Source organism: Papaver somniferum, chromosome 9 (genome assembly GCF_003573695.1).
Source record: "Papaver somniferum cultivar HN1 chromosome 9, ASM357369v1, whole genome shotgun sequence".
In the NCBI taxonomy this organism is placed as follows: domain Eukaryota; kingdom Viridiplantae; phylum Streptophyta; class Magnoliopsida; order Ranunculales; family Papaveraceae; genus Papaver; species Papaver somniferum.
The window spans coordinates 24,196,023-24,268,111 of record NC_039366.1 but is presented as its reverse complement, the minus strand read 5'-3'; the positions used below and the strand labels follow the sequence as shown (position 1 = coordinate 24,268,111).

General features: G+C 35.0%; 2 protein-coding genes and 1 pseudogene across 5 annotated transcripts; 1 reads left to right on the top strand and 2 right to left on the bottom strand.

Annotated features, from left to right (window-relative positions):
* Positions 1-16,485: 16,485 nt before the first annotated feature.
* LOC113314555 lies at positions 16,486-16,585 on the bottom strand (annotated as a pseudogene).
* A 12,989-nt stretch (positions 16,586-29,574) lies between these two features.
* LOC113309765 lies at positions 29,575-31,960 on the bottom strand. 2 transcript variants are annotated; one of them, XR_003340728.1, is made up of 2 exons: positions 31,852-31,960; positions 29,575-29,928 (listed from the first exon to the last, which is right to left on the bottom strand). XR_003340728.1 is itself a non-coding variant. In XM_026558281.1 (2 exons), the coding sequence occupies exons 1-2, from the start codon at positions 30,660-30,662 to the stop codon at positions 29,757-29,759; spliced, it is 354 nt and encodes a 117-aa protein (XP_026414066.1). In that variant the 5' UTR covers positions 30,663-30,795; the 3' UTR covers positions 29,575-29,756. The 2 variants fall into 2 exon arrangements, 1 of the variants encoding a protein (XP_026414066.1); XM_026558281.1 differs by lacking the exon at positions 31,852-31,960 and adding an exon at positions 30,481-30,795.
* Positions 31,961-32,118: 158 nt separating this feature from the next.
* On the top strand, positions 32,119-38,928 carry LOC113314404. 3 transcript variants are annotated; one of them, XM_026563200.1, is made up of 4 exons: positions 32,119-32,975; positions 33,171-33,263; positions 35,998-36,113; positions 38,795-38,928. In XM_026563200.1, exons 1-4 carry the CDS (start codon positions 32,893-32,895, stop codon positions 38,845-38,847), a joined length of 345 nt encoding a protein of 114 aa, XP_026418985.1. In that variant the 5' UTR covers positions 32,119-32,892; the 3' UTR covers positions 38,848-38,928. The 3 variants fall into 3 exon arrangements, 1 of the variants encoding a protein (XP_026418985.1); XR_003342392.1 differs by lacking the exon at positions 38,795-38,928 and having other exon boundaries at positions 32,119-32,456; positions 35,998-36,761; XR_003342391.1 differs by lacking the exons at positions 35,998-36,113; positions 38,795-38,928 and adding an exon at positions 33,921-34,919 and having other exon boundaries at positions 32,119-32,456.
* Positions 38,929-72,089: the final 33,161 nt, after the last annotated feature.

The following is a 72,089-nucleotide window of genomic DNA, read 5'->3' as shown; positions in this document are numbered from 1 at the left end:
TACATACCTACAAAAAATTACGATACGTTTAACTCCACCATCTATTACTTTTAAAATCAACCGTCGAATCAACAAATTTTTATCCGTTAAAATTAAGATTGGTAGATGGCGAGGTTTGGTTTTCCGGAATGCGCTCATTTTTGTGGGTATGTAGATCTTTGTAAGAAGAGCATATCCCCAAAATATTAGCTTTAAATACGTTGCTATTAAAATTTTATCAAAAAAATATCACCCAAGATGCAATATAGTGGGAATTTAAGAGTGTAAGGGGGTCTCTCTCATCATACGTATACAATATTGGTGGTAGATGAGGGTATGAAAAACCAATAGGCTGTCAAAATTGAAAATTTTGATGGAACCCAAAACTGCAATAGTGTGTCCCGGATTCAACATTCCAATTCTCCCCTAAAAATCGGAGGAAGACTTACTACATGCCAAACATCTGCTGTTATAAATTTTAAGAGAAAATCAAATAAATCACGTATTCACGCAGGATCATGTGTGGAGAAGTAGTGAAGAATAATCTATGTGTATAAAATTTTACAAGCTTAATTACAACAATATTATTTTCAATTGGGGAAGTTAGGCTAAGGCCCAATCCATGGCTAACCCATAATATGAGGCCCCTAGTTAAAAGAGTTTTATTACTAGGCCCTGAATTAAAAATAAATTTTAATTCGGTTGAAATGACCAGAATAACCTTCACTATATAAGTATCTAACCTAGATTTTCTATCAAACCGACACGTTCATTTCATTTCAAGAGAGAGAAACTGAATCTCACCTGAAAAAACTGCCGGTCGAAAACCTTCAAAGAAGTGCAGAGAATCCTTTTTGCAGATCGAAGAAACGAAAAACTAAAATAGGTAGATTTCGATCAAATCTTCTTCTTCATGTTTAATCTTTTTTTCTTCTTCGTGTTTAACATGTTTTTCGATCCGTTTTTGGAACTGTTTTCGATCTGTTTTTCGATCTGTTTTGCGATATGTATTTGATATGTTAAATATCAGTGTATTCGATCTGTTTTTTTGCTTCATTCGTTGTTTGATTCAGTCCTTTTTTGATCAAAGAAGACGACGAAGAAAGAAGACGAAGAAAGAAGAAGAAGACGAACTGAGGTTTGAATCTGTTTTCGATCTTCTCCTTTTCCTCTCTGTTTTTAGGGGTTAGGTTTACTTGATGTTTTCTGTTCATGTATCATCTCAATCTCATGTTAAGGAGTTTAGTACTACTGGAGATTGATTTTTTCTTACTTTTTAAACTGCAGATTCAGATTCAATATACATTTTGTGAAGTAAAATGGCGCGAGGAAGAAGCAATACCGCTGAAACAGATACTGCAATAACATGTATTAAGATTTGAAATTATTTGATGATATGTGTTGTTATGATATCATGCTATTAAAAACTATACATGCGATTTTGGTTGTGATGATCTAATGTACATGCTTTTGAATGTATAACTATGCAAACAAGGGCATGTATAACTATAAGTTACGCATTCAAAATCTCACCACCAAGTGTGTTGTGGTTTGTATATTGAGTGTGTAACTTGTAGTTACACATACAATTGAGCCTTTTTAACTGTAAGTTACACATTCAAGATGTCACCAATGACTTGCAAAGTGGTTGTGTAACTATAAGTTACACATTTAGAATCTCATGTTTGTAATGCATGTGCATGTGTAACTATAAGTTACACATTGAAAATCTAACCACTAACTTGCCAAGTGACTGTGTAACTAGAAGTTATACATGCATAATAACATCATTGATTTGCCAATTTCCTATGTAACTAGAAAGTTACACATGCAAAATATAACCTACGACTATATTGTGTTTGTAAATAATAGTTACACATCAAAAAATGACGCATGTAAACCTTCATATGCATGTGTAAGTTAAGGTTACACTACACAAAATAGAATGATTCAGTTTGTGTACTTGGAAAATACACATAGTGTGTAACATGATTTTCATTTTGCAGTTAAAAATTAGTGTATTTGATAAGTACACAACATACTGACTCATGCTATTTTGTGTGTGATGTGTACAGGAAACCTAAGGCAGTCGTTGGATGCAATAAAGGATTTAGTAAAGGTGATAAAACCTATAGGACTGACTGATAGGGCTCAGAGATATCTTAGGAGAGCTGCTTACGGTGAACTCGTAATGGTGTATTACGATGACTATGATACAGATGTACCGAGTACAACAAGAAAAATAAGTACCAACAAACATAGCGTCTTGAAGCTTTTGAACTTCTTTGACATGGATTGTGAGACACCTTGTTCGTTCAAGTTTGGTGATGATAAGTTTATAGAGTCTACACCGGCAAAGCTGGATGGTATACTGCATATGAAGAGGATTGGAAGCAGAAAGGGTCAGAAGCTGTTAAAGTACTATTGTCCCAGTGAATTGATTGACAATGTTTTATACAACAAGTTCTTCACTGATATCAAATCTACAAAGCATCAGACGACAGTGACTAAGACAAACATTTTAGAGAAGATAAAACAACTTATGACAAAAAGGAGCAAAAGTGGGAAAAGAAAGAAAGTTGATGACAAGGATCTAGTTTGTTTGATAGGTCTTTATCTTTGATGTGTATTGTTTTTTGGCGACAAAAATGCCAATGGAGTGAACGCAAAATATCTAAGTATCGTTGAAACTTATGATACGGTTCTCAAGGTGTCGTGGCCTGATTTAATACACGAGCACTTGTTTGAAGAGATTCATATTAATCTTGGTTGTTTGTAAAATGTGAAGGCTTGTGTGCAATATCTACTGGTAAAATCTTGTGTGTAATTTCTATTCCAGCAGTTTTAGTGTTACGTTGTGGATATTTTGGTTCAATCGACTAATTAAAATTTATATATTGTAGTTATTGTTTGCTGAACACGCACCAGAAGGATTAATCCCGAAAGTTGAGAACCACGAAGAAGATATCCCGAGGGTTGGGAGGTGGGATATATACCAGATTTCTGATTATATTTCTAAAACAGACATAACAGAGTTTTCGGTAAGTGTTATATGTTATTTGGTTTAGGTTTTGTAAATATATGGTAATATAATTTAGATAAAACTTTGATGTAATCAAAATTGTCATGTGTAGTTATAAGTTACACATTTAAATGTGCTTGTTAGTTACACATGCAAAGATAACACCATTGAATGCATTTTATATGTGTAACTATAGGTTAAACATATAAAATGTGATTATGTAACTTTAAGTTACACATACAACTGAAAATTTGTATATTTAGAATGTTCAAATGTTTTTGCTATCTCTTTTTAATCTCTCCATCTGTTAATTGCAGCCAACTCCTAGCTTTGTGGCTGAGTTTTCACAGCTTGAGAAGCAGCTAGGTATATCAACCGTGGTACCCAGCAAGGACGACCTGCAAAGTTGGCTGAAAGCGCAAACCATTGAGAATGGACATCTGAAAGAGCAACTGCAAGCAAAGCAAGCAATGTTTGAAGCAGTGTATGCAATTGCCAGAGAAGGGATATCATAAGGGGACCTTTCAGGAACAGCAGAATTCAAGATTCACAATTTTAGTTGCCAAATTATGGAATCAATTGGTATTGATCCTTACAAAGTGACTCAGGAAGAGTTTATGCAACCTGAAGATGGTGGACATGGAGGTACTGAGCATGGGGCTACTGAGCATGAAGAAGAAGAGTTACTGCATGGAGGTACTGAGCAACAAGGAGATGGAGGTACTGAGCATGGAGATACTGAGCATGAAGAAGAAGAGTCCGAGAAAGAGACTGAGCAAGAGAAAGATAAAGATGACACAGAAGCTTCCTTCCATGAAGAATGTAAGTAGTTGTTCATTTTTAATATGCTTATTTAACTTGATAGAGGTACCCAATTAGTTGACACTAAGGTCTTTGAACCTTTTTAGTTTCATATTTTAGTTGTTCATTTTTAATATGCTTGTTTAACTTGATTAGACTTAATAATTGTTGAGTAAACTAATCATATGGATGTGTAACCCCTAGTTACACATTCTATATGCATGTGTAAATACTAGTTACAGTAGTTAGATACATGTGTAACTCTATGTTACACTAGGTATCCAGGCCATATTCATGTGTAACATGAAGTTACACATGCTAGTTATCCAATCCAGTCGATTACACATGATATATTCTTCTTGAAATTTTATTAAAAAAATTTAACATCATCATCATCATCCTAATTCTTATTTTAATCCTTGTGCAGTTCCATGTATGAGTCTTGCAGCTGAAAATACGCCAACAATTCTGCAAGCTCAAACTGCTGCAGAGGGGCGCAAGGCTCCTCCAAAGAAGAAGTCCACTGGTAAGAAAAAGCGCACTACTGCACATGTTGTTGATGAGGCGCAGAAGAAAGCTGATGAAGAGACACATGCTGCTGATGAGGCGCAAAAGAAAGATGCAGAAGTTGGTGGTGTGGTTGAGCCGTATGAGAAAGCCGCAGGTGATGATGCAAATGTCATTGAAGAGACACCTGCAACTGTTGGTGACGCTTTGTTTCCGACTGCTCCAACTCAGCCAACACCTGAAACTTTTGAGGACAGTTTTTCTTCAACACGGTTTGAGGACTCCATGGTGATAAATGCTACAACACAGCAAACACAGCCTGACAATGCTCAGACTTACAGCTTGGTGCAACTAGAAGCTAACCCCTACTGATATGACGGATGTTCCAGTGAGTGAAATGCTAGATGAGATTGTCGGCGACATTAACAAAAGTGAACATGGACCTGCAGTGATGGAGAATGCAGAACCTAGCTCAAGTGGTAACCACTCTTCCTTCTGTAACTGCTATTCCGTTTTATTTTTCTTTTCTTTTTTTGTTTGTAATGGAAGTGTAACTTCAAGTTACACATTGTAAAAGACATGTGTAGCTTGAGGTTACATACAGTACATTATTATTTTGGCTTGTGTAACTTTAAGTTACATACATGTGATAATTTTTTAGATTCTGCCTATATTTTTTTGCGCAGCTACAACACAGGATAACTTTTTTAGCCTTGGAATATATAAAACTCCAAGACCTGTAGGAGAGTTACTGACGGAAGCTGCGAATACAATAAGAGAAAACCAACCAGCATTCATACAACAACGTGTGCTGAGGAATAAAAAAATTCCAACACAAGATATGAAGCAGTATGAAAAGAAGCCAAAGAAGATTAAGAAGACTGTAAATGGAGAAAGAATGGTCGCAGTTCCAGAAGTGGAAAAAGAAAGAATGGACGCAGTTCCAGAAGTAGAAGAAGAAAGAATGGCTGAGGTTGCTAAAGAAGATGATGGAACAATGAGAAAGGATGTGAAAGGTTCAGAAGTTATCGAAAGGCTGGAAGGCGAGAAAAAGAAGAAAGTGCTTGAATATTTTAATACTCATCCGAAAAAGTAAGTAGCTTGACTCCAAGTAGGCTTGATTCTGTTATTGATTGTTATATTTTACTACTTGATTCTGTTATGTTGATTAATAATAGTTTACTTCTTTGTAATGCAGAGACATTACTTGGATGGAACGCAACGAAGATGGTAACGAGCTGTTTGATATATCTGAAGAACTAATGCTACAGATTACCAAGAAAGAATCCTTCTTGGAGTCAGAATTCATCGACTTCTACATTAGCAGATTGAGGACAAAGATGAACTCTAACAGCAAGTATGACAAAGCGATATTCCTGTCGCCAAAATCATACATAAGTACTTCGATATATTTAAAACCTTATTGCATTTATAATGTGTAGTATATGTTGTAAGATTATGATAACATGCTCAAGATTTTTTTTATGTCGGAAAACAGTTATAACGTGTAATCTGAGGTTACAAATGCAGGTATAATGTGTGATCTGAAGTTACACAACCATTTATAATGTGTAATCTGAAGTTACACATCTTTATTTTTCCAGTGTAAAACCCAAGGCCCTATGTGTAACTTCTGTTTACATAATCACTTGTTCATTTGTAACTTTTGATTAAAAATGTGAGTTTGACATTCCAAATGGTTTTTGCAGATCTCTTACTTGAAGGATTACGAAGAATTCAAGAAATTTTGGATTTCAAAGCTTGCGAAGGAGTATGTCAAGTACAAGAACGATGCAATCAGACTTTTCGCCCCAATGTGCAACAACAACACACACTACACACTTCTGGAGTATGAATTTAAGAGCTCTGATCCTTGGTCCTACATGAACTCGTCAAATGTTAAGGAACTCAAGGGTGAACACCTTCTTCAAGCCAAGAAATATGAATTTGAAATTACTATAGAACTGACACTCTGATGTCCTTTTGCTCTTGGGATGAATAAAAATGCCAAGAATCTCGCTTCGCCCCCACAAGGTTCAATTCCTGACTGTCTTCCATGTGTATGCACTTACATGAAGATCAGGATGAAGAATAAACCACTTGACAAAAAATTAAGCCCAACTATGATGTTATGGTGGACTGACAAGGTGAACCGCATGAGAGGAAGCATGCTATACAAGATTCTTTCGGATCCATCCAGAGATGTGTAAAGCAGTCAATAGGATTAGAAAAAATTTTATACTCGCAAATATGTTGTTAGCCACAAGCAGATGTTAGACTTGGAAAATATGTTGTTAAAACTTTTAAATTTCATCAGTTAGTAGATTTTAGCAGTTCTTGGTTTTGCAAATATTTTTGGGTTGAAATTCATTGAATTTAAAATGTTTATCTTGTTAGAACTTTTACTGCTGTGTGTACAGGTTTCAGAAAGTATGCAACCGGTTAAGTAACTACACATCTTAATTTGATGCAGAAAGTGTAACCTGAGTTTACATATGCATTTATCATGTGTAAGCTAATGTTACACATGCATTCACAGCAGTGTAACTTCTGGTTACACATCCATATATTTGAATGCAAACTGAAGTTACACAATCCATTGATCGGACTTTCCCAATAAATCAAAATAAAGTTACACCAGCATTTATCATGTGTAAGCTAATGTTACACATGCATTTACAGCAATGTAACTTCTGGTTACACATCCATATATTTTGAGTGTAAACTAAAGTTACACAAGCATTTGACCACTGATCAGACGTACACAATAAATAAAAAATAGAATAAAATGCGTTTCAACTATGAACTGACAAAATATAAAATCTGAATGAATGATCCTTACACATAATCAACGTTGCATAAAAATAAAAACGTTTAGTCCATGAAAACCAACATGAAGAAAACTAAAAAAATAAATAATCAAAGACAAATAAGAATCCACACATCAAATCATTACTTGCAGAAATGAACTTTGGTATGCTCAAGCTAGTGGGGCGTGAAATTCCGAGGATTCCTGCAACCTGCCTTGTTGTGACCTGTTTCCTTACAATTGCTGCAATGAACTTTCGTCTTCACCTTCTTCTCACGTTTACTTATAATCCTTTTCCCTGGTGGTCTACCTGGTTGCTTCTTCACGGTAGGTGGGTTGACGGTGTCGTCTGGATGATATTCAACAGGCCTGTTGTAGTTGGGAATCGGCTGGATGGCATGCATATAAGTCTTCCTAAAATAGTCGCTTGTAAAATACGGTGAAATGAAATCAATAGCCTCACGTTTAGTCTTCCATATGGATGAAAGAGCATAAACACAAGGAAAACCATATACGCGCCACCTTGAAAAAAAACAAAAACAATCAAAAAATAAGTTAGTTGCACATACAAATCATAAAACACTCAAATTTAGCTAGTTACAGGTGCATGTAAAGGATGTGTATCTTTAAGTTACACTTGCAAAATAGATGTGTAACTAGTATTTACACATGCATATATCTAATGTAACGTGGATATACACATTCTAAAAAAAAGAACATACAGAAAGAAGAAAAATCATAAGAAACCAAACCTTTGACAGGTGCAAGTCTCGTGTTCGAGGTCCACCATGTGAGACCTTTCGCTAACAACTTCAAACACGGTAGGACTAGCAACCAATACTTCCCAAGCCAAACCTTCATCTTGAAGAGCCACAAGCTTTTCTTCATACTCAGGGGTTAATGGAGTCATCATATTAGCACCAATTTCACGACGCTCTGCCATCAAACACATTATTTTCCTCCTAATCTGAAAAGGAAAAAAAAACTCATGAATACGTAAAGTGACAAAACATGAAATAAAAGACAACAAACAACAAAACACACACACACACACACTCAATTAACCTGATCAAGAAGAGCAGATGCAGGCATCTTCTTGTGAACCAGAACCCAGCTATTGACTGATTCTGCTAGAGTACTAGATGTTCGTCCATACCGACAACCTTTGAAATAGGCATTCACATATGCTTCAGGTGGGATGGTCTCGATGTAATCAGCCACCCAATCGCAGTTCAAGTCTCTAATCTTCTGTATGGATTTCGCATGGTTTTCAGGTGATAGTGTGTATGTCGCCTCTCGGAAATGGTCCATCACAAGCGAGTACCTAGGATCTGTTGTAGTGATGGGTATATTTTTCATCAAATGATAGTAGCAGAAGCTGTGGAACCCATCTGTATAAACAAGTGGAACACCCTGCAAGAGTCGTTCATGGCGATCCTAAAGGAATGTGATTGGCCTCCCATCACCAACAACTTCAGTCAAATTCCTTAAAAACCACTCCCAGTTGTCGATCGTCTCATAATCGACTAGTGCAAAAGCAAGGGGGAAAAATCCTACAAAAAAAATTGTGCAGAATCGAAAGAATAATAAGTTTCACACAAACAGAAAACAATATGTAAATACAAGTTACACATGCTAAAACAAATATGTAACTTAAGGTTACAGATGCTATTTTCTTAGTTACACACTGAGTAAAGTAATGTGTAACTGAGAGTAACTCATAGTTATTTGTCAACTGAAGTTGTTCAAAAAAAAAAACACATAAAAAAAGCATACCTTTACCATCATTGATCCCAGTAGCTGCCATCAAGCAACCTTTGAATGTACCAGTAAGGAAAGTAGTATCCAAGTATACCATTGGATGACAAAACCGGTACTCTTTGATGCATGCAGCAAATGAGATGAAAATCCGTTGGAACTGTTTATTTTCACGTTCAACTTTATCACACTATCAGGGTTGGTTTCCCTTATAGCATTAATATACCATACCAAGTGCGAGTAGGACTTCACATCGTCGCTATAAATCGTCTCATAAACCTTTTCCCTAGCATTATAGGCCTGATAGTACTCCATGTTAATCCCATAGTTGGTCTGGAAATCAGCAACAATTTGCTTGGGCTTCTTGTGAGGATTTTTCCGAACTTCTTCCTCAATCAAACTAGACGAGAAGTTGGTGGAGTAAGTTTGGTTCAAGTTGCGCCCACTAGCACCACAAATGTGCTCAGGGTTATAAGACCTGACTTGAAGAGGTTCATACAAAATATAAACAATTCAACCAAAAAACAATATGGTGAAAAAAACATCATGTGTAAACCAAAGTTACACATACTGTAACAAAACATAACATATGCTAAGCATTAGATGAAGAACACGAAAAACCTACCTGAAACATTTCGTTCCTTTCATCGATAGAAGCTGCATGGAATTTCCAGCCGCATTTTTCATCTGCACACTTAGCTGTGAACCTAGAACGCTCATTGTGAGTTACAATCATTTGGAAACCAGTGCGAAGATGATACTTGGTGAAAGCAACCCTGACTTGCTTAACTCCTTCAACAAACACATGACCAATCTCACCAAGAACCTTGGACCAACCATCCGATAACAAAGGTTTCGCAGGCTTGCTTTTATCTTCCAAATACATTGCAACAGTAAGATTGTTTTCTGGACGAAGACGTACTACTAGACCCATTAGAAATGGAAGAATCTTCCCTAGAGCTGGAGGAAGAGGCCACACGAGGAACATTTTGCAATAAAATATCAACACTGGTCTTTTGTTTACTATTTGTGATGGATATAAGAGCTTGCAACGAAAAATCACAGTCAAGCGGAAAATCTTTCCCACTTTCTCGGAAGAAGAAAATAATACCAAGTGGAGTAATGCTTCCATTCCCTGCAAACTTGTTCCTTAAATTCTTCAAGTTTGATATCAGTATTAACACACAGGGTAATAAAATCTGAAAAGTAGCGACCAACAGCAATGCAACTAACAGCAGCGCAACTAACAGTATCCATGACAACCTGAAAAATATCAAACACACAATAACAATATCAAAAAATTTAAACGAACGCAATTCACTAGGGGGCGTTGCCCCCTCGTGAGAAGTATATTCTATGCGACAAGCTAAATATGAGTAAAAGATACAGATGATACAACTATTTACACATAAACATGTTACAGGACATATATATGTAACTTCAACTTACACATGCTTAAAATACAACAGGATATATATGTGTAAAGTAAAATTACACATGCTACAACTAAAAAACATCTGCTTCTTCCTCACACATGCTTAAAATACAAACAGGATATATATGTGTAAACTAAAATTACACATGCTGCAACTAAAAAACATCTGCACCTAGATCGCAATTGTAACAATCAAAATCAATTGAATTGAAAACTAGATCGAAATCACAATTCGTACGTACGTTGATTTCTCTATTCCAAGTTGTCTTCTTCTTCTTCTTCTCAGACTCAATAAAACAAAAATCCAAAATCAGTAGAAGATAGAAATCAAAAATCAATCAGAAAAAGTAATAAATCAAACCTATTCGATACAAATAGAAGATAAAATTTATACAAACCTATTTGTTGTTCTTCAATGCATCGTCTCAAACTCGTCAGATCTGAAATCCACTGAATAACATCAATAAATTGAGAAAAAGCAACAACGAATCCTTGTTCTTCGTCTCCTCTTCAACACAGCACCAGACTAACGAACTCTTGTTCTTCAATGCAACAATTTCGTGTGAATAAAAAACCTAATTCTGTTTCTGAAGAAAAAATCAACGAGAGCAGAGAGAATAGTGAGCTGAAAACTAATTTGATTTGATTTTCTGTTTCTGTTACCGTATAAAACAACTTTAAATACTGGAGGGTAATTATGGTATTTTCACTTTTATTAAAAATCCTGATGACGTCAGCAATCCGGGAAAATTCAAAACCAGGCCCCCCAAAAAAAAAGTTCTGGGCCTAGAAATATCAAAAATGGAAAGTGTGGAGTTGATAGTGGAGGATCCACTTTGTGGGTCTTGTATATGTTGAACCCATATAGTAGGGGGTTCTAGTATTTTTCAATTTTCAATTTCAATTGACGTTCCTCTTGCATGTGTGGTAGTGCCAAGGTGAAAAGCTTATTGTTGCAGAGCTTTGTATAATTCCCATTAGGACTAAGCAATTGTCAAGCAATATTAGAACCCTCATTTCTTCAGTTCGGACACTCTATGCATTTGACAAAATTTCTCCACGTATTTAAACTAAAGTTTGTTTCTTTTTTTCCCAAGTATTTCTTGTTTCACAATCACAATATTTCCAGTTTCTTGCATAGTTCCTTATGTAAAACTCCATGTCTGCATCTGATAGGCACATTTTTGTGTCTAATTTATCTCGATGCTATCTATTGATAGTGCTCATTTTTGTACTTATTATGGTGTTGTATGTGTGTGTAGGTATTTTTGGCCAATAAACATTTTTGGAAAAATCTGCTCGAAAAGTTGCGCGGGGCACCCCCGGAGGACACTTGCTATTCGGACCCCTCAAACGGATAAGGGGCGACCAATTACTAAGGGGCATCCATTGCAGGGCAGTTGCTAAAGGGAGACCAGCATAGGATAGGGGGAGGTCATTTTCTTCTCAAAATTTGAATATTTTTTTTGGCGGGAAAAATAACCAGTGAGCAACCAAATTTTCGTTTGGATTTCGAAGATGTTTGAGTGAGATTCAATCGCTGAAATTTGCTGGGCTAGACGTGATTCAACTAAACAAGCCTGGTATGTGCGCTGGAATCAATCGAATTGGGATGGATAATCCAAAATAAGGAAACAGAGTTTGAGTTTTGTACGGGTCTCTGTTTGGGTTGATTTTTGGTAATTCAGGGAGACTAAACGCGTGAAATTGTTTCCTTAGGTAGTATTTTATCTAAGGAAGAGTTTAAGACAATCGGGAAAGCTCAGAATTGGCTAGGGAAGTCGGCAGAAGAGATTATTGCCGTGACTTGCACGTAAAGAAAAAGCGAGAATAAATCGATATTTTTAGGTTTCTGAGTAGTATAAAAGGTGTGTTTAAGTCCCAGGAAAGGTAACGAAGTTATTGGAGCAGTCGCAGAGGAGTTAGAAACCCTACAGAGCCATATTGATCAAGTTGCAGGAAACCGTATTCTGCTGCTGCTGCTGCTGAAGAACATCCGCTGCAAATAAGAACAGTGTCTCAAATTTGTAACGCTGCTACAGTGACTTCTTTGTAACAGTCAGTCCTTTGTCTTGCAACGCCAATACATCGTTGCAAACATCCAGTGTTATAGTTTTTCATCTTTAATCAACTTTTGAGCAACAAACATGTGTTTTGAGCAAGTGATTAATATGAGGAGCTAAACCCCATTGCTGAGGCGATAGAGGAAGCTATTTTTCCAACAAGAAGTGGTATATTCTATTTTATTTATTTATTTGCAATTATTTTATGATTATTTGCCTTGGTTAAGGGTGCACACGGTACGGTTCGACTCGGTTCTTGACGAGACCGAGTACCTGTACCTCCCTAGCCTCGGTTCCAAAATTTTGGACCGGTACCTGTACCTTGTACCTCGGTTCCGGTTCAATTCGGTACCAGGTACGGTACCGGTCCCAATCGGTTCTTTTCCAGACAGAAATATGTCTTTTTCTCTGACAATCTAAGTACATGTTTTTTACCTGTTTTTCAATATATTAAGTAATAACTCATACTTAGAACAAAGCAACAATTAATAAGTAGCTATATTACTAGCAAACCAAACAAACAAAGTCTTGAAAACCTGAGTAGCAGTAGGCAGTAACAGTGTAGCACACAAACTGACAATCTCACAATCACACACACTAAAGTCTGGGAAATCCGAAAAAACAACAATTAACAGTAGGCAGTAGCCACAAACACACACACTAAGTCTTGAAAATGAGAAAATCTGAAAAAAGAACAACTAGCAGTGCAGCTAGTGATGCAGTAGTCTTGAATCTTGATCTTCTAATCCATATCAGCAACACTTGTGGTGTCATCAGTGTTGATAGGACCAAGTAACGCTGCCAAACAAATAATAGTAATTAGTAACTCAATATCATCTCAGCTTGCATCACAACTCATTTATCCCATCAACATACATAACAACTCTTCATTAGACTCAATTCATTAATCAGCTAAACATCCTAGAATGATCAACATCCAGAAGACCAAACTTCAATTCATAATTAAGATGAGAACTACAAAACCACCACCAAAAAAATTATCACCCTAATTTCTAACACCCTAATTTCTCAAATTAACTACACACATCAAGATACACATTACCAGATCAATAACAAAACATGAACCCTGAATTAAGACAACTACTAGCTTGTTATTAGCAATTCAGCTAAACTTTCAATCCAAAGATTTTGCAGCTCATACTCAAAATCAAGATAACATCTGGATCTTCTCAACATCATTCAATTGATCAAGTCTCATCCAAACAAATCCAAAAACAAAACCCTAACCCTAAAATCACAAATTCAGTAACATAAAACAGAGCATAGCATCACAATTCAATGAAACACACAAAACTAAAGCAAAACCCAGATTTTATTTAACACCCTAATTTCATTAACAAAAATAATGAAAAATCAAAAGAAAAGATTAAGAAGATAGAATTCTTACCAAATCCAAGCCAAATCAATCAACTCTTGCAAATCTGATGAACAAGTCTTAATTACAAATCTGAAAAATCAAAAGATTAAAGGTAGAATTATTAGATTCAGATTCTCAGAAGATTCAGAATTATTATAAATCTCAATTACAAAACCCTAGGTTCAGTTCGCTTACCCTTTGAATCAACACTTGAGATTCAAAGTAGGTTCAGTTCGCTTACAAATATTAATTACTTACCGTTTGAATCAACACTTGTAATGGAGAAGAGAAGATTGTTGCTCGTCTCTGTTAATCAACATTTGTAATAGAGAAGATTGTCGCTCGTCCCTTCTCAGACAGAGAGGAGACGGAAAAAAAGAAGAAGAAGAAGAAAATGAGAAGAGAAACGGAAACCCTATAATGTTCGCTTATATACCCCCCTCTAATCTAACGGCTAATACTGATCCCTTATCCCCTAAATCTAACGGCTCTAATCATTCGGGACATTTGGTCCGGTACGGCACGGTACTTGTACAGGACCGTGTACCTGTACCCCCAGACCTCGGTTCTTATTTTTTGGACCGGTACTTGTACCTTGTACCTCGGTTCGTTCCAAAACCGGTTCCGGTTCGGTCCATCGGTCCGGCTCGGTTCCTGTGCACCCTTAGCCTTGGTTGAAAATTGTTTGAATGATCCTTGTTAAGCAATTGTGATTTCTTTTGATAGAACATACTTGGACCTAAGTTTTTGATGTTCTATGCTTTGGATTTACACTTGTTATTTTGAGAATCTACTAGTTGCAATAAGTTAGAATCAACTTGAACGAGAAAATTGCATAAATATAAATATTGGGATTAAATCACTTTGAACTTGGAAAATAGTGGAATCTTAGCCTTAGTGTTCTTTTAATATTAATATCATCTTTGATTGAGTTTGTGACAATTTTTAGTTTGTTTTCTATTTTAGTTTTAGAATTTAAGTTTATATTTTATCCTTCGCAAGTCTGAGAATCGAACCACTTTTACCACTATCTACAAATCACATCAATTTTTGGCGCCGCCGACGCGGATTTGCTTTTAGGGTTTTTAGACTTAGTTTTCTTTTATTTATTTTTTTTATTTATTTATTTTTTAGGTTTTTATTATTTTTGTTCTTTTTTACGTTTTTGGGTATTTATCTTTTGTCTACAAGTTTTGGATCGTAAAGCGAATTGAGCCAAGGAGTTTGGTGATTTCGTAAGGACTGGAACTTAAAGCATAAAGACTTGGAGAGAAAGATTAAAGCGAAAAGAACGAAGAAGAAGACAATTTCTTTTTAGATACTTTTTTTTATTTTTTTAGGGTTTGTTTATTTTTCTTTATTTAAAAAAAAAGAGAGAAAGAACTGTATTAGGGTTTGCTATTTTTGTAATTTTTCTTTTCTTTTTGGACACTTGGACATTGGACTTTGGACATTATTATTTTTAAACCCTAAGGAAGGGTTTGTTTAAATACAAACTGTGTGCAGGGAAGGACGGTGATTACGATATCACCTCGGCCCCTCGGGTTCGTACATAACATAGGAGTTGTGGCCCGAGTCGACTTCAGCGGTTCTTCGCCTGTCTGGTACGAGAGGTAAGTTTTTCGAAACACCCGCGAATCCCCTGTCAGCGGGTTTACTGTATTCCTTAAGGTGAATATATGCTGAGGACTTGAATACGGTTGCTTTTAATTCCTAGTAAAGGGAAAGGACTGGCCATACAAGATAAGGGTTCGGATTTCATCACCGTTCTCTTCTTGACCGCCTTAGGAACACGAAACCAAACGCGAACCTAAGCCTAAAATTTTGACTAAAACGAGACCTATAGCGTAACGAGCTTAATAGGAAAGTCGTTCGAAAAATATTGGTTACTCTTTCAAGCATACTTCGAAGTTCTTGACGGTTTCTGTGAGTTGAATGCGTGACTGCGCCGCCTTGTAACCGGTGAGGCCTTGGGTATCAAAGCTCCACTGAGATTCCCTCGCCATGATTCAACTTACTTTGACTCGGATTGATTCCAGAGGGGTTTGCTCAGATTGTAACGAGTTCCTTTTCGAAAGAATAGAAGCTGGTCTAGTGAGAATCTAAGTGGAGCCATCATGCTTTTTGTTTGCTAGAAATTTAGGTTTGATTTGGTTGAGTCGGCCTTGTTTTATGTTTGCATAGAATTCCCTTCCTTATTATGTTGCATGCCTGAACGTAAAAGAGACGCCCTAGGTAGATTTGTTAAAGAGAAACCTAGTAGTTCTAAGCGTCTTGATTACCTCAATTTAGAGAGTCCGATTCGTGAAGATTCCGTTTTTGAACATCCGTTTGAAGAGAAAATCCCTGATAGTCCAATAGCGCCAGAAATGGCAACTTTAAAAGCCTTTTTGAATCCTACTAGGACTACTCGTCCCTCGTGTATCAAGTTACCTGAAACTGAAGCAAATTATGAACTTAAGCCTGGAACCTTACAGTTGCTCCCAATCTTTTTAGGAAAAGAAAATGAAAACCCCTATTACCATGTTAGGGACTTTGAGGAAATTTGTAATACCCTGAAAATTAGAAACCTTGATGATGATGCTTTAAAACTCAGGTTATTCCCCTTTTCCTTAAAAGATAAATCCAAGTCGTGGCTGTATAGTTTGGCTTCCGAATCAATTGAAACCTATGAACAACTTACATCCGCCTTTTTGAACAAGTTTTTCCCTAGGCACAAAACCTCGTCTATTAGGACGCAAATCTGCACGTTTACACAACATGAGGGAGAATCTTTGTATAGGTATTTGGAAAGGTTCAATGATTTATTATCCCAATGTCCTCATCATGGTTTAGAAAAGGTTAGGTTAGTTCAGATCCTTTATGAGGGTTTAGATTATCCCACCACAACTACAGTAGAGTCCATGTGTACAGGTGGGTTTGAAAACCAAACAGTTGATAATGCGATGACATACTTGCATGAAATCACCGAAAAGACCCAACAATTGGAAAATAATAGGGTACCCCAGAAAACAATTCTTCTAGGTAGAGGAAACGTTAATAGGGTAGAAGAAAGCTACGAATCAGATGCCAAAATTGCTGCTATAGCAAAAAGGTTAGAATCTTTAGAAGTGGGTCATACTAGTGGTAGAATAGAGCCTTTTTGGGAAGGCAATACTGTTGAAGAGCAAGCCAATGCTCTCTATAATAACACTAGGTTTGATAACCGTCAGAAGTTTGACCCATATTCAGAAACCTATAATCCTGGCTGGAGAAACCATCCCAACCTTTCTTGGTCTAAGGGCCAGAATCAAGGTCAGTCTAGTAACTCTCAAGCTCCCCCAGGTTTTGGCTATACTAAGAATCCTTCAGCCCCGGCACAGTTTCAGAACCCTCCGGATAAGAAGATTATGAGTTTAGAAGAGTCTCTTGCTTTGTTAACTCGTAACACTATGCTGTTTCAGCAATCTGTTGCTCAAGGTATATAAGAAAATAAGAGAATAGGTCAGGCTAACTCTCAGGCTATTTCCGAGTTGAAAACCCAGGTTAGTCATATAAATGAGTCTTTAAGAGAAAGAGGTAAGTTTCCTAGTCAAACTCAACCCAACCCTAGAGGAGCTCATGAAGTAGGTTCAAAACCATCGAATCAGTTGAATGCTATTAGAACCCTTAGGAGTGGTAGAGTAGTAGACAATCAGGTAAACATGCCCAATAGTGAACATACTCTAGTTCACCCCTCAGGATCTCATCCCTCAGGACCGCTAACTGAGGGGACTGATAAAATTTCCAATGATGCTGACTTGGTTCCTGAGAGGTCTGATCCTGTGCCTAAAGCCCCATTTCCCCAGCTATTAGCATCAACAAAGAAGGAATCGAACTTTAATGACATATTGGAGGTTTTTAAGCAAGTTACCATAAACCTTCCTTTATTAGATGCAATTAGGCAAATTCCTGCTTATGCCAAGTTCCTTAAGGATATGTGTACGCGAAAGCGAAAACTTAGCGTCCATAAGAAAGCCTTTTTAGCTAGTCATGTAAGTTCAATCATTCAGAACACTACCACTCCAAAGTACAAAGACCCAGGTTCCCCAACCATTGCTTGTACAATAGGTAAACACCGGGTACAAAAATCTTTACTTGACTTAGGATCCAGTGTGAACTTACTGTCGTACCATGTGTACTTACAGCTAGGACTTGGTGAAATGAAAATTACTCAGATAACACTGCAGTTAGCTGATAGGTCTGTCAAAATTCCTCGAGGTGTTATCGAGGATGTTCTTATTGAGGTCGACAAGTTTATTTATCCAGTGGATTTCGTGATCCTAGATACCCAACCTGTCCCTGACCCAGAGAACCATATACCTGTGATTTTAGGTCGCCCATTCTTAGCTACGTCTAATGTGATCATAAACTGTCGAAATGGTGTAATGAATTTATCCTTTGGTGATATGACTATCGAAATGAACATTTTTAATGTCAGTAAGCTACCTTATGATCTAGATGACACATGTGTTGAAGAGGTGAATATGATAGCATCCTTAGTTCAGGAGTCATTACCAAACATTTTGTCTGAAGACCCATTAGAGAGTTGTTTATCCAATTTTGGTTTAGATTTTGACGATGATAGTACCATTGAACAAGTGAATGCTCTATTAGATTCTACCCCTGTGTTAGACACTGATAGATGGAAAGCTAGGTTCGAACCATTACCAGCTTCTGAGACTACCTCAGTTCCTTCCTTAGAAGAGCCCCCTAAGTTGGACCTCAAACCACTACCAGATAACCTGAAGTATGTGTTCTTAGGCCCATCTGAGACTTTACCTGTGATTATTGCTCCCGACTTGGATAGTGATCAAGAAAGTGGGCTAGTAAAAGTACTTCAAGATAATAAGGAAGCTTTAGGATGGTCTATAGCAGACATTAAGGGTGTTAGTCCTACCGATTGTATACATCGGATTCATTTAGAGGAAGACTCCAAACCTTCTAGGGAGATGCAACGTCGACTGAACCCTAACATGAAAGAAGTAGTTCGAAAAGAGGTGCTTAAGTTGTTAGATGCGGGTATTATCTACCCAATTTCAGACAGTAAGTGGGTCAGCCCCGTTCAGGTTGTTCCCAAGAAATCAGGTATCATTGTAGTCCAAAATGAGGATAATGAGTTAATCCCAACCCGAGTGACCACGGGATGGCGTGTCTGTATCGACTATAGGAAATTGAACAAGGTCACAAGGAAGGATCACTTTCCCCTTCCTTTTATCGACCAAATGCTAGAGAGATTAGCTGGATATAGTTTCTATTGCTTTTTCGATGGCTTTTCCGAATATAATCAGATCGTTATTGCCCCAGAAGACCAAGAGAAAACCACTTTTACCTGTCCCTTCGGTACATTCGTGTATAGACGCATGCCTTTCGCGCTGTGTAATGCCCCTGCGACTTTTCAGAGTTGTATGATGAGCATATTTTCTGATATGGTAGAACGGTTTTTAGAGGTCTTTATGGATGATTTTTCAGTGTTTGGTTCATCTTTTGATGAGTGCTTGCATCATTTGACATTAGTGTTGACTAGGTGTAAGGAAATGAATTTTGTGCTTAATTGGGAAAAATGCCATTTCATGGTTAAATCAGGAATTGTTTTAGGGCATATCATTTCTTCAAAGGGTATAGAGGTAGACAAAGCCAAAGTTGACCTTATTAAGACTTTACAGGTCCCAAAAACCGTAAAAGACATTAGGTCATTCCTAGGGCATGCAGGTTTTTACCGTCGATTCATTAAGGATTTTAGCTTGATTTTTAGACCTCTTTACAGTTTGCTTGCAAAAGATGTTAAGTTTGTCTTTGATGATGCTTGTTTAGAGGCTTTTGAGAAGCTTAAAAATTTACTCACTACCGCTCCCATAGTCCAGGCACCCAACTGGAACCTACCCTTTGAGATTATGTGTGATGCTTCAGATTATGCTATAGGCGTTGTGTTAGGTCAACGAGTAGACAAATTACTTCATGTGATTTACTATGCTAGCAAAACTCTGAATGATGCCCAATTGAACTATACAACTACCGAGAAGGAACTGCTAGCCATCGTGTTTGCCTTGGATAAGTTTAGATCCTACCTATTAGGTTCTAAGATCGTAATCTATACCGATCATGCTGCTTTGAAATACCTTTTGTCTAAGAAGGACACCAAACCTAGATTGATTAGTGGATCCTATTGTTACAAGAATTTTCTCCAGACATTAGAGACAAAAAGGGTGCTGAAAATGTAGTAGCAGACCACTTATCCAGGTTAGTTGTTAGTTCCCCTAGTGATGCCCTTCCTATAAGGGATAGCTTTCCTGACGAACAATTGTTCTCTGTTTCCCAATCACCTTGGTATGCAAATATAGTGAATTATCTTGTTACTGGCCGTACCCCTCAACATTGGGGTAAACAATCGTTCTAGGTTTTTAGCCGAGGTTAAGCATTTCTTTTGGGACGATCCTTATTTTTTAAGTATTGTCCCGACCAGATTATTAGGAGATGTGTACCTGAGAGTGACCAGTCCAGTATTCTCTCCTTTTGTCATGAACATGCTTGTGGGGGTCATTTTAGTGCTAAGAAGACTGCTGCTAAGATATTGCAGTGTGGATTTTACTGGCCTTCACTGTTTAAAGACTCCCATAGTCACTGTGTTTCTTGTGATCGTTGCCAGAGGTTAGGAACCATTTCCCGTAGAAATATGATGCCTTTGAACCCTATTTTAGTGATTGAGGTCTTTGATGTGTGGGGATTGATTTTATGGGTCCATTTCCTAATTCTTTAGGTTATCTTTACATACTTGTCGCTGTAGACTATGTGTCTAAGTGGGTTGAGGCGGTTCTGTGTAAAAAAAATGACCATAGGGTCGTAATTAAGTTTTTGAAAGAGAATATACTTACACGTTTTGGTACACCACGAGCTATAATTAGTGACGGGGGTTCACACTTTTGTAATAGACCGTTTGCTCTGTTAATGAAACAATATGGTATTACCCACAAATTAACTACCCCGTATCACCCACAGACTAGTGGTCAGGTAGAGGTTTCCAATAGGGAAATTAAGCGTATTTTAGAGAAAACAGTTAATCCTAATAGGAAAGATTGGTCGTCGAGGCTTACTGATGCCTTATGGGCTTACCGTACCGCGTTTAAGACACCCATTGGAATGTCACCCTACCGTTTAGTATTTGGAAAGGAATGTCACTTTCCTGTTGAGTTAGAGCATAGAGCCTATTGGGCTATTAAGCAGTTAAACTTTTCACTTGACAAGGCAGGAGATCACAGAAAGCTCCAGCTCAATGAGTTGGACGAGATTCGTAGAGATGCATACGATAGTGCTAAGGAGTATAAGAACAAAATGAAACTTGTGCATGATAAGAATATTTTACGGAAGTCATTTTCTCCAGGTCAAAAAGTTCTTCTGTATGACACTCGTTTGCATTTATTCCCCGGGAAACTGGACTCTCGGTGGACCGGTCCTTTTGTGGTCCGTACTGTTTTTCCTCATGGCACTATTGAGATTGAAACATCAGATGGTACTAGTTCTTCAAAGGTTAACGGTCAGAGATTGAATCCCTTTTTAGAGCCTTTTCCTACAGGTGATGTTGAGGAGGTCCCTCTGGAGGACCCTGTTTACCTTTGATTGACCATCGAGGCGATTTGTATGTTGTATAATATTTTTGTCAGTTTTTGGTTTCACTTCACCCAGGTACTATCTTTCCGAACTCTCTCTTTACTATTTCCTCATGTTACTTATATTTTTGGTATTGTTCTTTCATTCGAAATATTGAGGACAATGTTAGATTTAAGTTTTGGGGTGGGGTAGAAACTTTTTGTTTTAAATAAACTCCAGAGCCTAGAAATTTATGCATATTATGGATAGCACTAACCAACCTAAGTGTATGGAAGCATTTTGATTGTAGGAGTTGAGGAACCAATCTGATTAGATGGCAACATCTAGAAGAGTCTATTCATAAAAGCACAGAGCTCAGGTGTTAGAAATAACATGATAGTTTCACCATATCTCGTTGAGTCCTTTTCACTTCTATTTTGTTTTTAAACTATGTTTCTCTAAGTGATAGGTGGGGCCCACGATTCAAGTTGTTACCAATGTTAGGGTGAATTAGAGTGATTGAGAAAGATTAAAAAAAAATTATTATGAAAAAGATAAAAAAAATAAAATTTGAGACCAGACCATTTGACCAAAAGGAAAAAATTCAATAAAGTCGACCACTGGTACCCTTGTATATGCCAGTTGTGTTGACCTAGAGTTAGGTTATCGACCACTGGTTCCCTTGTATATGCCAGTGTGTTGATATTAGTCAGACTAATATCTCAATCCATTAGGATAGGTTCATTTTGGCTGAGGCCTTCAGACAGATATGGGAAACGCCGTTCACTTAGTAAACATCAAAACCATCTATGTTTTTCTATATTCATCTTCTTGATCTATCCATGTGATTAGTTTTGACTCCGGATATTGATGTCCATAGCGTAACTATTTGAGTAGAGCTCTGTCACTTTATATGAATTTTAGTATGCTTGAGTGCAAACTCGTGTACATCAATTGGAATTTCACATCAGGGTACTTCCTCCTGTAGTAATTAAGTATGTCAACCAAGGAGATTCTTTAGTGCCTTCCAAGGTTCTGCGTAGATAGCTAAGGTCTGGAGTAAAGGTTTTGTGGGTATACCTCTTGTAAGCCCTCCGGAGACAACACTCCGCCACTAGGGACACTTAGGGGTTTAAAGGCTTATTGCATACGCTAAATGCAATCGACGATGCATGCGTCAGTGAGTTAGGATTTTATTTTATTTTATTTTGCTCGAGGACTAGCAAATAATAGGTTTGGGGGTATTTGATAGGCACATCTTTGTGTCTAATTTATCTCGATTCTATCTATTGATAGTGCTCATTTTTGTACTTATTATGGTGTTTTATGTGTGTGTAGGTATTTTTGGCCAATAAACATTTTTGGAAAAATATGCTCGAAAAGTTGCGCGGGGAACCCCCGGAAGACACTTGCTATTCGGACCCCTCAAACGGATAAGGGGCGACCAATTACTAAGGGACATCCATTTCAGGGCAGTTGCTAAAGGGAGACCAGCACAGGATAGGGGGAGGTCACTTTCTTCTCAAAATTCGAATATTTTTTTTTGGCGGGAAAAATAACCAGTGAGCAACCAAATTTTCGTTTGGATTTCGAAGATGTTTGAGTGAGATTCAATCGCTGAAACTTGCTGGGATAGACGTGATTCAACTAAACAAGCCTGGTATGTGCGCTGGAATCAATTGAATTGGGATGGATAATCCAAAATAAGGAAACAGAGTTTGATTTTTGTACGGGTCTCTGTTTGGGTTGATTTTTGGTAATTCAGGGAGACTAAACGCGTGAAATTGTTTCCAAAGGTAGTATTCTATCTAAGGAAGAGTATAAGACAATCGGGAAAGCTCAGAATTGGCTAGGGAAGTCGGCAGAAGAGATTATTGCCGTGACTTGCACGTAAAGAAAAAGCGAGAATTAATCGCTATTTTTAGGTTTCTGAGTAGTATAAAAGGTGTGTTTAAGTCCCAGGAAAGGTAACGAAGTTATTGGAGCAGTCGCAGAGGAGTTAGAAACCCTACAGAGCCATATTGATCAAGTTGCAGGAAACCGTATTCTGCTGTTGCTGCTGCTGAAGAACATCCACTGCAAATAAGAACAGTGTCTCAAATTTGTAACGCTGCTACAGTGACTTCTTTGTAACAATCAGTCCTTTTTCTTGCAACGCCAATACATCGTTGCAAACATCCAATGTTATAGTTTTTCATCTTTAATCAACTTTTGAGCAACAAACATGTGTTTTGAGCAAGTGATTAATATGAGGAGCTAAACCCCATTGCTGAGGCGACAGAGGAAGCTATTTTTCCAACAAGAAGTAGTATATTATATTTTATTTATTTATTTGCAATTATTTTATGATTATTTCCCTTGGTTGAAAATTGTTTGAATGATCCTTGTTAAGCAATTGTGATTTCTTTTGATAGAACATACTTGGACCTAGGTTTTTGATGTTCTATGCTTTGGATTTACACTTGTTATTTTGAGAATCTACTAGTTGCAATAAGTTAGAATCAACTTGAACGAGAAAATTGCATAAATATAAATATTGGGATTAAATCACTTTGAACTTGGAAAATAGTGGAATCTTAGCCTCAGTGTTCTTTTAATATTGATATCATCTTTGATTGAGTTTGTGACAATTTTTAGTTTGTTTTCTATTTTAGTTTTAGAATTTAAGTCTATATTTTATCCTTCGCAAGTCTGAGAATCGAACCACTTTTACCACTATCTACAAATCACATCAGCATCACCCCAACATTTTGAAAGATTTTGAACAAGCAGTATTTTATCTCATTCACACAATAACCAAGTGCCCTTATAAAAGAAAAAAGATGAAAACTCAATGATCTAAGTATGTAATGGAAACCTTTTGTCATGAGCGGAAGTTCGTTGAATGATGTTTGCTTTAGATTGAATTTCGAAACTTTCGATAGTAAGTTTTACCGAATGCAATCGTTAATTATTTTTTTTTAGTAATATTCTTTAAGAGAGCCAGAAAAAATTTTCTAGGGGGATAAAATAATTTTATAAAAATGTAGGGATTTATGGGGGACTAAATATTATATATATGGTGGACTAAATACAAAAAATAAGATAAAACAAAGGGTTTTTATACAGTTTCTGAGAATTTCGGGAGGCTAGAGCCAGGGTTAGTCAACCCTTGGCTCCGCCCGGGATTATTTTGATGCACTTTAACCATATTGACCATAGCGCCGCAACTGGAAATTTGCCAACATCTTATCTTATACAAATATAAAGAAAGAATCCTATTATTGGGACTTAGAAAGTCAAGTTTTTTTGGGGGCTTTTTAGGGTCACCAAATATCAGTTGGGACACCCCTCATAATATATTTATATAAAGACTAATATGGCCCCATATGATTTTAGATAATAAAAAGTGATTAACATTATTAATCATGATTAGAAAATCAATTAAGACTAATTCATCTATTTAAGTGAAGTGATGAAACTAAAAATCAAAACAAAAGAAAATCAGAGGGAAGAGAAGAAGAAGAAGAAGAAGAGAAAAAAATTGGAGAAATTTTTTGCAAATGAGTGATTCAACCAAAACTTTTGATGTAGGTGAACCCTCATCTTCAAAATACGAACACATATTAATACCCATCAACAACGATGAGTTCTTTGCTGATTTTTCAAAAAATCATGAATTTTTTTCTCAAACTCAAAATAACCCTTATGAACCCTACTATGATTTCGAAGGACCAACCCAAGAAGAAGAAGAAATCGAAGAAACAGTTGCTCAAGATTACCAGGTATACCTCTATTGTAACTCCTATTTCATATTTAAGCTCAGAGTTGCAAGAAGTTTCGATTTTTTCCTTCAGAAAACCCTAGGTTTCCAGCCGACAGGTCCACTCACGGCTGGGAAACTATAAACTCCTGGTTGTTTTCCTTTCTTACGGCTGACAATTAATGAACTCCCAGCCGCTAACATATTGTTACGGATGGAACGACGAATAAACCAGGTCGTAACAAAAAAATTACGGCCAGGTTTTTTCTACGTGCATGGGAAGCATTTAATATTGTCGGCGGCGGTTAGGTTTCCTGTACGAAAATATTAAATTTTATTTAATGCTGACGGCGTCGGCCGGGTTACCCAGCCGTAACTTGTTTTACGCCTCGTTTTCTAGGCTGCGTCTTCCACAGTGAGACTTACGTCCTGGAATTCCTGGATGTAACATGTTTACGGTTCAGAAAATTATTTTTCGACCCAGCCGGTTATGTTATGACGGCTGGAATATAACTTGTCGACCCAGCCGTATACGCATTGACGGTTGGAATATAACTTGTCGACCCAACCGTATACACATTGACGGCTGGAATATCACTTGTCGACCCAGGCGTTTCTGTGTGTCTAAATTTCTTTTGTGAATAATTATGTGACATATGTCATTATATTATAGATTGTACCTTACGTTCTTGTGGAAGACCAGGAGGTGGTTATGGAGGATCAAGAGGTGGTGATTGAAGATCAATAGGAGGTTATGGAAGATAAACCCCAACCTGTGCAAGTTTCCGAGGACACAAGTGCTCACTATGCAAACAACTATGAGTGGAAAGATAAGAAAGATGCAAAGGAGTGGGCTAAATCACAAGGGCTGAAAAAGATGTGTATCATAATCCAGAATAAACAAGTTACATTCAACAACTTTCAAATGGTTTGCGAGTGTAGTGGAAAGTATGAGAGCCATTGGAAAAAGGGTAGTGAGTATCAACGAAAAACCACAAGGAAGAAGGGAGTATGTAATACGAAGAAGTGCGGATGCCCTTTTAGGCTTCAATTTAAACAACACGACGGTACGAAAAAGTGGTATATGGCTAAAGTCGTCTCGGATTATCATAATCATCCTATTCCGGAGAGTTTGATCAACCATCCTTATTCGGCAAGGCTCAACCCCTTAGAAAAGGAGTTAGTACACGTGTTGAGTAAAAGACGCACAAGACCTATTGATATTCTTAGTGGCATGAAGGTGTTAAACCCCCAAAACTCATCCTCATTGTCAACTATCTATAACGAAAGAGAAAAATTTAGAAAAGAGTCATGGAAAGAGAGATTGCTTATGCAACAATTATTGTTTTTGTTTGAGGAGGCAAAGTAATCTACCGCCTATGAAACGAATAAAGAAAAGAAAGTGGAATATCTTTTCATCGCCAATCCGGAATGTGTACAATTGGAAAGATGCTTTCATCAAATTCTCTTTATGGATCGCATGTATAAAACTAACAAGTACAACATGACGATATTGAACTTTGTTGGGCAAACATCTAGTCGACATTTACAGTCGCGTTTTGTTTCTTGAAAGACGAGACGAAGGAAATTTATTTGTGGGCATTGCAAAATGTGAATTTATTGTATCAAGAAGGTTATACTCCACATGTGTTGATTACGGATAAGGAAAAAGCATTGATGTGGGCCATACCACGTGTTTTCCCTTACGTGCGTCATCATCTTTGCGCGTTTCATATATGAAACAATGTGCAAACTAATTGCAAGAGGGTTATATGGCCGCCAAAGAAGACCGAGATTGAGAGGATTAAAAATCTACCGTTGGAGAAACAAGAAGAAGAGAAAGAAAAGTTTGAGATGAATGACTCAATAGCCGAGGTGCTATGGGCGGAATTTCAATATGATTGGGAACATCTAATATGGTCGCTTACGGAATCATTATATTTCCTAAGGGAGCATTTTGTAATGGAAAAATGGTCAACCTACCCGGATGTTATAACATATTTGAAGAAAGAGTTATTGGATCCCCATAACGAAAAGTTTGTTAGTGCATGGGTAAACCGGTATAGACATTATGACAATCAAGCCACAAGCACGGTGGAGTCGGCTCACTATCGGTTCAAGAGTAAGTTAAATGGTTGTGATGGTGGATTCATTGTTGTTTTTGAAGCTATGGTTGAGTATTTCAAGCGTGATCCCGATAGAATTAAAGGGATTTTGAAAAGAGCCGATCTAGAACGATTACCGACTACCGGGATAGCCCTTGGCTCCGGGGAATAAGTTTATATGTTTCTCAATGGAAAATCCAAAAATGATAACGGAAGTGGAGGCTTGGGAGGAACACAACTTTCCACCGGGAATGATATGTAATTTTCCCATTAAGTCGGCTATGGGGCTCCCATGTAGGCATGCGGTAGCAAATTTTCCCACAAGGATGATTCTGATCGAAGATATAGATCCATTTTGGAAAAAACTAGATTTTAAAGATCCATCACAAAATGAAGGTTTTGCGGAGGTGTTTTGCGACACGGATATACACAAGGAACTTTTTGAGAAGTATGCTTCTTTTTTACTGGCGCAAAGACAACTTTGGTTGTGTAAAATGCGGAAATTCAACCGTCCATTCATTAGAGATGATATTTTGGAACCTAACAATGGGCAAGGAGAGGGTAGGCCTTCGAAGAAAATAACAAAGAAACAGGAAAGGGAAGAAGCTAAGAGAAAGGTTCAAGAGGGTCCACAATTGACTTCTTCAATGCGAAGAGATCGTTTGGGTTTTGAGAAGTTGAACGAGTTATACAAACTAAAACGAAAAGAAATGAAATAGGCTGACCAAGCCGAGTTAGTCAAATGAAGGTAAAAGGCCGTAAGAGGAATGTGGTTGTTCCATCCCTACAAGGTTCAAAAAGAAAAAAAATTGATAGTGGAGTCAAAATTAAAGACCCAGTTATTCCATCCCAACAAGGTTCAACAACAAAAGAAGCTAGTAGCGTCCAAAGAAAAGTTGGTGGTGCGGTTGGTATTAAGCAATTAACGAGAAGCCGAGGTGGCAAAGAGGATGTCAAAGGAAAAGCATTGATGGTTGAACCATCACAAATCACCCCACAAAGAATTGGTAGTGGTGAGAAAGAAACGGTTATCTTGGATGTAGGTCCGATGAAATCACCTCTTATAGATGAGGGAGGTAATTATATCCGACCTACCTACACGATATACAAAAATTACATGCATTTTTTACCACATTTTATTTGTAACTACGTCAAGTCCACCGACGATGTTGAGGGCGACGGAAGTTGTGGTTACCATGTGTTCGTAGATCAACTTGGACCTTTTGAGAAGGCAAAAGAATGAGGTGACGACCAAAATACTTATGTAAGGCAAAAGTGTTTGCTTGAACTACGTGGTTTCCCTGATTTCTACAAGTCAATGATGAGATTCGAAAGAGATGACATGGAGGAGGTGCTAAATGAGGAGTTCAAAACATGTGAACGGCGTTTAATGGGCAACAAAGTGTTTAACAACTGAATATTGGATGAGAATTCCAATATGTGGCTATATACTCGCCAATGCATTCCATTGTGTTATTCATTCCATATCCTATGGACATAGTGTTACGTACGCAACCACAAGACGTATTTTTACCGAAGAAGATTCTCCAAAGATAGTCATCATGGGGTTCGTATACTCGAACCATTATATGGCCTCCAATTGAAAGATTGATTCCCATTACCTCCATTAAGGAAAGGAAACGATGGTGACGGCGAAATACCATTGGGTTGGTGTCATAGATTCGAGAAAAGATTTCAAATGTGGGATGCATTACAGATTTCTAGGGATGGTCCTTGTGTACTAATGAGTTCCGATGAGGATGACTATGAGTAAATGTGGTGTGAAGGTTAGTGATAACAATGTTTTTTGTAGGGTGGTGCTTAAGAAGATAATATGTTAACAATGTGGTGTGAACTTATGTATTTTGAATCAATCATTATATATGATTATGTGTTTGCAATGGTAATATTATAAAAATGTGGTTATTTAAAGGTATTTACGGCCAGGTAATACGCTGACACGACCCAAGTGTAATGGCCCAACTGAGATATTCGCATACTTACGGCTGAGAAACCTAACCGAAAATCCAGTAACGGCTAGGAATCCTACCCGTATACCTGGGTACTGTCAGATTTACGGCTGGTAATTCTGGCTGTAAATTTTCCTGAATTATCAGTTTCAGATTTTACTCTGTTACAGCTGATACACCTATTCGTAAAACAAATTTCGGCTAGAATTCCTGACCGTTATTCTTAGTACTGTCAGTTTAACGGCTGGTAATCCTAGCCGTTAATCAGACTTACGGCTGGTAATCCTGGCCGTAAATTATACTGAAATGTCAGTTTCAAAACACTAGTATCCATTTATTCAAGGTTAAGTCTGCATAATGAAAAGAAAGTCCGAAAAGTAATCACCCAAATCCATAACCTAAAACATGCTAAAAGTCTGCATAAACATAAGCTGGGATTACTTAAACAAGTACATAACCTACAATCATCCACTACAACCAACAATCGAAGGAACATCCTCAACAGATGATGAAGAACTGTCGGGAGTTTGGGAAAGACTAATCCAATCATCCTCGTCGTCAGTATATAGATCATCCATCATTGTATTATGACTCCTGAAGCCCGAGAAGCAGTGTTTTTTGTTGGTCGCAATCCGAATATAAGACCTCCTCAATGTTACGTTGCAGTCCCCTGGCTATCCACTTAGCTCGCTTAACCATCATCGTAGCAATGTCACACATTGGAAATTCCTGGGCTTCTTTTTCCTTTTTAGAGTTCCTAAAAATGGTGAAAAACAAATCAGAGTTATACAATTACGGTTAGGAACTAACAAAACCCATTTGTGGGAAACAATATCGGATGGGATGTTTGAGACATCCTAACCGTAAATAAAGTGTCGGCTATAAACAATGTACACGACCTAGACGTTTATACGATTACGGCTGGGAAGTGTGACCCTACCTAACCGTAATTACTAAATCGGCTAGGAAACATGGATAACGGTCAAGAACTACTGTTTACAGTTAGGAAATTTCCAGCCGAAAACGCTCAACTACAAAAAAATCAGCTAACACCGGGCTTTTTACGGTTGGGAAAGTCTCATCCGTGTAAACGTATAATGGTTGGGATATCAAAATTTCCTAACCGTTTAAGATGTTAACGGCTGGGAGTTCGTGATATCCCAACCGTTAGGTTGCAATTACGGCCAGGACGATATGATATCCCAGCCGTAAACCCTTCAGAAATGAATTTTAAAATACCCGAATTCATCAATCGAACCTATTTTTTCAATTTAATAATAAAATAACTTGTGGGTTTTTCGATTCTTACCTTGTAGGAGTCATTTGTGGAGGATTTGCAGGTGTTTGAAAAAATTGGTTCACCACATAGGGATTTGGTGTTTGGAGAGATTGGTTCACTACATCTCCATTAAAAGGAACATCAATAACTTGCCATGTTTTAGAATCAGGGTTCAATCGTCCGGATCTTGTCACTCTTGGTCTTGCTGCCATCTAGAGAATCAATGGAGAATAAAAAGTTTTTGATTTTGGTTTTTGAGAGTTTTTGAAAAGATGAAGGAGAATAGAAATGGATGAGAGGGTTAAAATTAGGATTAGGTTTTGATTTAATTTTTTTAGAGGAGAGGGTAAATCATACTTTTAATTTACTTGAATCTCCCCCCATCTAGTGCTTGCCTCCCCAAAACATTTAAGCCCCCAAAATGGTCAAAAGACCAAGACTTATTAAGCCCCAATAATAGGATTCTAAAGAAAAGAGGTATTTTTGGTGAAGCCTTGATCTAACCCTTATATTACTTATATGACCTTTAATATCAATTATCACTTTACACATATTTCGGGGTAAAAAGGTACATTAAAATCAATATTTACATATTAACAGAAATACCACTGTTTTAAAAACGCATTAAAATTTATAAAACTTTATATCTTTCAAAATACATGTCGGATTTTTTTAAAATTAATATATTTGGAAAGCTCTACGAATTACCTTCGTAATAAGTATAAATAAGAATATGAAATTTTATTTTACGAAAAATATATCATTATTATTAAAATTGGTGTTGTTAATTGAATAAAATTCATGCATGCATCGCACATGTGGTTTTACTAGTGATACTTGTGCAATTCTCTATATAATAACAGTGTTTTTTGGAGCGTTTTCATTCACCGGAGCTCCACGTTAATTCTGACTTCTGGTTGATTCTCGCTTCCGGTTGATTCTGGCCCCACAATTTATTTGTTTTTGGTAATAGAATATTATATTTTAGCTAATAGAATAATATTTGTTCTAAAAATAAAATAAGTAAATCTTAAAATTTTTAAAATCTTTTCCTTGCCTCCCATAAAAAAATCTTAAAAATTTCCTAATATGCCAATAATATATCTTAAAAATCTTTTTCTTGCCTCCCGTATGGATTTCGTAGAATATATTTATCATAACTAAAAATATAGTATGAAATAAAAAATAAGATTGCATTATTCGTCATGATTTCATCACAAAATTAAATAAATCATAAGAAAATTAAAAAAATGCAAGAAAATCCAATGTCCAACTACACATCTTAAATTAATCCTATTTACAATTTAGGATCACACCTCGAATAAAAGTAAAAAAAAAAATGTAGATCAATAATTAATTAAAAACCAAAATCGAAATACATAGAATGGTGGATACACTTACCAATTGAAGTAGCTTTCTCTTTCGTAAAAAAAAATTGAATTGTCAATCCTGTCCAAAATGTAAATACAAAATGGTTAACATCATGATGAATAATAGAATGATGGTAAAAAAGTTAAGAACGAGAGAGAAAAAAAATAACGTAGTAAAAAAAATTAATAGAGAAAATGGATTTCATAAATATTTTCCATATAATAGTAGAGACAACTTTCCATTAAAATATAGTCATTGTCAAAATTAGCGAAAAAAATATATGGATGGAAAGAAAATATATCTTAGATGACTACGCTTGGTAAAAAAAATAAAAAAAATATACGCGTGCCAAAAATATACTAGAAAATATCGAAACTTTTAATATAATTTCCAAAAGAGAAGGTCTTTTATTTTTGGGTTTGGAAGATCTATATAAATCATCCGAGCAAAAGCCAAATCCTGTGTTTTCTGTTGCTTCTCTTTCATAGAATTTTACTATTTTTCTTTCTATTGCGACGTTTGAATCTGACCACGCCTATTTTTTTGTTTTGATTTGCAGAGATAACTGAAATTATAATCGATTAACACGACGTCTGTTATTGGTGTTGCTGCTTCATTTGCTCTAACTGTACATGGTACGTATAATAACAAACAGAAATTAGGGTTTGCTCCTCATTTCTGTTTTGTTTTGATTTTGATTTCTCCTATAAGGTTTTATGTTTACGAATTCAACTTTTTGGGATTTTATAGTCTGAGATTTCTCCAGCATAGTTGGGGTTTTCAAAAATCATTGTTTCTGTATTTTTCAACCACAAGGTAAAATATATATCCAGGAAATGATTATATTTTGATGTGAATTGTGTTTAACGACATAAATTGGATTTTTGCTTTTTTTATATTACCACAAAAATCTTATGGTAGGAGTAGTTTTTGGTTTCCAGAGGGATAACCACTGCCACATAATTACCAGGTACGTAGTTCCCCTCATTTGGAGGACCTAATCTGGCAGTTTCCTAAAACCATTTTATATGGATCATGAGAACAGTGAGACGTAATTGATATTAATATCAGATGATGTTACAATGCAAGTTTTTCTTGCACCAAGATGAGATTTCGATAATCCATTTTGATAAAGAACGTAGCTTAAGTGACAGGTCGGTGGAAAATATGTGCATTGTTTTATGAAAGGAATCCTGTGAACTTTTTTATGACTGCGCACATTTCGTTTTTATAGCTTACTATGTATGGGATATTTTGTATTTTGCTTCTCTTTTACTGTTACGTTGATTAATTATTTTTTTCATTTCTTGCTAATTTTTTTGTTTCTTTGGAATTAATTGTTGCATAAGTATTGTGGATGATGCGGCTGCTGCACCTTTCCTAGCTGGCGTCAAGCAATATCAAGGGATAACTTCAGTTGGGCATGGCATCGTGCCAACAAGGTAATATCATACCAGATTATTTTTGATGCTATTTTCTTCTCTTAGTGATGCAGATTGCAGACAATGAATATCACTGTTCTTGGTTTTGATATTTTTATTATGTTCTTTTTTGATTTTCTTATCGGTACGTGGCTAGACTTTTTTTTTTCTTTTGCTTCCGTTGGGATCCAGATAACTAACAACACACGGTTTTTAACTTTCATTTTGATACACAACTTTGATATCTGTGCCATAAAAAGAACGAAAGAAATCATTCTTTTTAATTTATATTTTTAAAATACTTTGTTGGTCCTATTTAGGGCTGCACAACGGGTAGGGTAGGTAGGATATGGTCTATACCCGCCACCCTACCCGTTTACTGGCGGGTAAGAAAATTTTTACCCGCCACCCTACCCGCCATTAAACGGGTAAGATCCTACCCAACCCACTCTCTGGCGGGTCGGGTAGGGTAGGGTGGCGGGTATAACCGTCTATATCAATGCAGAAGGACAGTGCACCTAGAGACAGCGCACTTAGAGCCTCAGTCGCATAAGCAGACAATTATCCTCCCCATCTATCGATCTCAATAAATTTCTGCAGCAAAATGGTGTCGCTTCCGAGTTCCAATCAATGCCATAAAGGCTGCTGACATTGCATCTTGTTCATGCCTTCTCTCAGGTTCATCTTTCTCAAAACCAGAACATTGTATCTGATCAGCAGCGGATGCAAAAGCATTTTTACCCTCAACACAACCAGCTAATCCTTTAAAGACACTTGGTCAAATGCCAGTTCAAATTTGATGTGCCATACTTCTTACCACCAGCCCTATATTTACCACCTTCACAGTAGTTACATTTCCCCCATTTAATACCAGCTTCATCAACACTCTTTTGGAAATGCTCCCACACCGAAGATGTTCTGTTCCGCTTCATACTTTCCCTGACCTCAGGTTGAGAAGATGGTGGAGGTGGAGGTGGCGGAGATATAACAACCCTGACCCTTTGTTGCACGGATTTAGATGCATCTTGAGAGGGAATAGGAGGTCTCGTTGACATCAATTCTGTAATCTCAACCATGCTTCCTCACTAGAAAGAACAAGTGATATGAATAGAAAGCAAAAAAAGTTAACAGGCTTCAAAGGGTCCTAATAACAACACTGAAATCTAGAGAACAACACTGAAATCTAGAATTAGACAGTAGTTATATCCGTCTGTTGGTTAAGATACCCTTGGAGAATTAGAGGGTTCTATTGGTATCGATGATAGTGCTATTCTGCGTTGTATTGACTTGGAATAAGGAATTTGAGACTCATGTATAGATATTTATTGGGAAAGTGGCATTCGAGATATTCTGCAGACATACAAGCATTGTGGAGACAAGTTATTTGCGAGAAAACATATATACTGGACTCCAGTGTCAACTGTCTATTTAAATTACAAAACAAATCTCTCCTTTTCTCACCCACCTAGCAAAGGTCTTAAATGTACTCACTCACCTGACATGATGCTAATGTTCAATCAAACCAATGATTTTCATTAATACTACTATTACTGTGAGCAGAATCTAAAGCTAATTCAATTGCTTTAGATAAACCTTTAAAGACATGGGTGTCACATAATCAAAATCTCACTGAAATTGTTTGAAATATTGCTAATCTAAACATTTAAAGACATGGGTTTTAGATAGAAATCATGAAGAGACAATTTATCAATCAGTTTACATATGACCACAGATTTTAAATCCCATTCAATTGCCTTTTCCCATCTCCTAACAGAATCGCATTGAAACTCGTCATTCATGAGGAACAAACTAAATTTCTATGAGAAATTTCATCAATCAGTTAACATGCATGTCAATTTTTCACGATGGCAATCATATTACTCAACTGATTTCAACTAACTTCTTCAAATACAAATAAAATCACCAAGCAATACAACATATAAAAGAAAAACCCATTCAAATTATTAAAAAAATTATTCAAATTTTCACCTGAAAATTAGTTTGGATTTCAAATTAGGAGGAAGAACCACTCTCTAAACCCTTCATTAGCTTTCCAAACTCAGATTCCTCATATCCAGCAACATGCATGAAACATTGAAACCTTATGATTTTTCAATCAATTTAACACAAAAAAAAAATGAAACAAAATGAACTTTGAATTTAGATCTTACCTTGAATCAACCTATTAAAAGGTTCTAAACGAGATCTGATAACAGATTTGAAGTTCTAAACGAGATGTGAGAGGTACTGGTAAACGAGATTTGAAGTTCTAAACGAGAGTTTCTCTGCAGAGATAAAACGAAAACTGAATCCAGTTTTTAGTTTTTTAGTTTTTAGTGTTGTAGGAAAATATAAAGCAACGGCAGAGATCAATAGTTGAAAGATCAACGGCAGAGATTAAACGAGAACCAACGGCAGAGATCAATAGTATAAACAGGCGGGTAGGCAGGTAGGGTAGGATAATTTCGAGCTTTACCCGCCACCCTACCCATCTAACGACGGTTAAGAAATTTTTTACCCGCCACCCTACCCGCCAAATAGTGAATAGGATAGGATACGGTAAAAATCTGACGGGTAGGGTAGGATTGGCGGGTATGAGTAGGGTATGTGCACCCCTAGTCCTATTAGATCACTCTAATATATGCTTTCCTTTAGTTTACAGTTGAGATCATGCATCTGATGAATGTTTTCCAGGCTTACGCTAGCAAGAAAAATATCATATTTATGATCATATTTCTCGCCTATGTTAATGTAGTATTGGCAAGTGGCAACCTCCTTGGAGTGGACCGGTGGAGAAGGCTTTGGTCTTAGTAGTTAATGTAGTATTGGCTGCCTCCTTGGAATGGACTGGTGGAGAAGGCTTTGGTCTTGGTAATTAATTCTTCCCTGTAATCGATCTAATATCTCCGGTAATTTGCGTTAAGTGACATTATTTACTCAAGAGTACCTTTCAAAATAGATATATAATTGAATTTCTCCATAATAATCATATGGGATCAGTGGATCAAATATACAAAAAATAGCAAAAACGAATCCGTCTATACAATACATTGAACAAGAATCTGTTTTTGCAACATATACATTTGTGCAATAAAAAGACGAAAACGAATCTGTTTTTACAAGGCATGTATTTTTTTCTTTTTACAAGACATGTATAAGCTATTAATTTACAAATCACTATGTTGTTAATAATGGTTCTTTCGCAAATTTCCGATTTATGATGAAGAGATTTTAGGTAGTCTATGGTAAAAATTATTGAATTTGATGTCGCCTTTTTAGAGTCCATAATTTTAATATGCATCACAAACGTGGAAGGTATGAATTCTACAAAAGTTAGAATACTGAGTGTGTGGGATACAAGGTCATTGAACAAAGAAAAGTATTTTCAATGCAACATGATTTTACTCCGCCAAAACATAAGTGGACTACTATGTTTGCTTCACTCCTGTAGTTCTTTTAAAGAACACCGATTAGTAACTAATTAATAGGGAGAAAAAAATTAGATACACGCAGTTATCTCAAAAAGTCAATATAAAAATCACAGGAACAAAAATTTTGGATCAAATTATATATGACAGTCATGACGCATTTTGTAGTTCGATTCTTAACAGTAAATATATGCATGTCCTAGGATATTCGAGATTGCACTTCACTGTTCAAACATGTAATTTCTAATAACTATTTTCATATTTATCTCTACTTTGTAATCGATTATATTTGCTATATGTGAACTCTAATTTAGTTTATGATTGATTTCATATGAAAACATTTTAGGTTTTTGTAAAGAGAAAGAAAACCATAAATAGGTCATTCAGTTTCCAAAGAAAATCTTTACTAATATCCATTACTAAAAGAATTTAAATGACATTATCGAGATGGAGGAATTTATGGAAAGTCAAGCAAACAAATGAGATTTTTTTGAGATTATGATGCATCGCGTTGTTGACGATGGTTTTGCGAAAGAAGTAAATGTATAAAATGATTGGACAATAGTATACTAAAAAACAAAAAATAACGAGCTCTAGAAATTTATAGAATCTCAAAATTTGGAGAAAACTGGGTGGAGATAATTTTTAATCAATCTTATGAAGCTAGACTAAGTACTATATAGGCTTTGAAGATGTTAGAATTCCATCCTATAACATTTTAATTCTCTTTTCTATTACGTTGCATTTTTATTAACATATTATTAAAGTATTTATTAGTTTTAGGGACATTTGGATTTTTCTTAAATGTATACTAATATTTTTATTTTCCGGTTGAAATCAATTTTAAAACATGGAAAAAATATTTCATACGGGAGACACTGACCCGTGCATCGCACGGGTGAAAAACTAGTTTTTTTTAATAGGGGGTGGATAAATATATCTTGAAAATGTATGAATCAGACAGTGAATATGATGGACCACCTATCGCGCCACCTGGAATGGCATGAGGGTGACAGCCGTGAGACTTGAGGGAAGGAAACCGCAGCATCCTCCCAAAATTTATCAAACTCAGCTTCCGCACATTAATGTTCATACATATTACGGTTACCATAGTGGCAAATGGAAAGACTTGATGCTTACTTTTATATATTAGAGTACTTTGATACACTTTTATCAGTTGCGGTTAAGAACTTCATTGACATTGATAACAATAACCTTATGACTATCAATCAAGAGTTTTTATTCGTTTATCGGTAAGTAATTATTTGTTAATTTATTATTGCTTATTTTATTTTAATATGTAGCAAGTGCTTGGTATCATATACAGTAAAATTTCGATAAATTAATAATTTTGAGACTGGAAAATTATATCAATTTAGTGAAGTATTAGTTTATCGATAAATTAATAAATTATTAATATATCGAAACACTCCAATTTTAAATTTCAAATACAAAATAAAATAAGTGTTTATATGATTTTCCTATAATAACAAGTATCTAGAGATTTATTGAAGATGTACAAGTTGTTGAAGATGAAGGCATCAATGAACTTGGACAGATAATCAAGGAGTTGAATTTACATAATCAAATGAATGCCGATATTTTTCTAGATTATACGAAAATGATACCAATACGAATTTTTTTACAGAAAAGAGACTATTGGGAAAGAAATATCAAATCTCCAAATGAGGGGAATTAGATGATAATAGTTGTGTCGCGGATCTGGGTTCTCGTAAAGAAGCAATCTTGTCAATCGTAAAACTAAATGATTTTTTCCTACAATATGAAAAAACACTATGAAACTTGTCAATGGAATAGATATGAACTCCAATGTTGTACAAATGTAAACAAGAAACAAACAACTTTAGAATATTGCTTTGATAACGCACCATATAACATAGTGTTATTATAGTGATTATTGATTTATGTATTAGTTGGGCTCTATTAAAAATTTGAAATTTTTATTATCTTATAAATTTTTATTATCCTATTGAAAACTTCATGACACAGACACTTTTATATATATATATATATGTTAATTAAATAAATTTTATATACTAAGATTATAATGTTATTATAGCATATAAAATATATTGGTCACGCAAAAAAACCTGGTTCTTACAGATTCGATAAGGCTTTTTGTACTCGGTCCAGAACCCGGCATAAAACCCTCATGATAAAGACCCTGGTGTTTGGAATATAAGAAGTTTGGAGAAAAAGCCCATTCAAGGGAATGAAAGAAGATGGACCGACATCTGGACTTACCCTTGTCAGCTCGAACGGTTCAGTAGCCTATGTCATACACGAAATGAGGAAAGAATATTCATGCACGTGAAGGAATATGTGATGTTGTGTGAACGAGCTTGGAGGTTCACTTGCGATATATTGATGTGCGAGATAGAAAAATACACATACTAAATTATCCCATATAATGCTTAAACTATGAATGAATATTTTATTTATGAAAATATAACTCAATCGATTTATATGTACATCTAGAACCCCTAATTCTTATAATCGGTCTATATCCACCTATTTTTTTGTGTTCTTCATGAATAGAGAACGTCAATCCAGAATCGACCTACGAGGACACCGGTTCTTGGTTGATGTTTTTATAAAAGGATTAAGATTTTTCATGTTTTGTTGACCAATTAAGATTAGTTGATTTTCGAATTAAAAAGATGAAACATCTATTTATCAAATGGATTAACACTAATTAACCAAGGATAAATAAACCATTGAACAAAAATAGTTGGTTGAGGAGTTTTTGAGTTTATTTCAAAATAACTCGTTTTCGTCTTTTTAGTTGTAGGCCTCAAACTGAGATATCAATATTAACAGAGGTGGTATCATTAAATGTAGGACAAACAAGTGCTAACAGATCCTGATCATCGGATCACTCAAATAATATCACCTTAGCTAATACTGGTATCCCTTTTATAAATCTGGCTCAACCTAGCCAAAATGTTCATCTCAAGTTCATCCACCAAGCACTGACATAAAGTGTGTCATTGAAAAGGAATCGAACTACGCACATTTCTGCATTTCAATACTACTAAAATGGTACAAATTATTAGGTTGACTGTTACGGAGGAAAGAGGTATACACTTGTACATTGTCTCCAAGTAAGGTCGAGGGAATGTCTAAGTCTTATGATGCGATAGGAAATTTACATCTTTTTAGGATTTAACTTTTAAAAAAAATATATAAAATTGTCCTGAATATAATTAGTATTCAATTGAGATATATATATTTGGACGAGAATTAAGCTCTGGTTTTTAAGAGTTTATGATTTTAAATACATAAAGTGGCCCCATGTGAGGTTTAATTATTAGCTTTAAATTGGAAAAGATACGGAAGGGTGGGTCAAATTCTCAATCTCCACCCTCTAACCTTGCGTGTTTTTTTTAGGGTCCAAGGACGTAGTTTAGTGGTATCCCATCAAATCCATTAAGGAGGAAGTCAGTAGTTCAATCCCCACCGTAAAGGTTTGGTATAGAGAGATTTGGTGCGGTTGGGTTTGGCAGTGGGCCAATTCAACTGGCTGGATTTGGATAGGGGCCTGAGTCCGACTTTAGCCTAGCAAAAAAAAAAAAACTTCCCTACTGTTAAGCATAAAGAAAAAGAAGAAAAAGTTTAGGAGACGGTTTTACGTTCCCATCGACCCACAATATTTCTCCATATGAATCAGCCTTACAACACCATGTTTTCCCTGGACTGCAAAATGATTTAAGCTTTAGCTTCTACATTTTCAACACAACATTTAAACATTATGAGTACAAAAAATACATCAACCAGATAACAACTTCCTGTCTAAATTGGGGTTTATCCCACTTAATCGGGGCCTATGGATTTCTTCATCCACCTAATAGAGAATGATGAGGGGTGTCAAAAGTGTATTAAAATACTAGATTACCCTTATACATTCTTAATAATTCTAAAAAAAAATATATAAAATATAAATCATTTTCTATTAACAATCTTCAATCAAAAATTATTGTAACGATCCTCAAGCTCGTCAACGCTATTAGACCGGTCAAGAGACGACTAAGTCTCTAATGATTCGATTAGATAATATAGATCTAAATTAATAGAAACTAATCTAACCAAGATTAAGATACGAAACTAGTATCGTTGAATAGATATTGAAATGTTAGGCGAAATGGACTACTCAAATGCGTAAATCGGATACCGTATGAAGAAGATATCGCACTCAGAAGTTGGGTGTCGAGGTTTAACAAAAGTCAACCGAAGCTGACTTCACCGTTGACCGTCGCCGTTGATCGTTGACCGTTTCTTTGACTTGACTGGACCTTTAATAAGACTGGATCGTTGTATAGCATAAGGTTACCCCTTAGTCAGTTAATAGGTTGGTGATAGTAAGAACCTAATTTAGGTTTAGGTTACGGTTAGTATACATGTAAATGTAATTAGTGTGATTAGTTAAATTATTAAAATAGTTATCTTTTCAATTTCTGTTTCTTCTGTATCACCAATTTGTATCACCTAGTAGTAAGATAAGAAGAGTGGAGAGGAAGACAGAGAGCAAGTGAAAGTGAGAGGGAGTTATGGAAGTAGGGAGATGTTTACTAGTTGGTAGAAAAGAAGAAGGAATAAGTAATGGAGATAAATATATGAGAACCTTAAGAGTGATTATGTAAACTTTGAGTAGGATTTGAGTAGCAACCAAAGAGAGATCAAAATAACAGTTATAGAAATAAATGAAGAACATAGTTTTAGTGTTGAAGCTCTTGTGTTGATGATGATTATTTTGAAAGTGATGGTGTTCTTGTTGATTTATGGTGATGATGGTGGATGTTTGGTGATGTTGATGGAAACTTAGTAAACCAATCAAGGTAATCCTTCTAATCAATTCTTATATGTAAATGATGGATTGGGTTTGTGTTGGATTCAAGAATAGTATAGAAACAAGCAGGTTCTTTATATGATAATCATGATTCCATGTAATTATTGTTTTCACTTATTTATGGCTTCTAGACATCCTATGGGTTGATTTGATCATTGTTTATACTTTTTAATTGTAGTATATTGAATTACCAAACCATAGAAACTTAGTTTGTTCAATTTGGAGTTGAATTGTGTAAGTTATGATGATTTTAGTGATTGTTACCAAATCTGGAAATTTCCTGTTATTGTGGTGACTAGCAGTCTTGATGGATCAAATAAGATGTGTTAGAGATGGATTTAGATCCAGAACAAAACTATAAAGTTGTAGAGGGAGATGCTATGTTTCCATAGAGCCAATAGTTACTCAATTTGGTCATGAAATGAGTAAATTATAGATTCCCAAAGTTGGACCCTTATGTTGTTTCCAAGTATGCTAGAGGTTGAAGATGAAGTGAGTTTTAGTGAGTCAAATCACTGAATCATTGAGTCAACACAGTGAGTCAGCTGAGTCACATAGCTGACTCAGTTATGTCAGCCGAGTCAGGCTTAATGGGTTAGAGGAACGGGTTAATGTGTCGGGTCATGGGTTGACCCTATGGATCAGTCAAATGGGTAGCGGGCCGGACTAGTGGGTCGTGTCGGATTAGGCACATGGACTTGGGTTTATGGCCAGATTTAGTATTTTGATGGTTTGAAACCTTTCTGGACCAAATTAGCTTTCGGTTCCTTCTGCAAAGTTGTACGGTTTTTCGAGGGCTTTCCGATGACACCCAATTTAATGCTATTTGGGTTGTTGGATATTGTTTTATCCCCAAAAATAATCATTGCTAAGTTATAAAGCCATTAATAAAACTATAACCATTAGTTAGTTCACTTTGCCCATAACTAATGATTACTTGAAAGCTAGTTGTTATTCCTACGGGGCACCCCTTTTAGGGATGATGTGCTCACCCATTCCCACTTTCAGTTTCATAGACAGATCACAGTTGCGCAGCGAAAGCTTCGAGGAATTGAATCTGTTATTGGATTATTGCTATGTTTATTATGTTGTATATTATGTAAACCAAATGACTATTATATATGTATCATTTGAGAGGAGTTCTTGTATATATATATATTTCTGAGTGGGGCTGGTTTTTGGGTTAAATTTTGTAGCAGATTTCTTAATTGAATGTTAAGTGAATGTTTTAGATTCTTAGTGCCTCTTTTTATTATTAATCGCATAGGTTAGTCAGCTTCTAGCTTTGGAGGCGCTACAGACTTGGTATCAGAGCTCACTATTAGATCTTAAATGGGAAACAATAGATAATAGCCAGTGCCAGTTAGTGAACTAGATTAGCTTAGAACTGGGTTGGGTTGTGAGATAAATCTTAAATCACTAAAAACAATCAAGAACTAATTTTTTTTTGAATTGAATTGTTTGATTGTTTTTTATAACATGCTGATTTTTTATTTATTGTGATGTGCAGGTATGTTATTATATAAAGTTTGAAGTAAAAATTGTAGGTTGAAACCAATTGTGGTATAAGTTAGAAAATTTCAATAGATAACTAGAAATTAGTTAGTCTCAATTGAATGATACTTATATAATCTAGCACTGGAGAATAGTGAGGTTTGAAATTCTGGTGTGTTTGTGTTGTCTTTGTTCGTAGGAAACCATCGTTGGGTCTTGTTAACCTGGACAGGCAAACTACAAGCATGGATTACCATTCATATTAGGAAGACTTTCTTCTATTAGTGAACTCTTAGATCCCAAATTTTATTTAGAAACTGATAGAGTACCCTTTCTCGTAATTAGAACCATTAATCTATTAATGTAGATATGAAGTTAAGTTGTAAGAGTAGTTAAGACAATAGTTCGACCATTAATCTTATTAATAATAAATGGTAATAGGATCACTTATAATCATAATAATAATAATAATAACATCTATCAAGTAGTGTTGTATTGACTTTTATCTAATTAAAAATCATATTAGTAAGTATATAACGATAAGAATAATAATTAGGGCCTAGTAGCTACGCAGAATTATTAGTTATCTACGGTCATAAAATTAGAAATACATTCTTGAATTTTGAAACCAGATAGATAATGTAAGACTTATTAGATTAACACTTAAGAAAGTGGGGTTATAACGTAAAATAAAAAGACTAAATTTGTTAATAATTTTATACCCAAATTATTTTTTTAATTCAAAAACTGATTTAGTAAATCATGAAATTAAACAAATACACTTGGAGATGTAATAATAGTATTTGGATGCTTAGTATGATGTTAGACTTAAAGGAGAGTAAATTTGGATATGAATAAGATACTTTGTATTAATAGAAAAATTTAAATACTATTAGAACACATCATAATTTTATGCAAACTCAGATTGAAATAATATTAAGTTGCCAACACTAATATATATATTAAGATATAGCTACTATACAGACTTGATATCAATTATAGTAATTGTTACGTGAATGTAAAATCATACCTAGAAAATTAAGTATTAGCGTACCAATTGGAATAGCAATAAGCTAATAACGACATCAATAAAGGCATGGGGAATAGTAACACTGGCAATAATAATATTTCAATAATTATGTTAATAAAAAAATTAACATAGTTAATATTTAAAAATTTATATATTGCATAACAGTAAAGTTAAAATATCAGATATTAAAGATTTACGTGAAATTAAATTTGGAATTGGTTATATGGATAAATTACATCAAATTAATAAATTATTAAATACTAGATTATAAATTTTAGTGCAGAGAACTTAGACATACTTATCTGTTAGAATCAAATTTACCATAGTGAACATAAAGACAATCCTTATGAAATAGGAAAGTTAGTTTATTGAACTTAGAGCTACAAATTATAGTTTTTAACTTGTAGAAAACCAAATAGGTTTGTGTTGCATTTCTTGTATTTCGAACTCATATAAAATGAGTTAGTTTACGCGCGTTTGTAAGTATGAACAGTATTTGCATTTAGTCGAGAGATAGTGTTTTTCATTAAGATTGGGAGTTTGAAATGTTTAGAAGGATGGTTCGATTTTCGAGGATGAAAATGATATAAGGTGGGAGAATGTAACGATCCTCAAGCTCGTCAACGCTGTTAGACCGGTCAAGAGACGACTAAGTCGCTAATGACTCGATTAGATAATATAGATTTAAATTAATAGAAATTAATCTAACCACGATTTAGATACGAAACTAGTATCATTGAATAGGTATCGAAAAGTTAGGAGAAATGGACTACTCAAACGCGTAGATCGGATACCGTACGAAGAAGATATCGCACTCGGAAGTTGGGTGTCGAGGTTTAACAAAAGTCAACCGGAGCTGACTTAACCGTTGACCGTCGCCGTTGATCGTTGACCGTTTCTTTGACTTGACTGGACCTTTAATAAGACTGGATCGTTGTATAGCATAAGTTTACCCCTTAGTCAGTTAATAGGTTGGTGATAGTAAGAACCTAATTTAGGTTTAGGTTACGGTTAGTATACATGTAAATGTAATTATTGTGATTAGTTAAATTATTAGAATAGTTATCTTTTCAATTTCTGTTTCTACTGTATTACCTATTTGTATCACCTAGTAGTAAGATAAGAAGAGTGAAGAGGAAGACAGAGAGCAAGTGAAAGTGAGAGGGAGTTATGAAATTAGGGAGATGTTTACTAGTTGGTAGAAAACAAGAAGGAATAAGTAATGGAGATAAATATATGAGAACCTTAAGAGTGGTTATGCAAACTTTGAGTAGGATTTGAGTAGCAACCAAAGAGAGATCAAAATAAGAGTTATAGAAATAAATGAAGAACATAGTTTTAGTGTTGAAGCTCTTGTGTTGATGATGATTATTTTGAAAGTGATGGTGTTCTTGTTGATTTATGGTGATGATGGTGGATGTTTGGTGATGTTGATGGAAACTTAGTAAACAAATAAAGGTAATCCTTCTAATCAATTCTTATATGTAAATGATGGATTGGGTCTGTGTTGGATTCAAGAATAGTATAGAAACAAGCAGGTTCTTTATATGATAATCATGATTCCATGTAATTACAGTTTTCACTTATTTCTGGCTTCTAGACATCCTATAGGTTGATTTGATCATTGTTTATACTTGTTAATTGTAGAATATTGAATTACCAAACCATAGAAACTTAGTTTGTTCAATTTGGAGTTAAATTGTGTAAGTTATGATGATTTTAGTGATTATTACCAAATCTGGAAATTTCTTGTTATTGCGGTGACTAGCAGTCTTGATGGATCAAATAAGGTGTGTTAGAGATGGATTTAGATCCAGAACGAAACTATAAATTTCTAGAGGGAGATGCTATATTTCCATAGAGCCAATAGTTACTCAATTTGGTCATGAAACGAGTAAATTATAGATTCCCAAAGTTGGACCCTTATGTTGTTTCAAGTATGCTAGAGGTTGAAGATGAAGTGAGTTTTAGTGATTCAAATCACTAAATCATTGAGTCAATACATTGACATAGCTGACTCAATCATGTCAGCCGAGTCAGACTTAATGGGTTAAAGAAACGGGTTAATGGATCAGGTCATGGGGTTGACCCTATGGATCAGTCAAATAAGTAGCGGGCCGGACTAGTGGGCCGTGCCGGATTAGTCCCATGGATTTGGGTTTATGGCCAGATTTAGTATTTTGGTGGTTTGAAACCTTTATGATCCGAATTATTTTTCGGTTCCTTCTGCAAAGTTGTACGGTTTTTTTAGGGATTTCCGATGACACCCAATTTAACGCTATTTGGATTTTTTGGATATTGTTTTATCCCAAAAAATACTTATTGCTAAGTTATAAAGTCATTAATAAAACTAGAACCATTAGTTAGTTCACTTTGCCCATAACTAGAGAATTGTATGAGATTATGTGATGAACTTTGTGTGAGCCTATTGGCTAATTATTAGAGTGCTTGTGTGATTAACAGTTACTCTTTTTAACAACGATAAATTCAAAGATGAACAAGTGACTTATGGATCTCAAGGTAGGCGAGGCTTGTCATCAAAAGAGGTGGGAATCGATAATGAACTCTCTTGTATTCATTATTATTTTACAAATCAATCTTTGTGCTGTGAAATTCATGCATATATTTGCGTGCTATGTGTGGTATGAGATGTGTGCCGACACAATATCAGTATTCTATGGCTAGGTAGATACATCGCAATATTACACGGCTAGGTCGATACACCGGAATATTATTATTCCTTTATATATATTCAGTATTCTATGGCTAGAGCGATACACTGCAGTATTACCTATTCAGTGTGGAATTGGCATCAATATTACTCTTCCATTATGTGCGGCAACACACATCTCATACATGGATGTTTACTGTTATTTATGAATGTCTTTGAAGAAGTTTCTACATTATGTTTATTGTTTTTCCTCGTTTTATCGTCTTTTAATAAACCTGTATTGTCTTCAAATCATACTAATGATTACTTGAAAGCTAGTTGTTATTCCTACGGGGAACCCCGTTTAGGGATGATGTGCTCACCCATTCCCACTTTCAGTTTCATAGACAGATCAGAGTTGTGCAGCGAAAGCTTCGAGGAATTGAGTCTGTTATTGATTAATTATTGCTATGTTTATTAAGTTGTATATTATGTAAACAAATGACTATTATATATGTATCATTTGAGAGGAGTTCTTGTATATATACTTTTTGAGTGGGTTGGTTTTTGGATTAAATTTTGTAACAGATTTCTTAATTTAATGTTAAGTGAATGTTTTAGATTCTAAGTGCCTCTTTTTATTATTAATCTCATGGGTTAGTCAGCTGCTAGCTTTGGAGGCGCTACAGACTTGGTATCAGAGCTCACTATTAGATCTTAAATGGGAAACAATAGATAATAACCAGTGCCAGTTAGTGAACTAGATTAGCTTAGAACTGGGTTGGGTTGTGAGATAAATCTTAAATCACTAAAAATAATCAAGAACTAAAATATTTTTGAATTGAATTGTTTGATTGATTTGTATAACATGCTGATTTGTTTATTATTGTGATGCGTAGGTACGTTATTATATAAATTATGAAGTAAAAATTGTAGGCTGAAACCAATTGTGGTATAAGTTAGAAAATTTCAATATATAACTAGAAATTAGTTAGTCTCAATTGAATCATACTTAGATAATCTAGCACTGGAGAATTGTGAGGTTTGAAATTATGGTGTGTTTGTGTTGTCTTTGTCCGTAGGAAACCATCATCGGGTCTTGCTAACCTGGATAGGCCAACTACAAAGGATGGATTACCATTCATATTAGGAAGACTTGTTTCTATTAGTGAACTGTTAGATCCCAAATTTTATTTAGAAACCGATAGAGTACCTATTCTCGTAATTAGAACCATTAATGTATTAAAGTAGATATGAAGTTAAGTTGTAAGAGTAGTTAAGACAATAGTTTGACCATTAATCTTATTAATAATAAATGGTAATAAGATCACTTATAATCATAATAATAGTAATAATAACATCTATCAAATAGTGTTGTATTTTGAATTTTATCTAATTAAAAATCTTATTAGTAAGTATATAACGATAAGAATAATAATTAGGGCCTAGTAACTACGCAGAATTATTAGTTATCTACGGTCATAAAATTAGAAATACATTCTTGAATTTTGAAACCCGATAGATAATATAAGACTTATTAGGTTAACACTTAAGAACGTGGGGTTATAACGTAAAATAAAAAGACTAAATTTGTTAATAATTTTATACCCAAATTATTTTTTTAGTTCTAAAACTTATGTCGTAAATCATTAAATTAAACAAATACACTTGGAGATGTAATAATAGTATTTGGATGCTTGGTATGATGTTAGACTTAAAGGGGAGTAAAATTTGGATATGAATAAGATACTTTGTATTAATAGCAAAATTTAAAGACTATTAGAACACATCATAATTTTATGCAGACTGAGATTGAAATAATATTAAGTTGCCAAAGCTAATGTATATAATAAGATATAGCTACTATACAGACTTGATATCAATTATAGTAATTGTTACATGAATGTAAAATCATACTTAGAAAATTAAGACTTAGCGTACCACCTGGAATAGTAATAAGCTAATAACGACATCAATTAAGGTATAGGGAATAGTAACACTGCCGATAATAATATTTCAATAGTTATGTTAATAAAAAAATTAGCATAGTTAATATTTGAAAATTTATATATTGCATAACAGTAAAGTTAAAATATCATATATTAAGGATTTACTTGAAATCAAATTTGGACTTGGTTATACGGATAAATTACATCAAATTAATTAATTATTAAATACTAGATTATAAATTTTAGTGCAGAGAACTTAGACATACTTGTTAGAATCAAATTTACCATAGTGAACTTAAAGACAATCCTTATGAAATAGGAAAGTTAGTTTATTGAACTTAGAGCTACAAATTATAGTTTTTAGTTGTAGAAAACCAAATAGGTTTGTGTTTCATTTCTTGTGTTTCGAACTCATTTAAAATGAGTTAGTTTTCGCGCGTTTGTAAGTATGAACAGTACTTGTATTTAGTCGAGAGATAGTGTTTTTATTTAAGATGGGGAGTTTGAATTGTTAAGAAGGACGGATCGATTTTCGAGGACGAAAATGATATAAGGTGCGGAGAATGTAATGATCCTCAAGCTCGTCAACGCTGTTAGACCGGTCAAGAGACGACTAAGTCGCTAATGACTCGATTAGATAATATAGATTTAAATTAATAGAAATTAATCTAACCACGATTTAGATACGAAACTAGTATCATTGAATAGGTATCGAAAAGTTAGGAGAAATGGACTACTCAAACGCGTAGATCGGATACCGTACGAAGAAGATATCGCACTCGGAAGTTGGGTGTCGAGGTTTAACAAAAGTCAACCGGAGCTGACTTAACCGTTGACCGTCGCCGTTGATCGTTGACCGTTTTTTTGACTTGACTGGACCTTTAATAAGACTGGATCGTTGTATAGCATAAGTTTACCCCTTAGTCAGTTAATAGGTTGGTGATAGTAAGAACCTAATTTAGGTTTAGGTTACGGTTAGTGTACATGTACATGTAAATGTAATTAGTTAAATTATTAGAATAGTTATCTTTTCAATTTCTGTTTCTACTGTATTACCTATTTGTATCACCTAGTAGTAATATAAGAAGAGTGAAGAGGAAGACATAGAGCAAGTGAAAGTGAGAGGGAGTTATGAAATTAGGGAGATGTTTACTAGTTGGTAGAAAACAAGAAGGAATAAGTAATGGAGATAAATATATGAGAACCTTAAGAGTGGTTATGCAAACTTTGAGTAGGATTTGAGTAGCAACCAAAGAGAGATCAAAATAAGAGTTATAGAAATAAATGAAGAACATAGTTTTAGTGTTGAAGCTCTTGTGTTGATGATGATTATTTTGAAAGTGATGGTGTTCTTGTTGATTTATGGTGATGATGGTGGATGTTTGGTGATGTTGATGAAAACTTAGTAAACAAATAAAGGTAATCCTTCTAATCAATTCTTATATGTAAATGATGGATTGGGTCTGTGTTGGATTCAAGAATAGTATAGAAACAAGCAGGTTCTTTATATGATAATCATGATTCCATGTAATTACTGTTTTCACTTATTTCTGGCTTCTAGACATCCTATAGGTTGATTTTATCATTGTTTATACTTGTTAATTGTAGAATATTGAATTACCAAACCATAGAAACTTAGTTTGTTCAATTTGGAGTTAAATTGTGTAAGTTATGATGATTTTAGTGATTATTACCAAATCTGGAAATTTCTTGTTATTGCGGTGACTAGCAGTCTTGATGGATCAAATAAGGTGTGTTAGAGATGGATTTAGATCTAGAACGAAACTATAAAGTTATACAGGGAGATGCTATGTTTCCATAGAGCCAATAGTTACTCAATTTGGTCATGAATCGAGTATATATAGATTCCCAAAGTTGGACCCTTATGTTGTTTCCAAGTATGCTAGAGGTTGAAGATGAAGTGAGTTTTAGTGAGTCAAATCACTAAATCATTGACTCAACACATTGAGTCAGCTGAGTCACATAGCTGACTCTGTCATGTCAGCCGAGTCAGACTTAATGGGTTAGAGAAACGGGTTAATGGATCGGGTCATGGGTTGACCCTATGGATCAGTCAAATAAGTAGTGGGCCGGAGTAGTGGGTCGTGCCGGATTAGGCCCATGGATTTGGGTTTAGGGCCAGATTTAGTATTTTGATGGTTTGAAACCTTTATGATCCGAATTAGCTTTCGGTTCCTTCTGCAAAGTTGTACGGTTTTTCGAGGGCTTTCCGATGACACCCAATTGACGCTATTTTGATTGTTGGATATTGTTTTATCCCAAAAAATACTTATTGCTAAGTTATAAAGCCATTAATAAAACTAGAACCATTAGTTAGTTCACTTTGCCCATAACTAGAGAATTGTATGAGATTATGTGATGAACCTTGTGTGAGCCTTTTGGCTAATTATTAGAGTGCTTGTGTGATTAACAGTTACTCTTTTTAACTATGATCAATTCAAAGATGAACAAGTGGCTTATGGATCTCAAGGTAGGCGAGGCTTGTCATCAAAAGAGGTGGGAATCGATAACGAACTCTCTTGTATTAATTATTGTTTTACAAATAAATCTTTGTGTTGTGAAATTCATGCATATCTTTGCGTGCTCTATGTGGTATGAGATGTGTGCGGACACAATATCAGTATTCTATGGCTAGGTCGATACACCGCAACATTACACGGCTAGGGCGATACACCGCAATATTATTATTCCTTTATATATATTCAGTATTCTATGGCTAGAGCGATACACTGCAGTATTACCTATTCGGTGTGGAATTGGCATCAATATTACTCTTCCATTATGTGCGGCTACACACATCTCATACATGGATGTTTACTGTTATTTATGAATGTCTTTTAAGAAGTTTCTACATTATGTTTATTGTTTTTCCTCGTTTTATCGTCTTTCAATTAAACCTGCATTGTCTTTAAATCATACTAATGATTACTTGAAAGCTAGTTGTTATTCCTACGGGGCACCCCTTTTAGGGATGATGTGCTCACCCATTCCCACTTTCAGTTTTATAGACAGATCAGAGTTGCGCAGCGAAAGCTTCGAGGAATTGAGTCTGTTATTGGTTGATTATTGCTATGTTTATTATGTTGTATATTATGTAAACCAAATGACTATTATATGTGTATCATTTGAGAGGAGTTCTTGTATATATATATTTCTGAGTGGGGCTGGTTTTTGGGTTAAATTTTGTAGCAATTTCTTAATTGAATGTTAAGTGAATGTTTTAGATTCTTAGTGCCTCTTTTTATTATTAATCGCTTAGGTTAGTCAGTTGCTAGCTTTGGAGGCGCTACAGACTTGGTATCAGAGCTCACTATTAGATCTTAAATGGGAAACAATAGATAATAACCAGTGCCAGTTAGTGAACTAGATTAGCTTAGAACTGGGTTGGGTTGTGAGATAAATCTTAAATCACTAAAAACAATCAAGAACTAAAATATTTTTGAATTGAATTGTTTGATTGTTTTGTATAACATGCTGATTTGTTTATTTATTGTGATGTGTAGGTACGTTATTATATAAAGTATGAAGTAAAAATTGTAGGCTGAAACCAATTGTGGTATAAGTTAGAAAATTTCAATAGATAACTAGAAATTAGTTAGTCTCAATTGAATGATACTTAGATAATCTAGCACTGGAGAATAGTGAGGTTTGAAAATCTGGTGTGTTTGTGTTGTCTTTGTTCGTAGGAAACCATCGTTGGGTCTTGTTAACCTGGACAGGCCAACTATAAGCATGGATTACCATTCATATTAGGAAGACTTGCTTCTATTAGTGAACTCTTAGATCTCAAATTTCATTTAGAAACCGATAGAGTACCCTTTATCGTAATTAGAACCATTAATCTATTAAAGTATATATGAAGTTAAGTTGTAAGAGTAGTTAAGACAATAGTTCGACCATTAATCTTATCAATAATAAATGGTAATAAGATCACTTTTAATCATAATAATAGTAATAATAATAATAATAATAATAACATCTATCAATTAGTGTTGTATTGAATTTTATCTAATTAAAAATCATATTAATGAATATCTAACGATAAGAATAATAATTAGGGCCTAGTAGCTACGCAGAATTATTAGTTATCTACAGTCATAAAATTAGAAATACATTCTTGAATTTTGAAACCCGATAGACAATATAAGACTTATTAGATTAACACTTAAGAAAGTGGGGTTATAACGTAAATTAAAAAGACTAAATTTGTTAATAATTTTATACCCAAATTATTTTTTTAATTCAAAAACTGATTTAGTAAATCATTAAATTAAACAAATACACTTGGAGATGTAATAATAGTATTTGGATGCTTAGTATGATGTTAGACTTAAAGGAGAGTAAATTTGGATATGAATAAGATACTTTGTATTAATAGAAAAATTTAAATACTATTAGAACACATCATAATTTTATGCAAACTCAGATTGAAATAATATTAAGTTACCAACACTAATATATATATTAAGATATAGCTACTATACAGACTTGATATCAATTATAGTAATTGTTACGTGAATGTAAAATCATACCTAGAAAATTAAGTATTAGCGTACCAATTGGAATAGCAATAAGCTAATAACGACATCAATAAAGGCATGGGGAATAGTAACACTGGCAATAATAATATTTCAATAATTATGTTAATAAAAAAATTAACATAGTTAATATTTAAAAATTTATATATTGCATAACAGTAAAGTTAAAATATCAGATATTAAAGATTTACGTGAAATTAAATTTGGAATTGGTTATATGGATAAATTACATCAAATTAATAAATTATTAAAAACTAGATTATAAATTTTAGTGCAGAGAACTTAGACATACTTGTTAGAATCAAATTTACCATAGTGAACTTAAAGACAATCCTTATGAAATAGGAAAGTTAGTTTATTGAACTTAGAGCTACAAATTATAGTTTTTAGTTGTAGAAAACCAAATAGGTTTGTGTTTCATTTCTTGTGTTTCGAACTCATTTAAAATGAGTTAGTTTTCGCGCGTTTGTAAGTATGAACAGTACTTGTATTTAGTCGAGAGATAGTGTTTTTATTTAAGATGGGGAGTTTGAATTGTTAAGAAGGACGGATCGATTTTCGAGGACGAAAATGATATAAGGTGCGGAGAATGTAATGATCCTCAAGCTCGTCAACGCTGTTAGACCGGTCAAGAGACGACTAAGTCGCTAATGACTCGATTAGATAATATAGATTTAAATTAATAGAAATTAATCTAACCACGATTTAGATACGAAACTAGTATCATTGAATATGTATCGAAAAGTTAGGCGAAATGGACTACTCAAACGCGTAAATCGGATACCGTACGAAGAAGATATCGCACTCGGAAGTTGGGTGTCGAGGTTTAACAAAAGTCAACCGGAGCTGACTTAACCGTTGACCGTCGCCGTTGATCGTTGACCGTTTCTTTGACTTGACTGGACCTTTAATAAGACTGGATCGTTGTATAGCATAAGGTTACCCCTTAGTCAGTTAATAGGTTGGTGATAGTAAGAACCTAATTTAGGTTTAGGTTACGGTTAGTATACATGTAAATGTAATTAGTGTGATTAGTTAAATTATTAGAATAGTTATCTTTTCGATTTCTGTTTCTTCTGTATCACCTATTTGTATCACCTAGTAGTAAGATTATAAGAGTGGAGAGGAAGACAGAGAGCAAGTGAAAGTAAGAGGGAGTTACGGAAGTAGGGAGATGTTTACTAGTTGGTAGAAAACAAGAAGGAATAAGTAATGGAGATAAATATATGAGAACCTTAAGAGTGGTTATGTAAACTTTGAGTAGGATTTGAGTAGCAGCCAAAGAGAGGTCAAAATAAGAGTTATAGAAATAAATGAAGAACATAGTTTTAGTGTTGAAGCTCTTGTGTTGATGATGATTATGTTGAAAGTGATGGTGTTCTTGTTGATTTATGGTGATGATGGTGGATGTTTGGTGATGTTGATGGAAACTTAGTAAACCAATCAAGGTAATCCTTCTAATCAATTCTTATATGTAAATGATGGATTGGGTCTGTGCTGGATTCAAGAATAGTATAGAAACAAGCAGGTTCTTTATATGATAATCATGATTCCATGTAATTACTGTTTTCACTTATTTCTGGCTTCTAGACATCCTATAGGTTGATTTTATCATTGTTTATACTTGTTAATTGTAGAATATTGAATTACCAAATAGAAACTTAGTTTGTTCAATTTGGAGTTAAATTGTGTAAGTTATGATGATTTTAGTGATTATTACCAAATCTGGAAATTTCTTGTTATTGCGGTGACTAGCAGTCTTGATGGATCAAATAAGGTGTGTTAGAGATGGATTTAGATCCAGAAAGAAACTATAAATTTCTAGAGGGAGATGCTATATTTCCATAGAGCCAATAGTTACTCAATTTGGTCATGAAACGAGTAAATTATAGATTCCCAAAGTTGGACCCTTATGTTGTTTCAAGTATGCTAGAGGTTGAAGATGAAGTGAGTTTTAGTGATTCAAATCACTAAATCATTGAGTCAATACATTGACATAGCTGACTCAATCATGTCAGCCGAGTCAGACTTAATGGGTTAAAGAAACGGGTTAATGGATCAGGTCATGGGGTTGACCCTATGGATCAGTCAAATAAGTAGCGGGCCGGACTAGTGGGCCGTGCCGGATTAGTCCCATGGACTTGGGTTTATGGCCAGATTTAGTATTTTGGTGGTTTGAAACCTTTATGGTCCGAATTATTTTTCGGTTCCTTCTGCAAAGTTGTACGGTTTTTTTAGGGATTTCCGATGACACCCAATTTAACGCTATTTGGATTTTTGGATATTGTTTTATCCCAAAAAATACTTATTGCTAAGTTATAAAGTCATTAATAAAACTAGAACCATTAGTTAGTTCACTTTGCCCATAACTAGAGAATTGTATGAGATTATGTGATGAACTTTGTGTGAGCCTATTGGCTAATTATTAGAGTGCTTGTGTGATTAACAGTTACTCTTTTTAACAACGATAAATTCAAAGATGAACAAGTGGCTTATGGGTCTCAAGGTAGGCGAGGCTTGTCATCAAAAGAGGTGGGAATCGATAATGAACTCTCTTGTATTCATTATTGTTTTACAAATCAATCTTTGTGTTGTGAAATTCATGCATATATTTGCGTGCTATGTGTGGTATGAGATGTGTGCCGACACAATATCAGTATTCTATGGCTAGGGAGATACATCGCAATATTACACGGCTAGGTCGATACACCGCAATATTATTATTCCTTTATATATATTCAGTATTCTATGGCTAGAGCGATACACTGCAGTATTACCTATTCAGTGTGGAATTGGCATCAATATTACTCTTCCATTATGTGCGGCAACACACATCTCATACATGGATGTTTACTGTTATTTATGAATGTCTTTGAAGAAGTTTCTACATTATGTTTATTGTTTTTCCTCGTTTTATCGTCTTTTAATAAACCTGTATTGTCTTCAAATCATACTAATGATTACTTGAAAGCTAGTTGTTATTCCTACGGGGAACCCCGTTTAGGGATGATGTGCTCACCCATTCCCACTTTCAGTTTCATAGACAGATCAGAGTTGTGCAGCGAAAGCTTCGAGGAATTGAGTCTGTTATTGATTAATTATTGCTATGTTTATTAAGTTGTATATTATGTAAACAAATGACTATTATATATGTATCATTTGAGAGGAGTTCTTGTATATATACTTTTTGAGTGGGTTGGTTTTTGGATTAAATTTTGTAACAGATTTCTTAATTTAATGTTAAGTGAATGTTTTAGATTCTAAGTGCCTCTTTTTTATTAATCTCATGGGTTAGTCAGCTGCTAGCTTTGGAGGCGCTACAGACTTGGTATCAGAGCTCACTATTAGATCTTAAATGGGAAACAATAGATAATAACCAGTGCCAGTTAGTGAACTAGATTAGCTTAGAACTGGGTTGGGTTGTGAGATAAATCTTAAATCACTAAAAATAATCAAGAACTAAAATATTTTTGAATTGAATTGTTTGATTGATTTGTATAACATGCTGATTTGTTTATTATTGTGATGCGTAGGTACGTTATTATATAAATTATGAAGTAAAAATTGTAGGCTGAAACCAATTGTGGTATAAGTTAGAAAATTTCAATATATAACTAGAAATTAGTTAGTCTCAATTGAATCATACTTAGATAATCTAGCACTGGAGAATTGTGAGGTTTGAAATTATGGTGTGTTTGTGTTGTCTTTGTCCGTAGGAAACCATCATCGGGTCTTGCTAACCTGGATAGGCCAACTACAAAGGATGGATTACCATTCATATTAGGAAGACTTGTTTCTATTAGTGAACTGTTAGATCCCAAATTTTATTTAGAAACCGATAGAGTACCTATTCTCGTAATTAGAACCATTAATGTATTAAAGTAGATATGAAGTTAAGTTGTAAGAGTAGTTAAGACAATAGTTTGACCATTAATCTTATTAATAATAAATGGTAATAAGATCACTTAATCATAATAATAGTAATAATAACATCTATCAAATAGTGTTGTATTTTGAATTTTATCTAATTAAAAATCTTATTAGTAAGTATATAACGATAAGAATAATAATTAGGGCCTAGTAACTACGCAGAATTATTAGTTATCTACGGTCATAAAATTAGAAATACATTCTTGAATTTTGAAACCCATAGATAATATAAGACTTATTAGGTTAACACTTAAGAACGTGGGGTTATAACGTAAATAAAAAGACTAAATTTGTTAATAATTTTATACCCAAATTATTTTTTTAGTTCAAAAACTTGTGTATAAATCATTAAATTAAACAAATACACTTGGAGATGTAATAATAGTATTTGGATGCTTGGTATGATGTTAGACTTAAAGGGAGTAAAATTTGGATATGAATAAGATACTTTGTATTAATAGCAAAATTTAAAGACTATTAGAACACATCATAATTTTATGCAGACTGAGATTGAAATAATATTAAGTTGCCAAAGCTAATGTATATAATAAGATAGCTACTATACAGACTTGATATCAATTATAGTAATTGTTACATGAATGTAAAATCATACTTAGAAAATTAAGACTTAGCGTACCACCTGGAATAGTAATAAGCTAATAACGACATCAATTAAGGTATAGGGAATAGTAACACTACCGATAATAATATTTCAATAGTTATGTTAATAAAAAAATTAGCATAGTTAATATTTGAAAATTTATATATTGCATAACAGTAAAGTTAAAATATCATATATTAAGGATTTACTTGAAATCAAATTTGGACTTGGTTATACGGATAAATTACATCAAATTAATTAATTATTAAATACTAGATTATAAATTTTAGTGCAGAGAACTTAGACATACTTGTTAGAATCAAATTTACCATAGTGAACTTAAAGACAATCCTTATGAAATAGGAAAGTTAGTTTATTGAACTTAGAGCTACAAATTATAGTTTTTAGTTGTAGAAAACAAAATAGGTTTGTGTTTCATTTCTTGTGTTTCGAACTCATTTAAAATGAGTTAGTTTTCGCGCGTTTGTAAGTATGAACAGTACTTGTATTTAGTCGAGAAATAGTGTTTTTATTTAAGATGGGGAGTTTGAAATGTTAAGAAGGACGGATCGATTTTCGAGGACGAAAATGATATAAGGTGCGGAGAATGTAACGATCCTCAAGCTCGTCAACGATGTTAGACCGGTCAAGAGACGACTAAGTCGCTAATGACTCGATTAAATAATATAAATTTAAATTAATAGAAATTAATCTAACCACGATTTAGATACGAAACTAGTATCATTGAATAGGTATCGAAAAGTTTGGCGAAATGGACTACTCAAACGCGTAAATCGGATACCGTACGAAGAAGATATCGCACTCGGAAGTTGGGTGTCGCGGTTTAACAAAAGTCAACCGGAGCTGACTTCACCGTTGACCGTCGCCGTTGATCGTTGACCGTTTCTTTGACTTGACTGTACCTTTAATAAGACTGGATCGTTGTATAGCATAAGGTTACCCCTTAGTCAGTTAATAGGTTGGTGATAGTAAGAACCTAATTTAGGTTTAGGTTACGGTTAGTATACATGTAAATGTAATTAGTGTGATTAGTTAAATTATTAGAATAGTTATCTTTTCAATTTCTGTTTCTTCTGTATCACCTATTTGTATCACCTAGTAGTAAGATAATAAGAGTGGAGAGGAAGACAGAGAGCAAGTGAAAGTGAGAGGGAGTTACGGAAGTAGGGAGATGTTTACTAGTTGGTAGAAAACAAGAAGGAATAAGTAATGGAGATAAATATATGAGAACCTTAAGAGTGGTTATGTAAACTTTGAGTAGGATTTGAGTAGCATCCAAAGAGAGGTCAAAATAAGAGTTATAGAAATAAATGAAGAACATAGTTTTAGTGTTGAAGCTCTTGTGTTGATGATGATTATTTTGAAAGTGATGGTGTTGTTGTTGATTTATGGTGATGATGGTGGATGTTTGGTGATGTTGATGGAAACTTAGTAAACCAATCAAGGTAATCCTTCTAATCAATTCTTATATGTAAATGATGGATTGGGTCTGTGTTGGATTCAAGAATAGTATAGAAACAAGCAGGTTCTTTATATGATAATCATGATTCCATGTAATTACTGTTTTCACTTATTTCTGGCTTCTAGACATCCTATAGGTTGATTTGATCATTGTTTATACTTGTTAATTGTAGAATATTGAATTACCAAACCATAGAAACTTAGTTTGTTCAATTTGGAGTTAAATTGTGTAAGTTATGATGATTTTAGTGATTATTACCAAATCTGGAAATTTCTTGTTATTGCGGTGACTAGCAGTCTTGATGGATCAAATAAGGTGTGTTAGAGATGGATTTAGATCCAGAACGAAACTATAAATTTGTAGAGGGAGATGCTATATTTCCATAGAGACAATAGTTACTCAATTTGGTCATGAAACGAGTAAATTATAGATTCCCAAAGTTGGACCCTTATGTTGTTTCAAGTATGCTAGAGGTTGAAGATGAAGTGAGTTTTAGTGATTCAAATCACTAAATCATTGAGTCAACACATTGACATAGCTGACTCAATCATTTCAGCCGAGTCAAACTTAATGGGTTAAAGAAACGGGTTAATGGATCGGGTCATGGGGTTGACCCTATGGATCAGTCAAATAAGTAGCGGGCCGGACTAGTGGGCCGTGCCGGATTAGGCCCATGGACTTGAGTTTATGGCCAGATTTAGTATTTTGATGGTTTGGAATCTTTATGGTCCGAATTAGCTTTCGGTTCCTTCTGCAAAGTTGTACGGTTTTTTGAGGGATTTCCGATGACACCCAATTTAACACTATTTGGATTTTTGGATATTTTTTTATCCCAAAAAATACTTATTGCTAAGTTATAAAGTCATTAAAAAAACTAGAACCATTAGTTAGTTCACTTTGCCCATAACTAGAGAATTGTATGAGATTATGTGATGAACTTTGTGTGAGCCTATTGGCTAATTATTAGAGTGCTTGTATGATTAACAGTTACTCTTTTTAACAACGATAAATTCAAAGATGAACAAGTGACTTATGGATCTCAAGGTAGGCGAGGATTGTCATCAAAAGAGGTGGGAATCGATAATGAACTCTCTTGTATTCATTATTGTTTTACAAATCAATCTTTGTGCTGTGAAATTCATGCATATATCTGCGTGCTATGTGTGGTATGAGATGTGTGCCGACACAATATCAGTATTCTATGGCTAGGGCGATACATCGCAATATTACACGGCTAGGTCGATACACCGCAATATTATTATTCCTTTATATATATTCAGTATTCTATGGCTAGAGCGATACACTGCAGTATTACCTATTCAGTGTGGAATTGGCATCAATATTACTCTTCCATTATGTGTGGCAACACACATCTCATACATGGATGTTTACTGTTATTTATGAATGTCTTTGAAGAAGTTTCTACATTATGTTTATTGTTTTTCCTCGTTTTATCGTCTTTTAATAAACCTGTATTGTCTTCAAATCATACTAATGATTACTTGAAATCTAGTTGTTATTCCTACGGGGAACCCCTTTTAAGGATGATGTGCTCACCCATTCCCACTTTCAGTTTCATAGACAGATCAGAGTTGCGCAGCGAAAGCTTCGAGGAATTGAGTTTGTTATTGGTTAATTATTGCTATGTTTATTAAGTTGTATATTATGTAAACAAAATGACTATTATATATGTATCATTTGAGAGGAGTTCTTGTATATATATTTTTTGAATGGGTTGGTTTTTGGATTAAATTTTGTAACAGATTTCTTAATTGAATGTTAAGTGAATGTTTTAGATTCTAAGTGCCTCTTTTTATTATTAATCTCATGGGTTAGTCAGCTGCTAGCTTTGGAGGCGCTACAGACTTGGTATCAGAGCTCACTATTAGATCTTAAATGGGAAACAATAGATAATAACCAGTGCCAGTTAGTGAACTAGATTAGCTTAGAACTGGGTTGGGTTGTGAGATAAATCTTAAATCACTAAAAACAATCAAGAACTAAAATATTTTTGAATTGAATTGTTTGATTGAATTGTATAACATGCTGATTTGTTTATTATTGTGATGCGTAGGTACGTTATTATATAAATTATGAAGTAAAAATTGTAGGCTGAAACCAATTGTGGTATAAGTTAGAAAATTTCAATAGATAACTAGAAATTAGTTAGTCTCAATTGAATCATACTTAGATAATCTAGCACTGGAGAATTGTGAGGTTTGAAATTATGGTGTGTTTGTGTTGTCTTTGTTCGTAGGAAACCATCGTCGGGTCTTGCTAACCTGGATAGGCCAACTACAAAGGATGGATTACCATTCATATTAGGAAGACTTGTTTCTATTAGTGAACTGTTAGATCCCAAATTTTATTTAGAAACCGATAGAGTACCTATTCTCGTAATTAGAACCATTAATGTATTAAAGTAGATATGAAGTTAAGTTGTAAGAGTAGTTAAGACAATAGTTTGACCATTAATCTTATTAATAATAAATGGTAATAAGATCACTTATAATCATAATAATAGTAATAATAACATCTATCAAATAGTGTTGTATTTTGAATTTTATCTAATTAAAAATCTTATTAGTAAGTATATAACGATAAGAATAATAATTAGGGCCTAGTAACTACGCAGAATTATTAGTTATCTACGGTCATAAAATTAGAAATACATTCTTGAATTTTGAAACCCGATAGATAATATAAGACTTATTAGGTTAACACTTAAGAACGTGGGGTTATAACGTAAAATAAAAAGACTAAATTTGTTAATAATTTTATACCCAAATTATTTTTTTAGTTCAAAAACTTATGTAGTAAATCATTAAATTAAACAAATACACTTGGAGATGTAATAATAGTATTTGGATGCTTGGTATGATGTTAGACTTAAAGGGAGTAAAATTTGGATATGAATAAGATACTTTGTATTAATAGCAAAATTTAAAGACTATTAGAACACATCATAGTTTTATGCAGACTGAGATTGAAATAATATTAAGTTGCTAAAGCTAATGTATATAATAAGATATAGCTACTATACAGACTTGATATCAATTATAGTAATTGTTACATGAATGTAAAATCATACTTAGAAAATTAAGACTTAGCGTACCACCTGGAATAGTAATAAGCTAATAACGACATCAATTAAGGTATAGGGAATAGTAACACTGCCGATAATAATATTTCAATAGTTATGTTAATAAAAAAATTAACATTGTTAATATTTGAAAATTTATATATTGCATAACAGTAAAGTTAAAATATCATATATTAAGGATTTACTTGAAATCAAATTTGGACTTGGTTATACGGATAAATTACATCAAATTAATTAATTATTAAATACTAGATTATAAATTTTAGTGCAGAGAACTTAGACATACTTGTTAGAATCAAATTTACCATAGTGAACTTAAAGACAATCCTTATGAAATAGGAAAGTTAGTTTATTGAACTTAGAGCTACAAATTATAGTTTTTAGTTGTAGAAAACCAAATAGGTTTGTGCTTCATTTCTTGTGTTTCGAACTCATTTAAAATGAGTTAGTTTTCGCGCGTTTGTAAGTATGAACAGTACTTGTATTTAGTCGAGAGATAGTGTTTTTATTTAAGATGGGGAGTTTGAAATGTTAAGAAGGACGGATCGAATTTCGAGGACGAAAATGATATAAGGTGCGGAGAATGTAATGATCCTCAAGCTCGTCAACGCTGTTAGACCGGTCAAGAGACGACTAAGTCGCTAATGACTCGATTAGATAATATAAATTTAAATTAATAGAAATTAATCTAACCATGATTTAGATACGAAACTAGTATCATTGAATAGGTATCGAAAAGTTAAGAAAAATGGACTACTCAAACGCGTAAATCGGATACCGTACGAAGAAGATATCGCACTCGGAAGTTGGGTGTCGAGGTTTAACAAAAGTCAACCGGAGCTGACTTCACCGTTGATCGTCGCCGTTGATCGTTGACCGTTTCTTTGACTTGACTGGACCTTTAATAAGATTGGATCTTGTATAGCATAAGGTTACCCCTTAGTCAGTTAATAGGGTGGTAGTAGTAAGAACATAATTTAGGTTTGGGTTACGGTTAGTATACATGTAAATGTAATTAGTTTGATTAGTTTAATTATTAGAATAATTATCTTTTCAATTTCTGTTTCTCATGTATCACCTAGTAGTAAGATAAGAAGAGTGGAGAGGAAGACAGAGAGCAAGTGAAAGTGAGAGGGAGTTATGGAAGTAGGGAGATGTTTACTAGTTGGTAGAAAAGAAGAAGGAATAAGTAATGGAGATAAATATATGAGAACCTTAAGAGTGGTTATGTAAACTTTGAGTAGGATTTGAGTAGCAACCAAAGAGAGATCAAAATAAGAGTTATAGAAATAAATGAAGAACATAGTTTTAGTGTTGAAGCTCTTGTGTTGATGATGATGATTTTGAAAGTGATGGTGTTCTTGTTGATTCATGGTGATGATGGTGGATGTTTGGTGATGTTGATGGAAACTTAGTAAACCAATCAAGGTAATCCTTCTAATCAATTCTTATATGTAAATGATGGATTGGGTCTGTGTTGGATTCAAGAATAGTATAGAAACAAGCAGGTTCTTTATATGATAATCATGATTCCATGTAATTATTGTTTTCACTTATTTATGGCTTCTAGACATCCTATGGGTTGATTTGATCATTGTTTTACTTGTTAATTGTAGTATATTGAATTACCAAACTATAGAAACTTAATTTGTTCAATTTGGAGTTGAATTGTGTAAGTTATGATGATTTTAGTGATTATTACCAAATCTGGAGATTTCTTGTTATTGCGGTGACTAGCAGTCTTGATGGATCAAATAAGGTGTGTTAGAGATGGATTTAGATCCAGAACGAAACTAGAAAGTTGTAGAGGGAGATGCTATGTTTCCATAGAGCCGTGGGCCCATCTTTTTTTTCCTCTCTCACACGGTGCAGCCGTAGGATTTCCTCCACTGTACACCAATCATTTTCGTTTAAACTACTACTAGTACAATGCAAAGTAAACAAATACGAATATGTCGCACGTCCCTATGTGTGTATCCTAATCACCAATAGCCTAATCAGGATTTGGCTTCTCCTGACTCTCTGGCCCTCAAAAGTCTAGAAAACGCTTGTTCACTTCGCCTAGTCTGTTAATTATTTTTGGGTAGGAGATCCATCAGATAGACACAGATTAGGAGAATGAGCGGTTGAAAACACGTTACGTCGTCACCGGTGATGATCATTATATTTTTTTAAAGAATTTTTTCTTAGGAATTTTGTACATGCTGTAGGGCTGTCAATGGGATCCCGAATTCCGTAACCGATAATCCGAGTTTTTATAGGAAATTTTCCGACATAACGGTAATCGGAAACCAGTAGTGGAAAATTACTGGTAATTTTTGTCCTGCCGGAACGGTAATGGTTGAGACACTTACCGTTAGGTTAATTACTGATACCGGTAACTATTGTCACACATGTATGTTGCATATGTTAGTATTACTCTTATCTTCTTCTATTCAGTCTGTATAGTGTTACAAAAACAAAAGAAAAGATAAGAGATCGAGAGAAAGAGAACAGTCCACTGATAATGATTTTAGGAAACGAAAACGGGTTGTTCTAATACTTGGGATCATTAGGGACGACTCTTAAATTCTGGCTTTGGAATTGGATGGTTTTTATGTGCAGAAAGGGTTTGTTTGAGACACATTAATTTGCAACCAGATCCATAGTGGTGGATTTGGGACTTGTGAAGATGTGTTCTTGATTAAATCCAAAAATTATCGCATTTTTTCGTTAAATTCCCATAATATCGATGATTATCTGTATATGCATGAAAATGACAAGGTCGTCCATTTCCTGATTGAAAAGTTTCAAATTCAAGTGTTAAGCCTTGCCTTAAAGAAATGAAGCGAGACTTCTTATCTGTTATCATATGATAATGTATCACTTAACCCCGCAAGGCTCTTACTACACGCGACCTTCCTAAGCACAATATTTGTCAGCTACCGGTATTTATCGGTAAAATTACCGATATCCAGTAACTTAACGAAACGGTAGTGGTTTTGATTTTGAAAATTCCATCGGAAAATAACGGTAATACCGATAGGGAAATAACGGTAACGGTAATGGATGAGACAATTACGGTTTCGATAGGTTCCATTGACAGCCCTAACATGCTGGAATAGATTATTTAAAAAAAAAAATTAGAATAATGTCGTGCATTACAAAAGTTGCGTATAAAAAATAGTCATATCACTCCATTTTCTAAGAAAAGGAAATCCGTAGGTTGAGTGGGGATGGGGAAGAAGAACTGATTCAGGGTGTGAGAATGAGAAAAGGCCATGGAGGAAAGAAATGATTACTTAAAACAAAACACTAAAGTGAGGAGTGGGCCTCGGAAAATTTTTGTATGGACATAGAAGAGGAAGGATTTTTTGGGATCAGTCTTTTTTTGGGACCTTGGTTTTATAAGACCGTCTACCCTACAATGATAAGGGATGTCCTAATACTAACCCTACTTAGCTAATTTATTAATTTGCCCTTAACCTAATTAGCATTAACCTAACACTAACCCTAACCGTGTAACAAACCTAATTAAAGAAAAAAAAATAGCCTCAACATTTTCATTTCCTCTTCTTCTCTTCTTCTTCTTTTCAAACTCGCCTTCATCAATTCATCGTCGATTCATAAAATTTTCATCGTCGATTAATCAATCGAGTATAAGAATGGGTCGTCGAAAGAACACCAACCGACTCCCAGGAACAGTTCTACCATTAGGACATCTAGCTAATCAATCAAATGAAATTGATGAAGAACTTGAACCGGAAGATGACCAATTGATTCGGCGTAACAGTCGCAAGAACAATCCTGAATTTGGCATGGGAGCGATTCGCAGGTATTTCTCAACAAACCCATTACTTTTAGTTTGATTTTAATCGGTTCTATTGAGTAGAAATCATCAAAATAGGGTTCAAATGGAAGTTACGGGGTGGAGTTCGGTTAGAACGTTTTTTTTTTTTTTTGCCCTAGTTTCTTCACCGAACTACCTGGTATGAAGAACAAGAAGAACAGTTTGGTTCCTTAGGATTTAGCACTGGGTTACCGAACTTTGAGTTCGGTTTTTTCGCAACAAAATTTTGAAAATGCCTTCTAACCGAACTCCACCCTTATTATCAAAATTCTTTGTCAGTGTCACCGAACTCTGCCCAATATTTTCGGTTTTTTTCGCAAAAACTTTTAAAACTGCTATGTCACCGAACTCTGCCCTTATCACCGAACTGCTATGTCAGTGTAACCGAACTCTTTTGTTTTTCCCAGTATGTTGACTAACAATATAACCGAACTCTTCCCAATATGTTCGGTTGTTTCGCATAAATTTGAAAAACTATAGTGTAACCGAACACTTTCCTAATTTCATATATATGTTGAGTTCGGTTTGTTCGCAAAAAATCTTTACTAACCGAACTATACCCTGAAACACAATTTTTTTTTATTCATTCAATCAATTTTTTTCTTGATTGGCGGCAGAGGCAAAAAATCAAAGCAACCTTTACTTGAAGATTTGAGAACTCCCACGCCTAGAGGCAAAGTACACCTTGGTGTCAATAAGCGTGGAACCAAAAATGCTAAGTATGGAGGTGGGTCATTACCGGGTGTTGTCATCCAAGATGGTGTTGATGAAGATAATGTTGACAACATAATCCAACAAGTTAATGAAGAGATTGTGGATGGTTTCAATAGAGATAATGTTGACAACGTAATCCAACAAGTTAATGAAGAGATTGTGGAAGAGATGGTATTTGAAAAACACAATCAAGGTGGAGATGATGAACCATCTCAAGGAGAAGGAAAAGAGGGTGGCGATGATGAAGATGGCGAAGATGAGGAAGATGAAGACAAGGATGGAGATAAGGATGATGATGAATCAGAGGAGGACTCGGATGAAGAGGAAGAAGAAGAGGAACAAGCGGAAATAGTGGTAAAGAAACCTAAAAAGACGCCTAAGAAGCCTTGTGCTAGATATTCATACATTCCTGATGAAAATTTGTGTTTGCCTCCAAAAAATCCAACCTATGGTACTCCAAGAGATGGCGGGGAGGTATTGATGGGCTACAAAAACTCATGGGCTGCCAAGATCTTTGCGACAAAGGTATGGTTCAATCTTAACCATCAAGATTTAGATTTTTCGGTCATTTTATTATATTTTGACATATATTGTTCTTTTCTATATATATTAGTATATAAGATATCATGTTGTTTTTGTAGGACCATAATAATGTTGTCCGTGTTTTAAAACGTCAAAAGAACAAGATATGGAATATAGAGAATGAGTGTGATGAGGTCCAGTTGGCGGTATATGATTGTGTACTTTGGAATGCGATACAACATGCGCACCAAAAATTTGATGATGTCACTGTTACTGCATTTGCCGAGAGGGCTTATCCAGAGACGGATACTTTTCATCTACCGTTTGGCGAGATGGCAATAACTCCGGATGATTTTTTTAGAATCACAGGCCTACCAATTACGGGAACAAGTGTTCGAGAAGGCTATGATCCCTCAATGACTTACGAACGTCTTGAAAAGTTGGTCGAAAAATGTCTAGGATGGAGCTCTTCCAAGGCACAATGTGAGTTTAGAAGAGCTGCAAAAGAGCCTGAGGAAGGTGATGAGGATAATCCGTTTAACAAAGACCGCACGTCCAAGAATACATTGAAAAATATCAAGATGAGAACCTTGTTTGATGAGTTTAGTGGAACGAGAAATTTGGTTCTTCAAGGAAAGTTGGTGATGACCGAGGAGAAGATTAAGCACCATGTGACTGCTTATTTGTATATCAACTAGGAACCATTTTCTTCCCCAAAACTTCAGGTCACGTGGTAAATGCCCATTACCTCCAGCTATTGGACCCCCTTGATGAGATGAACAACTACTGTTGGGGAGTTGCGGTTCTTTCATTCATTCAAGCGGAGCTCAGAAAAGCTTCGAGGCTTAAGAGTGTTTTCTTTGGAGGGTTATACACCCTTGTCCAGGTACGTCGTTGAATTATCCTTTGTGTGTTTGAAACTTCATTAAGTGAATGAATAAATGTGTATTGTTACTAATAATACTACGAATGTATCATTTGTGGTTTGTTCTCATAGGTTTGGGTGTACGGCCACTTCCCTAAACTGAAATTGTCTCATGCTCACAGTCCTTGGAAATATGGGAAGCCTACAGCTGGTAAATATAAATTTTTGAACTCATGGGACAAGAATAAGGAACAAAAGGTGTTGAGGTTGAGGGAGAAATTGGATGAGTTAACTGTTGAAGATGTGGTTTTCCATCCATACACCCTTAATTCGGATGAAGAAGATGAAGATGTTCGGGTTGTTGATTTCTCACCTGTCGCGGGTTACAATGGACCGTTGTTTTATCCCGGCGGTTGTACAATGTATAATCCTCGAAGAGTATTGAGACAATTTACTTGCGTCCAAACTGTCCCACAAGAGGAAAACTTCAACTTCAAGGTGAAGAAGCTGGGAACTACAGACACCGAAAAGAATTTTGTTCCCAAATACGAACCGGCTCCATCAGTGGACCATTGGAACAACATGGGGAATTATATTGTTCCAAATGAAGACTTGCACGATTCGTATGATGAGCCAAATGTTGCTGATGAGGGATATATGGAATGGTATGAAACTATTTCTCATCCTCGTGTAATAAACAAAGTCCAACAAGCCCGTGCTGAGAAAGCGAAAGCGAAGGAAGTGGAGAAACAAGCTCAGAAGATTATGAAGAATACGCCTACCTGTGGTGATGAGGCCCTGGTCTTATGGAATAAGACGGTAAGATATTTACTCTTATTTTTTGCTTTTCAAAATGTTATGAAATATTAAAGAAAAAAAATAGTCATTTATTTATTTTTTTCATTGCAAAAAGGTGAAGTCAGGTGCTAAATTGATGAAGAAATTGATGGCAAAGATCCGGTCTGGAGACTCCATGGACACTCGAGAACAAATGGATCTCTACAACCAAATGGGCACTATTTTTTCACCCAACAATGTTGATCCAATTCCAGTGAAAAGGAGTCGCCAACAAGGGGAAGGTTCAAGTCGAATGGTTGAACAACAAAGCAGTGGAGAGGATACTCATAGTGACGAAGGACGACCTAAAACTCCTAAACGTAAGAGTAGAAAAGTTTCTCGTAGTGGTCGTGGTAAATGAGTGATTGCAACAATTAGTAGTTTGGTTTCTTATGTTTAGAAAACTTATTGTGGATTTGGTACTTTGTTTTCTTATGTTTAGAAGACTTTTTTATTGCAGATTTGGTAGTTTGTTTCCTTATGTTTGCTTCCAACATTTAGTTATGTGGATTAGTAAATGAATTTCATAATTTGGTTTTTAATTTGTGTTTTCAGGGATTAGTTTGGCTATTTGACTCATGTGTTTCGTTAAATTCAAATTTTTAAGAAATTATTAGGAAGTTCGGTTATTTGACTAAATTTCGTAAACAACCGAACTTGATAAACAACAAGTTCGGTTCTTTCGCAGATTTAGTCAATTAAACGAACTCAACAACATAAAAACTTCAGAAGTTACAGTTGAAGGTTCGGTTACCTGGTATTATTTCGCAGGTTACCGAACTAAGTTGTTCGGTTATTTGACTAAATTTCATAAACAACCGAACTTGACAAACAACAAGTTTGGTTCTTTCACAGATTTAGTCAATTAACCGAACTCAACAACACAAAAACTTCAGAAGTTACAGTTAAAGGTTCGGTAACCTGGCATTATTTCGCAGGTTACCGAACTAAGTTGTTCGGTTACCTGCGAAATAATACCAGGTTACCGAACTGAGGATCTAAAAAACCCATGGTGTTTCTTTTTAGTTCGGTAACCTGGTATTATTTCGCAGGTAATCGAACTCAGTTGTTCGGTTACCTGCGAAATAATGCCAGGTTACCGAACTGAGGAGCTAAAAAACCTATGGTGTTTCATTTTAGTTCGGTTACCTGAAAAATAATATCAGGTAACGTAACCTTCAACTGTAACTTCTGAAGTTTTGTTGTTGCTGAGTTCGGTTACCTTACTTTCACGAAACTAATCGAACTGCTTATAACACAAGCTAATAACACAAAAATAAGACCAAATACCAAAAAACACAATCTTTCATTCATATGATGATGTTCAAAAGCATACATATATTCTAGCCAAGGGTACATCTAATCATCCGCAAGGGAAATTGCATGTCCGTGTATAATTTTGTTCCATTCCTCCAATGCTTTCCACATCTCCATGTTATGTTCATAAATAATGCACCAACCCAACATCGTGTCGGGGTTAAATCCATTCCAATAAGAGTATGCGCATATCGGAGGCAATGGACAATTTTCTTCTAACCTGAGGCCTACAAAATGGTTGTTGTTAACCAACGCAATCACCACTCTCTTACGTCTAAGTTGCTCGATACATATGGTTGTTTTGGGAGTGTATGTGAAACTAGCACCTTTTGAGAAATAGTGAACCACACAATTGAATGCGTCGGCGATTAAGTGCCCACATATAGGCATGCCCATCCAATGATCCCTTGTGATTGGATTTCCCCCGTGGAGACGGATTTCATACCTAAGGAATTGCATGTTGAGGCTATCATCCCCATCGGACAACATTCTCTTGTAAAATTTCGGTTTTTCTTTTAGCTTCATCTTCATCCTTTGACGAAGATAAGTGATTTCATTATCATCATATAGTTTGGCACCTTGAGTGAAAGGCCCTAGTTGTTGCTTGACAACGTGGAAAACGCAATTACCATCCGGAGGGACATCATTGATGGATATGACGTAATCTCTAATGTAAGGAGGTAGCTCTTCCAAGTACCTTTTATCAACAAGAGGTGGTGTATCATCAATTGGAGCCTTTATCTTCACTTGACTTGGTTCCGACGGAGTAGGTTGAGAGCGTTACATCGGTCCTTTTTTCTTCATATCCCTTTCACTTGACTCGCCCTTTTGAATAATATTCCTTCCCCTTTTCTTCGAATCTTCTTGGTACTTCGCCGCGGTATGTTCATGCCCACAAGGATCTCTAGTAAAAGGGGTCATTTCACTTGCCTTCTTAGCCAACACCTTTGCATATTCTCTAACTTGTTTTTTTGTTTCTTTGGTTTTTGGCCTACCTTTGCCCTTGCCTTTATTCGGTTCTTGCACATTCTCCGAAGTGTGCGGATAAACGATTGGACGCATGTCATCCCAAAAGATTTGCCTTTCGAGTTTGTTCTTGTTCCGGTACATCTCGATAACGATTCTACCCATTTCATTGTCACCAAACTCTTCACCGACATCGCCCTTTGGAGGAGGGACAAAACTTAATTGTTGCCAATGTGGATCAATATCGCTTAAAGGGATTATGCCATGTTCATACTTAGCTATCATGTGGCGACAAGGGAGTCCCATGGACTTCATCATGTTGCAAACACACACCTCGTCCGGGTTGGTTCCCCATATGTCAATCAAATTCACCTCAACTATTAACCTCTTGATGCAAGCATGTGAAACATTATGGTGGAGTCCCTTGAAAAAACGAAGGTCCGCCATTTTCTTGATGTTACCATCTTTGTCTACAATCTTTTTGTACTTCGTGATGCGGCTTTTTTGGAACTTCTCTTTAATTCTCTCAATATCGCGGTTAAAGTAACTCTCCATTGCGTTGAACACAACCACAAAATTATCGACACATCCAAAGAGATTTTTCTTCAACCGGTGGTGAGCCGATTCTACCAAACTTGTCGCTCGATTCCCAAAGTGTTTATAGTTGTTGGTAAAAGCATAAACAAAGCGCTCTTTATGCGGT

Excerpts from the sequence above, each read along its gene's own strand:
- LOC113309765 (XM_026558281.1), bottom strand. The coding sequence starts at position 30,662 with ATGGCAGCAAGACCAAGAGTGACAAGATCCGGACGATTGAACCCTGAT. Across the intron at positions 29,929-30,480 it reads CCACAAATGACTCCTACAAG|GAACTCTAAAAAGGAAAAAG; the intron begins GTAAGAATCGAA and ends CACCATTTTTAG.
- LOC113314404 (XM_026563200.1), top strand. The coding sequence starts at position 32,893 with ATGATGTTACAATGCAAGTTTTTCTTGCACCAAGATGAGATTTCGATA. Across the intron at positions 32,976-33,170 it reads GAACGTAGCTTAAGTGACAG|TATTGTGGATGATGCGGCTG; the intron begins GTCGGTGGAAAA and ends TTGTTGCATAAG. Across the intron at positions 36,114-38,794 it reads TGGAGAAGGCTTTGGTCTTG|ATTCGATAAGGCTTTTTGTA; the intron begins GTAATTAATTCT and ends TGGTTCTTACAG.